This window comes from Oncorhynchus keta, chromosome 13 (assembly GCF_023373465.1).
Source record: "Oncorhynchus keta strain PuntledgeMale-10-30-2019 chromosome 13, Oket_V2, whole genome shotgun sequence".
In the NCBI taxonomy this organism is placed as follows: domain Eukaryota; kingdom Metazoa; phylum Chordata; class Actinopteri; order Salmoniformes; family Salmonidae; genus Oncorhynchus; species Oncorhynchus keta.
Window position 1 is genome coordinate 21,531,489 of NC_068433.1, and position 71,098 is coordinate 21,602,586.

The following is a 71,098-nucleotide window of genomic DNA, read 5'->3' on the forward strand; positions in this document are numbered from 1 at the left end:
AACCAATCTAGGCAACCATCAACCTACAAACTACCTAGAAAGGAAACAGCCCCATAAACACACAAAAACCCCTAGACCAGGCTAAACACATAAATCCCCCATGTCACACCCTGACCTAACCAAAATAATAAAGAAAACAATGATAACTAAGGCCAGGGTGTGACACAAGTTGATGTTTTCTTTTCCATCTCATCCTCACCCTTTGAATGATGATTACTGTAACGAATTCTTTCCAAATAATACAAAACAATTAAAAATGTTCAGAAAGAGGAATAACTTTTAAAGTTATTAAAGCTATTAAATCCTTACAGTCTGGAAAAACCCCAGGGCTTGATGGCATACCGGGAGAGGGATATCGAGCCTTTTTTGATATACTCAAAGCTCCATTGTTAGCTTGTCTTAACTACTCTTATAAAAATGATAGTCTGTCAGGTACTCTGCAGGAAGGTCTGATTTCACCAGTATTAAAACAAGACCCAGATGGCAAATATAAAGATCTAGTCTATCTAAAAAACTTAAGGCCTCTTACACCAATGTTGTGATGCAAAAATACTAGCGAAATGCATAGCACTCAGAATTAAAAAGGTTTTACCAGGTATTTTTCATCTGGATCAGAAAGGTTTTTTACATGAACATTGGAGATAAAATACGACAAACGACAACTTTTAGAAATAATAGAACATAATGAAACATCTAAGAAGCCAGGCCTGATATTTATAGAGGATTTTGAAAAGGGCTTTGATAAACTAAGACTGGATTTAATTTATAAAAGCCTGGATTTTTTCAATTTCAGTGATTCTCTTATAAAATGGGTAAAAGTAATGTATAGCAACCCCAGGTTTAAAATAGTAAATAGCGGCTACTTCTAAGAAAGTTTTGAATTGTCGAGGAGTTAAACAATGGTGCCCGCAGTCACCATATCTATTCGTTATGGCCATCAAAATGCTATTAAAATCTGATCAAATAAAAACATTAGAGATGATTATAATTCCAAGGCTTTAAAGCAAAGGAGTCCATGTATGCCAATGCCTTAATAACCTCTCTGGGATAGGGGGGACGCAAATTTCCCACTTGGCCAATTGCCAGGGAAAATACAGAGCGCCAGATTCAAATAAAATACTATAAAATTCAAATGTTCATTAAATCACACATGTAAGATACCAAATTTATGCTACACTCATTGTGAATCCAGCCAACAAAAAGGCTTTTCGGCAAAAGCATAAGAAGCTATTCTCTGATGATAGCACAACAGTATACAAAGAGGGGATAGCATATTTCAACCCTGCAGGCACCACACAAAACGCAGAAATAAAATATAAACCATGCCTTACCTTTGACAAGCTTCTTTTGTTGGCACTCCAATATGTCCCATAAACATCACAAATGGTCATTTTGTTCGATTAATTCCGTCGATATGCAAAATGTCAATTTATCTGGCGCGCTTGATCCAGACAAAAACAGCTTCCAATTGTGCAACGTCACCACAAAATATCTCAAAGGTTACCTGTAAACTATGCCAAAACATTTCAAACTACTTTTGTAATACAACTTTAGGTATTTTAAAAAGTTAATAATCAATCAAATTGAAGACGGGTCTACATGGCCCACCCTCCTGCCTCCCTGAAAAGTAACAATATAAAAACTATGGGCTGAAACTGTTGGACCTGAGGGTTTGTTAATTATCAACCTCCTCAGAATCTCTCTGTCCAGCAGAAATAGTGAAATCGAGTGTGTGTTGACCAAAAACACAACAAGGCGTGTCCAAGACCTTAGCAACACAATTAGCAACATGATTATTTGTATGCACATCAAACTGCCTTGGTAACAAACCATAACAAATATAGCACAGAACAGATGAGGTGTGAAATCAAAAGTACCAAAGAAAAAAACATTTATGTTTTGTTGTTCAGTGGAAACTTCTCACCACAAAGACTTTTGTATGAGATGTACGTGTTTTTTTCCATCCCTGTTCACACCAGCAAGGTGACACTGACCACAGGTCGAGGATGTTGTGTCTGCAGCGAATGCATCAGATGAGTTTGCAGAGAGCCTCAACCTGGACTCAGGGGTAGACGTAACATAGTAAATGTAAATCTGGGACACTCCAATTAGTATGATATGTTATGTTTCATATGGAATGTATTCATTTGTGGATGGCTATCATCCATTTCGCATGATATCCTCTCTGGCTCAGGCGTGCCACTAGCGACCCACCTCGACAACATCCGGTGAAATTGCAGAGCACCAAATTCAAAATACAGAAATAGTCATAATAAACATTCATAAAAATACATGTGTTATACATCGGCTTAAAGATTAACTTCTTGTTAATCCAGTCGCTTTGTCAGATTTCAAAAAGGCTTTACAGCGAAAGCATACCATGCCATTAGCTGAGGACAGCGCCCCGCTTACAAAAGCATACAAACATTTTCCAACCAAGTAGAGGAGTCACGAAAGTCAGAAATAGCGATAAAATTAATCACTTACCTTTGAAGATCTTCATCTGGTTGCAGTCACAAGAGACCCAGCTACACAATAAATGTTTGTTTTGTTCGATAAACTCCCTATTTATATCCCAAATACTCTGTTTTGTTGGCGCGTTTTGTTCAGTAATCTACTGGCTCAAAGGAGGTAAAAACATGCAGACGAATACATCCTAATAGTACTGGTAAAGTTCATTGAAACATGTCAAATGATGTTTATAATTCATCCTCAGGTTGTCAATTGTCTAAATAATCGATAATATTTCAACCGGACAATAGAGTATTCAATAGAAAGGAAAAGGGTTGCTAGAGGTTCACATTAAATGGATAATCAGCCCTCCCGACCAACGACCCTACTTTTTTTTTGCCTTAAGCAACCTTCTGTCTTATGTAACCATACCAAACGTAACATATCATACTAATTAGAACTTCCCTGATTTACATTTACTATGTTACGTCTAATTTATGAGACCAGGCTGAGAGCATTGATAACTGCCTCGGCACACAACATTAGTGCAGTAGGCCTATTGTTTATGGATGCGTTCCCTATGCATGCAAACACATCATGTATGCACTATGATTGAAGTATGCCTACAAGTGCACAAAAGTGTTCAAGAAGTTGAAAAAAACGAACATGTTATGGACTGTTTGAACATAGCCCACTAAATGCATGGTTATTTTACTAAACAGCAGATTTGTATTTTTTGGCAGTGGCGGTGTACAGGTGTCCCAAACCCCAGATGTTCACTCATATCATTGTACATCATGCATTCAAATAAATTCAACCATACAATTACGATAACAACAGCAGATAATGTTTTGAAGTATAATAGTGTTTGTCATTGTACACTTCACACATTGTGCACAACTCTCTAGTCTAGAGCCTGGAGTAGTTTGGTTTTGGTCAGGTATTTTCAGTCTAGCGGTAGGAATGGAAATTGATGTGGGGCCTGAATGCTGATAAGAGATTATGTGGTTAGATGCAGAGACAGAGAGAGAAACAGAGAGAGAAACAGAGAGAGAAACAGAGAGAGAGAGAGAGAGAGAGAGAGAGAGATACAAACAGAGAGAGCTCCAGGCCAGTCTTCCTGTGGTGCAGGTTGCTCGTCTTCATCAGAGAGAGAGAGAGGACTTTACCTCAGTGGAAAATAACAAGGCCTATCAGTGTTACCATTATCATACACATTAAAATATATTATACAAACTAGTGCCCCTCATTTTGTTGCGGTTTGCATCCTAAATCTTATTACACAGAATTAGAGTTACACGCCCAGGGCCCATCTTTAATATAAAAAGTAGTAAAATATTGGTTATCAGTAAAAAAAATATTATAATAACATTACACTATCTTTCTGTCAAGACTATGATAGGCCCAGTGATGTTCACCTCAGCAGGTCTCACTCAACACTGAGCTGCTCCTTCCTGTCACTCACAACACAGGAAGTGATGCGTTCCTCACTGGCCCCTCCTCTACCTCAGCACTCAATCACGATGGCTGTCACAAGGTGATTTTTGACTACTACTATTCAATGTATTACATCAGTTCTTTATCAGTGCTACAGTACACTGATATCAACATTAAAACATTTGACAATTATCTTGTGGCAGCATAAACAACATTTGACTCCATCTCCATCATTTGACCTTCAGCTCTCTTCTTATTTCTGGACCTCTTCTGATGGAAACTCAGTGCTGAGTAGTTCAGAGACTCTGGGTCCTGATCCGGATCCTGTAGAAAACATATAATAAGGTTAGAGGTGTCAAACAATTCTAATCAAGTACAGTTATCTGGATGTCATTTAGGAAATATGACAGTTTCTATTACCTGGCTATTTTGTGGCTGCAGTTGAGCCTCGATACCTGAGTAAGGAAAGAGTCATTTGGGTCAGTACACAAACAGTTATTCAAACATACATTTTATGTTGTGTGTTACTGTAAAGAAATGTGGTTAGAGAGAAATACCCTAAGCATGTGTGTGTGTGGTTTGCTTTCAATTGATATAATCTGAGATATACACCTTTTAGAAAATGTTTATGGGTCCTCAATCGTACCTGTGTTGTGTGTTTTTGTGTCTCGTCTGATCTTGAGGACCAGGATGAGGATGACTATCAGTAGAACAGCAGTCACAACACCCAGGATCACAACCAGGTAAGGGAGGTATGTCGTTCCATCATCATCCTCTCCTACTAAACTGATAGTTCCATCACAGTGTTTTGGTTTTGCTTCGGCAGTGCCTTCAGAAAGTCAGAGTGAAAATATGTTTTAGAAATGTTTACAAATTAATCAAAAATTAAAAGCTGAAATGTCTTGGGTCAATAAGTATTCAACCACTTTGTTAGAGCAAGCCTAAATAAGTTCAGATAAATGTGATTAATAACAAGTCACAAAATAAGTTGCATGGACTCTGTGTGCAATATTAGTGTTTATTAACATGAGTTCTGAATGACTACCTCATATCTCTACCCTACACATACAGTTATCTGCAAGGTCCCTCAGCAGAGAAGTGAATTTCAAACACAGATTTAACAAATACCAGGGAGGTTTTCCAATGCCTCACAGAGAAGGGTACCTATTGATAAATGGGTAAAAAAAAGAAGACATTGAAAATCCACTTGAGCATGGTAAAGTTATTAATTATACTTTGGATGGTGTATCAATACACCCAGTCACTACAAAGATACAGTCGTCCTTCCTAACTCAGTTGCCGGTGAGGAAGGAAACCACTCAGGGATTTCACAATGAGTTACAGAGTTTAATGGCTGTGATAGGAGAAAACTGAAGATGGATCAACAACATTGTAGTTAATCCACAATATTAACCTAAATGACAGAGGGAAAGAAAGTCTGAACAACATAAAAAATATATTATTGTTTGCAACAAGGCACTAAAGTAAAACTGCTAAAAATGTGTAGAAGAAATTATCTTCATGTCCTGAGTAGAAAGCATTATGTTTGGGGCAAATCCAACACAACACATCACTGAGTATCACTCTTCATATTTTCAAGCATGGTGGTGGCTGCATCATGTCTTGTCATCGAAAAGGACAACATTTTTTTTAAAGATAAAAATATACATAATGAAGCTAAGCACAGGAAAAATCCTTGAGGAAAACCTGGTTCAGTCTACTTTCCAACAGACACTGGCAGACAAATTCACCTTTCAGCATGATAATAACTTAAAACACAAGGCCAAATATACACTGGAGTTGCTTACCAAGACGACATTGAATGTTCCTGAGTGGCTGAGTTACAGTTCTGACTTAAAGTGGCTTGAAAATCTATTACATGACTTGAAAATGATTGTCTAGCAATATGTTTGTCATTGCTTGACAGACATCATCAAGTCTTTTCATACATTTTCTAGCCGATTAACAGAGTTTGAAGAATTAAAAAATAATAATGGTCAAATATTGTACATTCCAGATTGTACATTCCAAAGCTCTTAGAGACTGACCCAGAAAGACTCACAGCTGTAATCACTGCCAAAGTTGATTCTAACATGTATTGACTCAGGGGTGTGAATACTAATGTAAATGATAATTTACAAGGGTGGCAGGTAGACTAGTGGTTAGACCATTGGACTAGTAACCGAAAGGTTGCAAGATCTAATCCCCGAACTGACAAGGTAAAATATCTGTTGTTCTGCCTCTGAGCAAGGCAGTTAACCCACTGTTCCTAGGCTCTTATTGAAAATAAGAATGTGTTCTTAATTGACTTGCCTAGTTAAATAAATATATTTCTGCATTTAATTTTAAATAAATTTGCTAAAATGTCTAAAAACATGTTTTCACTTTGTCATTATGTGTATTTTGTGTCAATCTATTTAATCAGTTTTGAATTCAGGCTGTAAAAATGTGGAATAAGTCTAGGGGTGTGAATACTTTCTGAAGGCACTGTACATGAGAAAGACAGAGAATTAGTAATTAGTAAGAAAAAATACGTATTTTTTGCAAAAAATTATAATGATGAAAAATATGTCCATCAATGGTTTGCCTTTGTTTCATGATAACTCCTGATTCGGTTGATAGGCATTTTATCTTTGTCATTACAGGGTATTGTGTGTAGATAGGTGAGATTATTATTTTTTTATCCATTTTGAATTCAGGCTGTAACACAACAAAATGTGGAATAAGTCAAGGGGTATGAATAGTTTCTGAAGGTGCTGTACATGAGAAAGAAAGAGAAACTCACTTTTTGTCGATGACTCTAGTATTTTCTCACCTCCGTTGTGCCCTATAACATCAAAATTAGTCCAAATAAATAATTAATTTTTTCTCCATTTTTATACTAAAAAATATGTCCAACAAATGTTTGCCTTTGTTTTATGACAATTCCTGATTAGGTTGTTATTAATTTTCAAATGTATCAAACGGCAGATAAATAATTGAAAACGTACCTTGAATCTTTAGATATGTTGCGTTGACAAAGAACATGTGGCTATGTGGATACAATCCACAGAAATACAGGCCACAGTCACCTATTTCCACATTTGTAATTGTGAGAAAGACAGTGGTGTTGTTGCTGAACATTTCAAAATGGCTCCTTTGAAAACTATTGTGGAGATAAGGTGTTGAGTTAAAGCCGTACATAGACGAGATACACACAGGCTCTGATCCGTTGACTTGCTTGAACCATGCTGTGTGTCCCACAGCCGTTGTAACATTGGAGCACTGCAAGGTGATGGTATCCCCAGTACGGACCTCCATAGTCTGACACTGAGAAACCAACACAGAGACCAAACCTGAAACACAGAGAACAAAGTGAATTACTATATTCGTTGAAATCACGTTAGAAATCAGGAAAAAGTGCTGCACTGAACATTCCGGTTTTCCTTGACGGATGCACTCAATCTTACTCTGTCTCTACAGTATGTTAGATTTAACAGTAGCTTACTTACTCAATCCATAGAGCAGTCGAGCTGGTAGGAAGGTTTTGGCCATTCTGTGTGTAGATCTATTCTGCTCTGTCTGGTTGTGAATCAGAGAGCACTATTCACTCTGAGATCACAGTGAGATCAAAGGTGATTTCATTGGTAGTGGGCGTGGTAGTTGGTATTGGACCACAATGTCTATTTACAGAGAGCAGAATTGACAGACATTTTATGTGGAGTGTAAAAACAAAAGTTTAGCATAGGTATGTTGAATTAAAATGGAGATAAGTGTTTGGGTTCATATACAGTAGGTGTTTAGGGTTTAGTGGGGATAATAGGTGACCATAAGACTTCACCTTATCAGGGTTAGTGCTCTTAAGGCTTTGTTTGTATTGTACCTTACAGATGGATTATACCAGTTCAAACAAACTATCCACTACCCAGCTAGCAATGAGGAATCTGCCCTCAAGCGGCCCTCTTCCGGGGGACCGGAACTAATTGAATCCGCCTGGAATGTGCTGACGGACTCGGCCCGGAATCAAAATGAATGACTGCCAAGAATCGGCCCAAGTACATCGGCCGTTTCCGTCTAAATGAATTCAGGCGACTATGCTGGCATCTAATCAGAATCCCCCCAGAAGCGTCCCTATGCAATTTTAAATAAATGTATACAAAATCACCCGATTTACTAATTTTAACTATTGCTATTATACATTTTGTACATACAAATGATACCCATCCACCATTTTTTAAATAATTGTATTTATTACACCCTTTTCGTGATTGTCTTGTTCCATCGCTGCAACTCCCGTATGGCCTCAGGAGAGGCTAAGGTCGAGAGCCGTGCGACCTCAGAAAAAGAACTCCGCCAACCTGCACTGCTTCATGACACAATGCACACTTAACCCGTAATCCAGCCGCACTAATGTATCAGAGGAAACACTGTACACCTGGTGACCATGTCAGCATGCATGTGCCTGGCCCGCCACAGGAGTCACTACAGCGCGATGAGATAAGGACATCCCGGCTGACCAAACCCTCCCCTAACCCGGACAACGCTGGGCCAATTGTGCATCGCCTCATGGGTCTCCCAGTCGCGGCCAGCATGGGTATCGAACCAGCATCTGTAGCAACGCAGTTTGTACTGCAATGCAGTGTTTCAGACTGCTGTGCCACTCAGGAGGCCCTATCTACAAAGTATCAAAATACTAAAATACTATGATTTTTGGTCCCAGTTCGCCCCTGTATTTGCACATGGTGTAAATCATTCAGAGGTAAAGGGCTCAAGTTTGGCTAATTGATGTAGAAGAAAAATGTATAAATTCACAGTTTGCATAAGAGTTACAGTGAAGCCATGTCAGTAAATTGAGCCAAGGTAGAAGACAATGTCAGTAATCTTTAGCGTAAATAGCTACTGAAACACATGAGAAATGGACTAGGCAGTCTACTGTAGATATGCACATACAGTACTTACAAGTGAGATGCAGAATCACCAGACAGATAATAATTGGGTCATCTTGCAGTCCATCCTTCGTGGTTACTCTCGCCTGCCCTGAACCAAATGGACTGGTGCAGTACTGTGATCTTCCGGCGCCGACAGAGATGGCCGCCTCGCTTCGCGTTCCTACGAAACTATGCAGTTTTTTTTTTTTTTTACGTGTTATTTCTTACATTAGTACCCCAGGTCATCTTAGGTTTCATTACATACAGTCGAGAAGAACTACTGAATATAAGATCAGCGTCAACTCACCATCAGTACGACCAAGAATATGTTTTCCGCGACGCGGATCCTGTGTTCTGCCTTACAAACAGGTCAACGGAATTGATTCCATGCAGCGACCCCAAAAAAAACGACTTCGTAAAAGAGGGAAACGTAGCGGTCTTCTGGTCAGACTCCGGACACGGGCACATCGCGCACCACTCCCTAGCATTCTTCTTGCCAATGTCCAGTCTCTTGACAACAAGGTTGATGAAATCCGAGCAAGGGTAGCATTCCAGAGGGACATCAGAGACTGTAACGTTCTCTGCTTCACGGAAACATGGCTCACTGGGAAGACGCTATCCGGGGCGGTGCAGCCAACGGGTTTCTCCACGCATCGCGCCGACAGAAACAAACATCTTTCTGGTAAGAAGAGTGGCCGGGGCGTATGCCTCATGACTAATGAGACATGGTGTGATGAAAGAAACATACAGGAACTCAAATCATTCTGTTCACCTGATTTAGAATTCCTCACAATCAAATGTAGACCGCATTATCTACCAAGAGAATTCTCTTTGATTATAATCACAGCCGTATATATCCCCCCCCAAGCAGACACATCGATGGCTCTGAACGAACTTTATTTAACTCTTTGCAAACTGGAAACCATTTATCCGGAGGCTGCATTCATTGTAGCTGGGGATTTTAACAAAGCTAATCTGAAAACAAGACTCCCTAAATTTTATCAGCATATCGATTGCGCAACCAGGGGTGGTAAAACCTTGGATCATTGTTACTCTAACTTCCGCGACGCATATAAGGCTGCCCCGCCCCCCTTTCGGAAAAGCTGACCACGACTCCATTTTGTTGATCCCTGCCTACAGACAGAAACTTAAACAAGAGGCTCCCACGCTGAGGTCTGTCCAACGCTGGTCCGACCAAGCTGACTCCACACTCCAAGACTGCTTCCATCACGTGGACTGGGACATGTTTCATATTGCGTCAGATAAAAATATTGACGAATACGCTGATTCGGTGTGCGGGTTCATTAGAACGTGCGTTGAAGATGTCGTTCCCATAGCAACGATAAAAACATTCTCTAACCAGAAACCGTGGATTGATGGCAGCATTCGCGTGAAACTGAAAGCGCGAACCACTGCTTTTAATCAGGGCAAGGTGTCTGGCAACATGACCGAATACAAACAGTGCAGCTATTCCCTCCGCAAGGCTATTAAACAAGCTAAGCGTCAGTACAGAGACAAAGTAGAATCTCAATTCAACGGCTCAGACACAAGAGGCATGTGGCAGGGTCTACAGTCAATCACGGACTACAAGAAGAAACCCAGCCCAGTCACGGACCAGGATGTCTTGCTCCCAGGCAGACTATATAACTTTTTTGCCCGCTTTGAGGACAATACAGTGCCACTGACACGGCCTGCAACGAAAACACTCCTTCACTGCAGCCGAGGTGAGTAAGACATTTAAACGTGTTAACCCTTGCAAGGCTGCAGGCCCAGACGGCATCCCCAGCCGCGCCCTCAGAGCATGCGCAGACCAGCTGGCCGGTGTGTTTACGGACATATTCAATCAATCCCTATACCAGTCTGCTGTTCCCACATGCTTCAAGAGGGCCACCATTGTTCCTGTTCCCAAGAAAGCTAAGGTAACTGAGCTAAACGACTACCGCCCCGTAGCACTCACTTCCGTCATCATGAAGTGCTTTGAGAGACTAGTCAAGGACCATATCACCTCCACCCTACCTGACACCCTAGACGCACTCCAATTTGCTTACCGCCCAAATAGGTCCACAGACGATGCAATCTCAACCACACTGCACACTGCCCTAACCCACCTGGACAAGAGGAATACCTATGTGAGAATGCTGTTCATCGACTACAGCTTGGCATTCAACACCATAGTACCCTCCAAGCTCGTCATCAAGCTCGAGACCCTGGGTCTCGACCCCGCCCTGTGCAACTGGGTACTGGACTTCCTGACGGGCCGCCCCCAGGTGGTGAGGGTAGGCAACAACATCTCCTCCCCGCTGATCCTCAACACGGGGGCCCCACAAGGGTGCGTTCTGAGCCCTCTCCTGTACTCCCTGTTCACCCACGACTGCGTGGCCACGCACGCCTCCAACTCAATCATCAAGTTTGCGGACGACACAACAGTGGTAGGCTTGATTACCAACAACGACGAGACGGCCTACAGGGAGGAGGTGAGGGCCCTCGGAGTGTGGTGTCAGGAAAATAACCTCTCACTCAACGTCAACAAAACAAAGGAGATGGTCGTGGACTTTAGGAAACAGCAGAGGGAACACCCCCCTATCCACATCGATGGAACAGTAGTGGAGATGGTAGCAAGTTTTAAGTTCCTCGGCATACACATCACAGACAAACTGAATTGGTCCACTCACACTGACAGCGTCGTGAAGAAGGCGCAGCAGCGCCTCTTCAACCTCAGGAGGCTGAAGAAATTCGGCTTGTCACCAAAAGCACTCACAAACTTCTACAGATGCACAATCGAGAGCATCCTGGCGGGCTGTATCACCGCCTGGTACGGCAACTGCTCCGCCCTCAACCGTAAGGCTCTCCAGAGGGTAGTGAGGTCTGCACAACGCATCACCGGGGGCAAACTACCTGCCCTCCAGGACACCTATACCACCCGATGTTACAGGAAGGCCATAAAGATCATCAAGGACATCAACCACCGGAGCCACTGCCTGTTCACCCCGCTATCATCCAGAAGGCGAGGTCAGTACAGGTGCATCAAAGCTGGGACCGAGAGACTGAAAAACAGCTTCTATCTCAAGGCCATCAGACTGTTAAACAGCCACCACTAACATTGAGTGGCTGCTGCCAACACACTGTCATTGACACTGACCCAACTCCAGCCACTTTAATAATGGGAATTGATGGGAAATTATGTAAATATATCACTAGCCACTTTAAACAATGCTACCTTATATAATGTTACTTACCCTACATTATTCATCTCATATGCATACGTATATACTGTACTCTATATCATCGACTGCATCCTTATGTAATACATGTATCACTAGCCATTTTAACTATGACACTTTGTTTACTTTGTCTACATACTCATCTCATATGTATATACTGTACTCGATACCATCTACTGTATGCTGCTCTGTACCATCACTCATTCATATATCCTTATGTACATAATCTTTATCCCCTTACACTGTGTATAAGACAGTAGTTTTGGAATTCTTGGTTAGATTACTTGTTGGTTATCACTGCATTGTCGGAACTAGAAGCACAAGCATTTCGCTACACTCGCATTAACATCTGCTAAGCATGTGTATGTGACAAATAAAATTTGATTTGATTTGATCAGTAGGCTTCTTGCCTGACAGTTACAGAGAAAGACAGAAAGTCACCTATTTTCTCTGATTGGTGGGAGATTTATCAAATAACACCCTTCCTGGTAGGTGTGTGAACAGACACTGCACTTCTTACAAAGAGAGCATTTACTGTAAATCATATACGTGTATATATATATATACAGTATATTTCTCATTTACAACTGCAACCTGGCCAAGATAAAGCAAAGCAGTTTGACACATACAACAACACAGAGTTACACATGGAATAAACAAACATACAGTAAATAATACAGTACAAATACAAGTCTATATACGATGTGAGCAAATGAGGTGAGATAAGGGAGGTAAAGGCAATAAAAAGGCCACGGTGGCGAAGTAAATACAATATAGCAATTAAAAACACTGGAATTGTAGATGTGCAGTAGGTGCATGTGTAAAGTAGAAATACTGGGGTGCAAGGGAGCAAAATAAATAAATACATTAGGGGATGAGGTAATTATTTGGGCTATTTATAGATGGGCTATGTTTTAAAGATGGGCTATGTACAGGTGCAGTGATCTGTGAGCTTCTCTGACAGCTGGTGCTTAAAGCTAGTGAGGGAGATAAGTGTTTCCAGTTTCAGAGATTTTTGTTGTTCATTCCAGTCATTGGCAGCAGAGAACTGCAAGGAGAGGCAGACAAAGGAAGAATTGGCCCTGTGGGTGACCAGTGAAATACACCTGCTGAAGCGCGTGCTACGAGTGGGTGCTGCTATAGTGACCAGCGAGCTGAGTTAAGGCAGGACTTTACCTAGTAGGGTCTTGTAGATGACCTGGAACCAGTGGGTTTGGCGACGAGTATGAAGCCAGGGCCAGCCAACGAGAGCGTACAGGTCGCAGGGGTGGGTAGTATATGGGGCTTTGGTGACAAAACGGATGGCACTGTGATAGACTGCATCCAATTTGTTGAGTAGTGTGTTGGAGGCTATTTTGTAAATGACATCGCCGAAGTCAAGGATCGGTAGGATGGACAGTTTTATGAGGGTATGTTTGGCAGCATGAGTGAAGGATATTTTGTTGTGAAATAGGAAGCCAATTCTAGATTTAACTTTAGATTGGAGATGTTTGATGTGAGACTGGAAGGAGAGTTTACAGTCTAACCAGACACCTAGGTACAGTATTTGTAGTTGTCCACATATTCTAAGTCAGAACCGTCCAGAGTAGTGATGCTGGGCAGGTGTAGGCAGCGATCGGTTGAAGAGCATGCATTTAGTTTTACTTGTATTTAATAGCAGTTGGAGGCCACTGAAGGAGAGTTGTATGGTATTGAAGCTCGTCTGGAGGGTAGTTAACACAGTGTTCAAAGAAGGGCCAGAAGTATACAGAATGGTGTCGTCTGCGTAGAGGTGGATCAGACACTCACCAGCAGCAAGAGCGGCAATGTGTATACAGTTGAAGTCGGAAGAATACATACACCTAAGCCAAATACATTTAAACTCAGTTATTCACAATTCCTGACATTTAATCCTGGTAAAAATTCCCTGTCTTAGGTCAGTTAGGATCACCCGTGTGCAGTTGCAAACCGTAGTCTGGCTTTTTTTATGACAGTTTTGGAGCAGAGACTTATTCCTTGCTGAGCAGCCTTTCTGGTTATTTCAATATACGACTCGTTTTACTGTGGATATAGATACTTTTGTACCTGTTTCCTACAGCATCTTCACAAGGTCCTTTACTCATGTTCTTGGGTTGATTTGCACTTTTCGCACCAAAGTATGTTCGTCTCTAGGAGACAGAACGCGTCTCTTTCCTGAGCGGTATGACGGCTGCGTGTTCCCATGGTGTTTATACTTGCGTACTATTGTTTGTAGAGATTAACATGGTATCTTCAGGTGTTTGAAAATGAATAATCTGTCTATAAACAATTGTTGGAAAATGTACTTGTTGTCATGGACAAAGTAGATGTCCTAACCGACTTGCCAAAACTATGGTTTGTTAACAAGAAATTTGTGGAGTGGTTGAAAAACGAGTTTTAATGACTCCAACCTAAGTGTATGTAAACTTCCGACTTCAACTGTATATCTATGAGGTATGTAGAGTCAAAGAGATTCTTGCGGCACAAGGTCTCTCTTGAATTTTACTTGTATTTTTTTACATTTCAACGAGACTAAACGTAATTAAATAAAGGTTGAATAAAAAGGCACTTCATCTGTGATAAGAAATAGATGTGTGTTGGTGTTCCTCCATTTCTAATGGTGTGATGGAGCCTGACACATATTCAGCTAAACTGATATTCCTTTAATAATACTGTAAATGTGTATATGTGGTGGCACAGATGTTCTGTAGACAGAGAATAGAGATATACAGAGTGTAAAATTGGTTTATTATGTTATGTCTTAAAAAAAAAATAATAATGACGGCTGACTATGGCCTGTCCTCGTTCTGTGGTGCTGGCTGTTGTGCAACTTTCACGATGAGTAGATCTATTGCAAGAGGCCTAAATCATTTCCCATAACATGTGGTACTGCTAGACATCACATCATTAAGTCAACTTTGTCCTACACATTTGTGTTGAGAGGATTTTGCTGCACTAAGAGTCTGTTTCACACCCACTAAGTAGTGTGAACAGTAAGGGGCCCTAAGGGACAAAGTGGAGAGTAGTGTGGGTGCAGGTCAGTCTTCCTGTGTTAAATGTCTATAAGAGGTTAGTTTCCATCAGTGGAAAGTTACTGCAACACTTCCACCTTCACCACAAGGCTTTGTAAACAGACCATAATGTCTGAGACAGTTAAGAGCATCTGTCTGTACAACGCACCATATCATCATAGTATGTAGTGGGTTCAATGTATTCAAATTCAAACAGTTGGAAATACTTTATTTTTCTTTACACAAGCAACTGGTTTACTGTTGCTAAAATAGGCACAACAAATACAATAAAATAATAATAATCTGTAAAGGTGCCCTTGAGCAAGGCACTTAACCCGAATTGCTCCAATGGTGCTATACAATGGTGACCCTGGCTGTGAACCCACTCCCTGCGGGTGTCTCAGGGGGAGTTGGGATTAGCAACAACAACACAAAACATTTTCATTACACACTTGTGTACCAAGACAAATATAAGCACCACCTCTAATTATTATTATTATTATTAAAATAAAAAAATAGCAATGCATTCAATTATTTCAACATTGAATAACAAACAAGCTATGACCACTGTTTTCATCACATTTGACTGCTTATGCGTTCATAGATAGTTAATGAAGCTAGAACTAGTTAATAAAGAGTTATCTAGTATAAAAGGATCATTGTTTCATTCATCCAGTTCTACTGTCTGATCCCAGCATACACCACTGTCTCCATGTGACCTCTCTGTCTTCTAGACCTGTTCTTCTTGTTGCTCAGATTCAGAGCTACGTAATGGAGACTGTCTCCATCTTGGTCCTGTGAAGCACAAAATAGCATCGTTGACAATCAATTATTTTAAATGTAGTTTTTTTTAAACCCAAAATAGTGAAGTTGGTTAAAGACAGGCTTCACAATAGACTTCAAAAAATATAAAATGATTCCTGCCTACCCCTACATCTGACCTGGTAACTGCAGGACCTCTGGTCTGAGAGACGAGTCCTAAAACGAATGACAAAAAAGATTAGGATACTTCTACTTCTTCCACTACTGAAACAACAACAAATGGTGACATCAATGAATATCAAGGGATAGTAACTTACCTCTGCACTGCACACATGTTGTGTTGTTCATCTTGTACATGATGCAAACCAGGACAATGATCAAGGTGAACGTGACACACAATACTACACCCAGGCAGGACACCAAGAGAAGAGGATCTGCTCTATGGTCTGTTGAAATTCAAACAGTAATAGAAGAAACCAGAATAGCAAGTAAATGTATGTTCTACATAGTAGACTATACAGTAGATATCAAATGAAATAGAAGCCGAATCATATACCCTCAATGTCCAGCTTGGTCCCGTTCCCGAAGAGTATCTCCCCACATGAAGCCACAGCACAGTAGTAAGTCCCAACATCAGAGAGGCTGAGGTTCCTCTTGGGGTGGTTGTAGACACATCTCTGTGTAGGAGACCCAACATCAGGGCTCTTCTCACACTGATCACTCTTGTCTCCATGGGTGTATATGATTCCTGGACGGGATTCTCCTGAGCCATGTCTGAACCAATAGACACTGTGTTCTCCTGCACAGGTCTCAGTGTGTATTGTACAGTTCAGAATCACAGAGTCTCCTGGTTGGACTGACTCAGACACAGGCTGCTGGAGCACAGACATGCTGTTGGACTCTGAATCTGAAGAAGGTGAGTAACTAATGTAAGACTAAGTGGGTGAAAAACAAGCCATGTATTCATCTCTTGCATTTGATGAAGTAGTTGCAGAAACATACCAATGTACAGTGCCATACATTTTGAAATTGAAGATGCAAATGTTTAATTACTTTTGACAATCAAAACAGTTCCCTCTCCAAATGTTTGCTCATAGATGGCTGCAGTGGAACAATAGTATGTAGCTGAGTCCCCTGGCTCTGTCTTGGAAATGGTCAGGTTACAGGTGTAGAGTCCTCTCCTCACACTCAAACGTTCGGTCTCAGTAAAGTCCTTGATAAAGTTGTTGGAATAATAATTATCTTGGCCAGCATAAAGAGATGATGCCATGAGGAGGGGTTTCTGTCCAAAACTCTGCTTGAACCAATTAAATCTGGTCACCGACACATTAGGACAAAGGCAAGTGAAAGTCACAGAGCCTCCCAGCTCAGTAACCATCACAGGGGTTGGTTGGATTACGTTTGGTTTGGTAAAAGCACAAACTGTCAAAGCAAACAAACAACATGGAACAAAGTCACAGGCATTTCTACACATTACAGACAGAACATCAACTTCACTTATTATATTCAAACTGCATACTACAAATGATTAAATAAGGAACTCAATTAAAATGTCTTACTCTTACCCAAGTTGATGTAAAATATAAATACTTCTCTATTCATCATTGTAGCATTGCTCCCTTCTGCACTGTATAGTGTGTGGGTCTGACAGTGGGTGACGTTATATGCACCTTATATATGATGGCACTTTAGATGTACCCATCATACAGTAGGAGGGAACACTGAAACTAGAGATTTTATTGGCTGACGACAATCTTAGAAGTGTGTCCTCTGGCTTACCATAGTGTGAGCATCACGGGAATGACTTTCCAAGAAGACATTATAAAGCGATTCAGAGTTACTAGATCAAGGCTATCAAATATTTGCCTGATACGGCTGTTTCTTTTTTCAGAAAAATTTAACATTTTCTGAAATTAAATTGATGTTTGGACAAGAAACAGTGAAATATCTCTAGTGCTGCTGATACTACCAACCCTAACCCAGCCCGGCATAGAAGCTGCATTTCTGGCTATTGGTTTTCATCATAAGCCTCCAACATTAAATACTAATATTATTTGTAACCGCAATTGAATAATATACGGTACTGTTTTCTATATTGTAGAATAATAGTGAAGACATCAACAGTTTGAAACACATATGGAATCATGTAGTAACCAAAAAAGTATTAAACAAATACAATTATATTTTAGATTTTAGTAGTAGTAGCCAACATTTGCCTTGAGGACAGCCAACATTTGCCTTGAGGACAGCTTTTCACACTGTTGACATTCTCTCAACCAGCATCAGCTGTAATGCTTTTCCAATCGTCTTGAGTTCCCACATATGCTGAGCACTTGTGTGTAGCTTTTCCTTCACTCTGCAGTCCAACTCATCCCAAACCATCTAAATTGGGTTGAGGATGGGTGATTGTGGAGGCCAGGTCATCTGATGCAGCACTCCATCACTGTCGTTCTTGGTCAAATAGCCCTTGCACAGTCTGGAGGTGTGTTGGGTCATTGTCCTGATGAAAATGATGGTCCTACTAAGCGCAAACCAGATGGGATGGTGTATCGCTACAGAATGCTGTCGTTGCCATGCTGGTTAAGTGTGCCTTGAATTCTAAATAAATGACTGGCAGTGTCACCAGCAAAGCACCCCACAACATTACACCTCCTCCTCCGTGCTTCACGACGGGAACCACACATGCGGAGATCATCCTTTCATCTACTCTGCGTCTCACAAAGACACGGCGGTTGGAACCAAAAATCTCAAATTCGGACTAATCATGACCAAAAGACAGATTTCCACCAGTCTAATGTACATTGCTCGTGTTTCTTGGCCCATTAAGACTCTTCTTCTTATTAGTGTCTTTGCAGTAATTAGACTATGTAGGCCTAATTCACACAGTCTCCTCTGAACAGTTGATGTTGAGACGTGTCTGTTTTTCACGCTCTGACCATAGAGAGCCCTTAGTTCTCTATGGTGTAGTAGGTCAGGGCGTGACTAGGGGGTGATCTAGTATATATATTTCTATGTTGGTGCTAATGTGGTTCCGAATTAGAGGCAGCTGTTTATCGTTGCCTTTGTTTGGGGATCATATTTAGGTAGGCTTTTTCCCCAACCTGCATTTGTGGGATATTGTTTTGTGTACCACTTAGTTACTTTTAGTTGTTTGTTTATTTGATTTATAGTTTTTTTCTTTAAGTTTCACTTTGCAATTAATATGTGTAACTCAACATCCGCTGCGCCTAGGTCCCGTTCTTATGACAACCGTGACATTGTTACTTGAACTCTGAAGCATTTCTTTGAGATGCAATCCGGGGTTCAAGTTAATTGCCCATTTCTGAGGCTGGTAACTCTAATGAACTAATCCTCTGCAGCAGACGTAACTCTGGGTCTTCCTTTCCAGTAATTAATACCGTTCTATTTAATTTCACTTGAAAATATTGTTCATTAGTGTACATACAGTGGGGAGAACAAGTATCTGATACACTGCTGATTTGGCAGGTTTTCCTACTCACAAAGCATGTAGAGGTCTGTAATTTTTATCATATATAACACCAATGATAGATGATCTTATCATATAAAAAAGAACAGACTACCCACCCCAACTCACGCCCTGACCAAACTAAAACAAAGACACAACAAAGGAACTAAGGTCAGAACGTGACAATTGGCTAAAGAGAACCACATAACATTTCGACATTCTGATGGAAAATGAACTGAAATTCAAATTGGAAACATAGTTTGCTACTAAACTTTCAGTTTCTTCACTGACCTTCATGGCATATGCACCATCTCTATTCATTATACCAGAATATTCCACAATGATACGAACCAACATTAGTATGGGCAAAATAAAACTCAAGTCATCCTTTGCAGCTCAAGACAAGATGTATTTGCGAAATCTCCCTGGAATGACACTTTTTCATAGGAAGTTGGTACATGGGTACAAGTCCATGTCCCGGTGGTCGCAATATTGGAGATAGCTTCATGAGATCAGACATACACCCTGAGCCCACTCAGACATTCTTGACACACATTCCAAATGGGAACTACAAATGTGTCTCTTGCGCACAGTGCAATATCACAATAAAAACATCCTTCTTCAGACACCCACATACAGGTCGAAAAACCCTGTTCGGGGTATCATCTCATCACCTGTTCATGTGGGAAAGACTATTTTTTTGAAAAAGTCTTATAAATTGATATATTCTTTCTAGAGCTAATCCGCACACACCCAATATATTCCCCCTGTTGATGATGCTTATTATGCATTATGGTTGAACCAAAAGAACAATTAAATATGTGAAATTGAATTACACTACAATATATGTTGATGCTACTATTGTGTACACTACCATTCAAAGGTTTAGGGTCACTTAGACATTTTTTGTTCAATAAATAACATCACATTTATCTGAAAAACAGCGTAGACATTGTTAATGTTGTAAATTACTATTGTAGCTCTCGTTTGCAATTATGTTAGCACAGCTGAAAATTGTAGTTCTGATTAAAGAAGCAATAAAACCTTCTTTAGACTAGTTGAGTATCTGGAGCATCAGCATTTGTGGGTCCGATTACAGCCTCAAAATGGCCAGAAACAAAGACCTTTATTCTGAAACTCCTCAGTCTATTCTTGTTCTGAGAAATTGAGCTATTCCAATCGAGAAATTGCCAAGAAACTGAAGATCTTGTACAACGCTGTGCACTACTCCCGTCACACAACAGTGTAAACTGTCTCTAACCAGAAGAGAAAGAGGAGTGGGAGGCCCTGGTGCACAACTGAGCAAGAGGACAAGTACATTAGAGTGTCTAGTTTGAGAAACAGATGCCTCACAAGTCCTCAACTGGCAGCTTCATTGAATAGTACCCGCAAAACGGTGTTAAATACTTTGAAAACTCCATACAAATGTTTGTTACTAAAAGCAGTTTTATTATGCTACAAATAGTAACATTTCTTCTTGTAGTCTTTGTGACAGTGGTGATATCTTTCACTGCTGCTCCAGGTTCCTGACATCAGAGTACACTGCATCCTTACATTTACATTTTACAGCATCCTCTCTGCTGGTCTTCTCTCTTGCTCTTCTAGAGGAGGACTTCTTCTTGGGGGTGAAAATACATTATGACAGCATGATCTACTATTGTCACGATTGTCTTATGGAGTAGACCAAAGCACAGCGTGGTTAGAATACATTCTTCTTTATTTAATGAAGAACACTTAAACAAAAAATAAGACAACCGTGACCACTATATAAAAAATGTGCTAACGTATAACATAGACAATAACCCACAAAATACCCAAAGCAGATGGCTGCCTAAATATGGTTCCCAATCAGAGACAACGATAAACACCTGCCTCTAATTGAGAACCAATCTAGGCAACCATAGACCTGCATAAACACCTAGATGGAAACAACCCCATGAATCTACAAAACCCCTAGACAGTACAAACACCCTAGATGAGACAAAAACACACATACCACCTTCGTCACACCCTGACCTAACCAAAATATATAAAGAAAACAAAGAATACTCAGGTCAGGGCGTGACAACTATGTAGTGTTTCAATTCTCCTGTGGAAGAAAACACTACAAAAGACATGACTATTCAGACTGTACACCCACTACGATGACCTGACAGTCAGTGGAACAGTGACAGGCAGAAGTTCCACAGAAAAATTAACAATCACAAAGATAAGTAGGCTACATCTATCACAGTGACCTATTACTTACAAGAAAGCGTAATAACAAAAAATGCACAATTAAGCTAAACACTAGCTGTATGGCAGTTTCTTGTAAAAACTACAAATATTATATATTTATAAATGTTGACAAGTTTAACTGATTTCCCTGGGACGTTGGGACATCAGTCCTCCCTTCATAGAGATTGAAATAGAGGAAGGCCAGCTATGATTTTTTATGATAATCTATCTATATTTAACCTCATGTAGTTAATTAACAATGCTGATATGTTGGGCATTTAATGGATATTTACAGAATGTACATTGCATTGAGATGCATGTGACATCAGACACAACATTAGATATAAAGTAATACCTCTGCTATCTCTGTTCTGAGTCTTGCACAGCGCCCAGACAAGTAGAAGGGTCACTATCCCAAGAATGATGTTGGACATGACCAAGGCCACAACAGTAGGACTCAGATCAAATGGACAATCATGTTCTGGCACTGTGGAAAGGGTATCAGTGAATTCATATTGTATTCATGAGCGCTTAGGAAGATCATCAAACAGTAAAATATTGAATCAAAAGCTGATGGTGATATTGTATAGCTTGTTGAGACAAATGTATGGGATCATTTGAAGGTAGGATATTTACACGAATATACGGTATTGTTGGGAATATTTACAGATTAAATGGGATTTACCTTGAATGTTCAGCTTGGTCCCGTTCTCAAACAGTATCATCCGACATGAGGCACAGCACAGTAGTAAGTCCCTGCATCAGAGAGGCTGAGGTTCCTTTTGGGGAGGTTGTAGACACAGCTCTGTGGAGGAGACCCAGCCTCAGAGATCTTCTCACACTGATCAGTCCTGTCTCCATGGTTGTAAATGATTCCTGGAAGGGATTATCCTGAGACATGTCTGAACCAATAGACACTGTGTTCTCCTGCACAGGTCTCAGTGTGTATTGTACAGTTCAGAGTCACAGAGTCTCCTGGCTGGACTGACATCCAAATCAAGGGCGGACATCTCATAAGCAGAGAAATATAAAAGTTGGACTTACCCACCTCTACAAGAAGTGGAAATATCAGACACAGTGTGATCCTCATTGAAGTTGTCATCCTCCTCACAACTTGACTTGAGTGGAAAAAGTCCACCTAAGTAGACAACACTTCAACAATGGAGTTGCAGGTGATTGGTCGAACTGGACGCATAATTCTTGTTGACACCTTATTCCGGTACGACAATTTTCTTCACATTGTACAGAGTCACAGAGTATAGATTTAGTACAAATGTAGTAATAATCATTCAAGTTTGACATCCCTTATTCTTCATCACTACAGATACTGTTGTCTACGTCAAGAGACTCAGTTGTGAACGTGTTGGGAACATGCATGCAATGACACTGTCATCCACTAGGGCTTCTATCACCACACAGTCACTTCACCTCACTAAAAAAAACATCTATTGAAAAAACATAATTCAGGACTTACACATGGGAATCCCTTCCCATGATTTTGTTATTGAGGAGGCCGATACCTCTAAGCCTATAGGTGATGATAATACTTCACTGTTAAAACTGTGTTGTGATTGTCTAAGAACTACAGCTCGCGCTGAAATGACCTAATAAATAGCTCATTGTGTTTTTTCACAGATTTCAGTCGACTATGTTAAGGTTAGCCGCCTCATCAAAAGAGTTGGTTTACTGTTGTTAAAATGGTCAACTTGAAGAGCAAGTAGTATAGCCTAGAGTATGAGATAGCTAAGAGTTCTGAGGCATCCGGCTTAAAACCACAGAAACAGAGAGAGAGAGAGAGAGAGAGAGAGAGAAAGAGAGAGAGAGAGAGAAGAGAGAGAGAGAGAGAGAGCAGAGGGTCCTGTGTACAATACATTGGCAGCAGGCCATAACAAAGTGTAGATACATCCTCATATTGTGTTCATCGCAGACCGCAGAGTAACTGTAAATAGGTTGCTGTTTGTTTGAGGGTGTGTTAGTGTTAGTGGCATGAGAAGAGAAAAAACGGTTTCACATTATAATTTGAGTTATTGATCTTACTTTAAAGACATTTTCAACCTGTCCCTGTAATACCAACATGTTTCAAGCAGAATACCATAGTCCCTGTGCCCGAGAACAACAAGGTAATCTGCCTAAATTTCTACCGACCTGTAGAACTCACATCTGTAGCCATGAAGTGCTTTTCAAGGATGGTCATGGCTCACATCAACACCATCATTCCAGAAACCCTAGACCCACTCCAATTTGCATACCGCCCCAACAGATACACAGAGGATGCAATCTCTATTGTACTCAACACTGCCCTTTCTCACCTGGACAAAAGGAAGACTTACGCGAGAATGTTGCTCGTTGATGGGTTAGGGTTAGGGTTGGTGCCAGGACAACAAACTCTCCCTCAATGGGATCAAGACAAAGGAGATGATCGTGGACTACCGGAAAAGGAGCACCAAGCATGCCCCCATTCTCATTGATGGAGCTGTAGTGGAGCAGGTTGAGAGCGTCAAGTTTTTTGGTGTCCACACCAACAACAAACTATCATGGTCCAAACACACCAATACAGTCGTGAACAGGGCACGACAACGCCTAATTCCCCTCAGGAGACTGAAAGGTTTTTACATGGGTCCTGAGATGTCTCCTGCACCATCGAGAAAAATGTCTCAAGCTTCCTGCCATGCACCATCAGAGGAAGGCATTGTCAAAGACTGACTGGTTGCAGTCTGGGACTAACAGCTCCCCCCCCCCACACACACACCTTTTTTTTCACGCTGCTGCTACTCACTATTTATAATCTATTATCTATGAATTATCACTTTACCCCTATGTGCATATTACCTCAATTAGCTCGACAAACCTGTACCCCAGTACAGGTTTGTGGTAGACAGTTTGTGGTGTCTAGAATAATTTCTTTGGGGGGGAAACGCTTAGTTTGCTATGTGGGCACCAGCTGAATCAAAGATGTCCAACAATGAGGCAGTGTGTAAAGAGAATATATGTATATCTTTAATTTATTGGGGTTAAAAGTATAATATTATCTGGTAAGTATGGAGTACATTTTCAAGCATACATTACAAATTAATGTACCTGTATCCTCATGTTGTCAAACTCGGTTGTGTGCCTAAAATAGATTTAGCCCCTCCCCATGTAACAGTTACAGGCGGTACTCCTGATGACCTTTAGGGGGACTGTTATACAAAGAACATGCCCTGACATGAAGGGTGAACAGGGGTGGAGCATTACTGTGAGGGTATGTGGAGGAAACGCCTACAGAATGAAAGTCAGTCTTATCTCTGTCATTCACGTACTAACTCAAGTGTAGGCTACTAGTTGAGCGTTTGGTAGGGGTGTACCTAATGGATAGGCCTCTTCACTGTAGCCTAGTATACATTAATACAATTTTTAAACTCAGTAAACAAATGATTGTAGTTTGAATGAATTAAACCTATGATCTTGCAAGTGACAAGATACAGGCTACATGACATACAGTATATAAGTGGACTATGTTGCTTATTGTCATGGTTGTGAACAACAATGAAAGAATGAGAGAAAACAGAGTGACACCACATAGACATCCTGCTGAAAACCACATAGAGACACAGAGTGTGTAAAAGGCCAGCAGGCCTGTCCAAAGCGTAGAGACGGTCTTGTTTTGTGTTCACAGCAGACCACAGAGGGCAGGTACATGTGAGCATCTCGCTGTGTGGGTGTATGCATGGGTGGGATTGGCATTTATCAGTAGGTTGGGTCTGCAGAAGCCCTCTGCACACATTCATACAGACATACTGTATGTACAGAACACAAGGGGAAAGAACAAGTCTATTTCAGTCAGTATCAGTTGTTTAAATGGATATTTATTGATGCTATAAGAAGCAACTTATACATCGATTTCAAAAGTACAATTTAATCAACTGACACAACTTTTTAAACAAGGTCACTGGCCATTTATTTTTAGAATGCAAAACAACTCAGCAATCTCAACAAATACTAATTTTCAATACAAGTTGATGATATTTCCAACATTTACTGCAAAAAGTCCATCGTCATTTGTCTTAGATTGATCTATTTCCTGGTGGTGTAGATGGTGATGAAGATGGTCAGACAGTGGAGGAGAACTCCAGTTCTTATGACAGAGAGAAGGACCAGGAGTCTCATCTGTGGATCATCAGAGTGACCACACTCAACATCCAGCTTGATCCTGTTCCCAAACAGTATCTCCCCACGAGGCCACAGCACAGTAGTCCCAGTATCAAAAAGGCTGTGGTTCCACTTGGGCAGATTGTAGACACAGCTCTGTGTAGGAGACCCAGCCTCATAGTTCTTCTCACACTGATCACTCCTGTTTCCATGAGTGTTAATGATTCCTTGATGGGATTCTCCTGAGCCTTGTCTGAACCAATAGACACTGTGTTCTCCTGCACAGGTCTCAGTGTGTATTGTTCAGTTCAGAGTCTCCTGGCTGGACTGACACAGACACAGGCTGCTGTGCAACAGACATGCTCTTGAACTCTAATTCTGAAAAGAGTGACAGAGTAAGATCATGGTGTGTCAACTGTTTGTCCTGCTAGATTTTTTTTATGAACAATTTATATTGTATATTTAGAATTTCATGAATGCAAAATGAAAATCCAAAACAAAGACTTGAGTTAGTTTACCTTTGACAATCAAATCTGCTCCTTGTCCAAATGTGACTTTGCCCACTTCAATAGCAGCACATTAGCATGTAGCTGAGTCCCCTAACTGTGTCTTAGAGATGGTCAGGTTAACACTGTCAACTCGTCTCTCCGAACTCAGGCATTTAGTCCCAGTGAAGTCCTTGTTAAAGGTCTATAACTTATTTTTTTTTTTGCAATTAATCCTACTTGCTCCGGTAAACTGCTCTGAATCAGAGTGTCTTCGAAATTACTAAAATGTAAGTGTGAACAGGAGTAGAGCATTGGAAGTGTATATGGGATAAACACCTACAGCATGAAACAAGTCAATTGTATGTCAGTCTCATTCCCTATCATTTACAGAAACATGAATTAACTTTAGTGTAACACCTGTGAGTGCATCACTGATTGGACACCCCAGCCTAATATAACCAATACACATGACACACTTTATCCACTCTGTATCACTGTCTGGTTACTGTTGTTCTCATAGGAGGCAATCTATCAGAAGGAGGATCCTCCTCTATTGGTCTCCTTACAGAGAACCCTGCAGTAGTCCTAGAACACTTGTCTGATTGAGAACGCACTAGTTCTCCCATGACATCATCTTAAAATAGCCCCTCACCCTGAGCAGATAGATATAGAATAGATGGTTCCGTATTATGACATGAGATGCTTAACTTGGAGAGTTCATTAGCAGTTCTTTGTGGTTTGTAACTGATTTCAGATAACTATATATATCCAAGTAATTTTATAAAGAACTGGTTTGCTGTGACTGCAAGCTGTCAGTAGAAACATGAACAACAATAACAAATGTGAAAACAACTGACTGACACCAGAATAGACATCCTGCTGAAAACCACAGAGACACAGAGAGCAGGTAGGAGGGTCCTGTGTGTACAAGGCCAACAGGCCTGACCAAAGAATAGATAAGGCCTCATACTTAGAGTAGACCTCAAGTACCTGTGAACTTGTTAGATGTGTGTGGGGGTATGTGAGTGTCATGCTATCAACTCGTCTAAAAGAAGGTCAAGACATTTCATTGGAGATAGGACTTTAAAACAGTAGGTTGTGGGCCTTACTTATGCAAGGACTCCCTGGAACTATATTACAAATCTACACAGTCAAACAAATGAGTCTTCATCATACAGTTCTCTACTGCCTGTTTCATTTTGAGTGATTGTTGCTCCTTGTTACTAAGCTACACTTTATTATAACTATGTTGAGGTTAGTAGTCATGATCCAGGGATGACGACTGTTTAGCCTGTTTGGTGGCTGCTATTTAAAGATGCTGGAAATGATTTCTAACATGTTATAGATGTGTAATAATCATGTAACAACTATATTCCCTTGTTATAGATTCTTCATAGCTACAAGTTGCTGCCAACTTGACTGTTGAGGCAGTTGTGGGGACTTCCACGGTCACTGCTGCTCCCTGTTGAACAATGAATGGATTGGAGTCCTGCAAGGTGCACTTATCCATATTCACATGTTGTCAACAGTTTGTGAAAACTGCTCCATTACAAAGTGAACATGGTCATGTGTATTATCAGTCTCTCAACCACATCAATTCTGTTCAAAGTATATTCAGCTAAGAAGTTTATTTTTAGTTCAGTCTTTTGTTATGGAGAGAGAGAGAGAGTTGGGCTCTTAGTGACATGGATGTTGGTGGTTTAGATGGAGTGTGAAAAGAGAGTGTGGTGAGGACTGATGGTCATTGCTGGGGGTTAGAGTTGAGTTTACGTGAGTGGAACATCTATTCAAGGCAGTCAGAAAACCACAGTGAGCTGTGATACAGGATACAGCTAAAAGAAGTTTGAGAGGCTCAAACACCAGCAATAGATGTTTACAGTTATTATGCAACCAACCTTATGTTTTACATTGAGCATAGGCTTGATATGGTTGTTGCACACTGAATCTGTGGGTGAAAGTGTTGTAGAAATGTAATGACAAAAAATATGAATGCTAATCAAACAATTCCTCTCTATGAAAGTAGTTGAATGTTTTATTTGATCAAAATGGAACAACAGTATCAATGGAAGTAATTGTAACGTACAATGAAAAAGCCACAGTCAAACATACCGTGTAGAAAACACAGAATCAGTGCAAGTTATTAAAGAGGACAGGTTGACATTTCAGTCCATGTTTTGGCGTCTCACACTAGAGAACACAGTGTCTGTCTCCGTGGCGCTCCTTTGTCTCCCGGACTTTGGTTTCTTGAGGACGACGTTCAGAGCGGCGTAATGGAGAGTAACAGGCTCTTGATCCTGAGAGGAATAAAATTAAAATCAAAATATTTGGTATTATACTAAATATTGTGGTATAGTGAAACAATCCTCCAAAAAAAACAAGATTTTCATATTTTGATTGAAGGAAAAATACATTGATTCAGCAACAACTAAACAAGTGTGAGGTCAGGTTACCTGGTTATCATGACTGGGGACTGCAGGAGTACTTGGCTGAGGGTGCGTTCCTTTTTATCAAACACAAATAATCAATCCAATGATATTCATCATACATTGAAGAGCTTTTTTGACCAGTTTTGACCAAAACATGTCAACTAATGTAACTGTACCAACAATTGATAAGCATACTGAATCTTGCACAATATTGTCACTTACCTATGCACTTGCTCATCTTGTACAAAACACAAGTAAGGACAATGATGAGGAGGACACACAGACCCAACGCTACGCCAAGGCAATACATGAACAGAAGATGGTCCTCCTTTCAACCATCTGTGAAATATCAAATAGGGATGGAGACACTGAGACACTGAGGGATAAAGCTATGACAATGTTAGAGACACCAACAAGACCCGGGCCTGATCTGAGTCATATTTTATTCTCTCAAATACAAAGATATCTGAATGATATAGGAAAAACAAAGATATGTGAATGATATAGAAAAACAAAGATATCTGAGTGATGAAGAAAAACAAAGATACCTGAATGATATAAAAACAGAGATATCTGAATAATTAAAAAAATATATGAACGATACCTTGTCTGCAATCTAAAGAACTTTGACTATATAGAGGTCAGAAGTATGACTTATGGTCAATGTCCAGCTTGGTCCCGTCTCCAAACAGTATCTCCCCACATGAGCCCACAGCACAGTAGTAAGTCCCAGCGGGTGTGAGGTTCCCCTTGGGGAGGTTATAGACACAGCTCTGTGTAGGAGACGCAGCCTCAGAGCTCTTCTCACAGTGATCACTCCTGTCTCCATGTGTGTAAATGATTCATGAGCAGGATTCTCCTGAGCCATGTCTGAACCAATAGACACTGTGTTCTCCTGCACAGGTCTCAGTGTGTATTGTACAGTTCAGAGTCACAGAGTCTCCTGGATGGACTGACTCAGACACAGGCTACTGGAGCACAGACATGCTGTTGGACTCTGAATCTGAAGAAGGTGAGTAACTAATGTAAGACTAAGTGGGTGAAAAACAAGCCATGTATTCATCTCTAGCATTTGATAAAGTAGTTGCAGAAACATACCAACATACAAGGCCATACATTTTTAAAATGAAGAAGCAAATGTTTAGTTACCTTTGACAATTAAAACAGTTCCCTCTCCAAATGTTTGCTCATAGATGGCTGCAGTGGAACAATAGTATGTAGCTGAGTCCCCTGGCTCTGTGTTGGATATGGTCAAGTTATAGCTGTAGTCTCCTCTCCTCACACCCAAACGATTGGTCTCAGTAAAGTCCTTGATAAAGTTGTGGGAATAATAACTATCTTTGCCAATATAAAGAGATGATGCCATGAGGAGGGGTTCCTGTCCAAAACTCTGCTTGAACCAATCAAACCTGGTCACTGACAATTTGGGACAAAAGCAAGTGAGAGTCACAGTGTCTCCCAGCTCAGTAACCATCACAGGTGTTGGTTGGATTACGTTTGGTTTGGTAAAAGCAGAAACTGTCAAAGCAAACAAACAAAATGGATCAAAGACAAACACATGGTTGATGCTAATTTATAAAACCTCTTAGGCATCACTCCCCCCTATTTGAGATTTCTACTGCAGCCCACATTCTACACATACAACACTCGTTCTGCCAGTCACATTCTATTAAAAGTCCCCAAAGCACACATCCCTGGGTCGTTCCTCTTTTCACTTCGCTGCAGCTAGCGATGGAATGAGCTGCAAAAAGCAAGCAAACTGGACAGTTAGGGTTAGGGTTAGACTTGATTCAAAGACTCAATAATGGACACTCTTACTGACAGTTGTAGCTGCTTTGTGTGATGTATTGGTGTCTCTACCTTCTTTCCCTTTGTGCTGTTGTCTGTGCCCAATAATGTTTGTACCATGTTTTGTACTGCTACCATGTTGTGTTGCAACAGTGCTGTGATATCATGTGTTGCTGCCTTGCTTTGTTGATGTCTTAGGTCTCTGTTGATGTAGTGCTGTGATGTGTGTTTTGTCCTATATATTGTATGTATTTTAAATTTTTAATCCCAGGCCCCTGTAGGAGGCCTTTTGGTAGGCCCTCATTGTAAATCAGAATTTGTGACTGAATTTGTGACTGAGTTGTCTAGTTAAATAAATAAAAGACTAGGGTTCAGGTTGGTTAGGGTTTGGCTTGGCTAGGGTTACAGCTAGGACTAGGGTTAGGGCTGGGGTTAGGGCTAGGGTTAGGCTAGAGCTGGAGTTAAGGGTTAGGGTTGGTGAACAGTTAGTTTGATCATTGTTGCGTACGCCTCTTGGAGGGAACGCAAGACCCAGCTACATTTCAACTCCCTGTGGAGTGAAAAAAGTGTGATCGTAGGTGCGGAGAAGGATGACGAAGGCAGAGAATACCGTTTACAGGGAATTTATTATTCCTAACACAAGGTAATGTTGGGAAAAATGGGCTGGATGGAACTAAAGCAAAGAAAGTAAACATTTAAGGAATCCCCTCTCCTACCTTATCTGCCTTCTAACCTAACCTTTAGCACCACTTGGCGCACTAACCAAAAAACAGGAGGTGGTCCGCCCAGGTCTTACCTAGTGTGCATAGACAGATTAAATGCTACGGGTTATGTATGCCCGCGGGCCTCTTGCCTAAACACTTCCAAAGTGCATTTGGGGAACAAATGAAACAGAATAATTTACCAATCAATACTCTTAAGTGTGAAATGTCAATAACCACAAACACTAAGTCCTATTGTCATACACATACATCTGAAGGAGCGGCTACAAAATAATATTTAAAAAAAAAAGCTTTTACTGACCGCCACAACAACCAACACAGGACAGAAAAAAAGCTCTCTGACATTGGAACACTGGCTTTCATCAAGCTGGAGAAGAAGTTGGTAATTGAAGAAACAGTATCCCCTGACGAGAGGGAGGGGTCAGTGCTCGAATCAGCGATGGGGCCGACCAATCAGCTGCTTTAGGAATCCAGGAAGCCATTTCCTGAAATAGACACACATACAAACCCACAACAACACAGAAACTGGGGAACGTAACAGCATGTGCAATCCATCTATAGGGTGAAGCCTTGTGGTCCTCTATGAACCCCACCAAACCCAAACACCTATATCAGTGGCATGATATTCTGTGTAGAAAACAATGGATGATGCCCCCCCCCCCATTTTTATTTAGTGCTTGGTCCTGTCCACTCTGTTCTAATACGTCCTGACTGATTGTGGACATTGTAGAGGGAAACAGAAAACACATAATTGTTCGTAAGAGTCTTATCTTTCAGTGATGGGGTCATAATATTTTTTAACTTAAACCGTTTAAATGATAGAAACACATTTGTGGGAAGAAAACAAAAACCACTCTGTTTATTACAACTGCAACTCGCAGCTACTTTAGGTTACTGATGTAACCCTGGTTCTATGATCCAAGAGCAATTTGTACATTTTATTTAAGATTTTTTTCTCATGTGCACATTTTTAAATAAGGGGACAGACAGTACATGGGGTCACAACCTTCAGTTTGAGAATCGCTGACCTATATGAACCCAACCGAACCCAGACACCATCTCCATTTTGATTGAACACAAATATGCTACATTTCTGTTTTTACATTCCACATAATATGTCTGTGTCAATTCTGCTTTCTGTAAATAGACATTGTGGTCCAATACTACCACTCCCCCTACCGATGAAATCCCTTTTGATCTCACTGTGATCTTAGCGTGAATAAAGAGGTGTTCTCTGATTCACAACCAGACAGAGCAGAATAGATTTACACACAGAATGGCGAGAACCTTCCTACAAGCTCTACTGCTCTATGGATTGAGTAAGTAAACTACTGTTAAAACTATCATGGAGACAGAGTAAGATTGACTGCATTCGTCAAGTATAACCAGAATGTTCAGGGCATCATTTCTTCCTCATTTCTTACATGTACATGTGATATCACCGATTACAGTCATTAATGTTGGACTTTGTTCTCTGTGTTTCAGGTTTGGTCTCTGTGTTGGTTTCTCAGTGTCAGACTATGGAGGTCCGTACTGGGGATACCATCACCTTGCAGTGCTCCAATGTTACAACGGCTGTGGGACACACAGCATGGTTCAAGCAAGTCAACGGATCAGAGCCTGTGTGCATCTCGTCTATGTACGGCTTTAACTCAACACCTGATCTCCACAATAGTTTTCAAAGGAGCCATTTGGAAATGTTCAGCAACAACACCACTGTCTTTCTCACAATTACAAATGTGGAAATAGGTGACTGTGGTCTGTATTTCTGTGGATTGTTTCCATATAGCCACATGTTCTTTGTCAACGCAACATATCTAAAGATTCAAGGTACGTTTTCAATTATTTATCTGGCTTTTGATACATTTGAAAATGTTCATCAACCTAATCAGGAGTTATCATGAAACAAAGGCAGACCATTGATGGACATATTTGTTTTGCATTATAATTTTGAAAAAAATATATACTTCTCTATTATTACTAATCGCAATGCTATAGGGCACAACGGAGGTGAGGAAATACCAGAGTAATCTAAAGAGAGTCATGTAGATGAAAAAATATCTACATGATGAAATGTTTAGGTCTGTCATTAAAGGACCACCAAGTGATTTAATAAAATGTAATCTAATAGGACACTGTAATGGAACTAGCAGTCTAGTAGGAGAGGATGATGACATATACCAAGGAGAGGATGATGACATATACCTAGGAGAGGATGATGGAACCATGTACCTCCTTCCCCTGGTTGTGATCCTGGGTGTTGTGACTGCTGTTCTACTGATAGTCATCCTCATCCTGGTCCTCAAGATCAGACGAGACGCAAACAGACACAACACAGGTAGGAGACAATTTCATGATAATATGGGACCTTTGAACTATACCTTTAATGTGGATGTTTTTCCCCTGACATACTGTACACTGATGATTAGAGACTCCGTGTGTAGACTAGAATGGATTGATCCATTCATTCGTTCTCTCATCTCTCTTTGATATGCAGGACCTGATCCTCAAAGACAACAACACAATGATCAGGTAAATACTGCATGATTAAATACGGAAATATAAGCAATTCAGAAACTGAGAAAATGACAACTACTGCATGGTGTTTGCAAATCTACAGAAACAAGATCCAGATACATTGAATTATGCCGCTCTGAATTTCACCTCCAAGAAGAGGATGATGGAGAGGAGAAGAGAGAGGAGCTGGACACCCATGTAGTGTATGCTGCTACAAGATGATAAAGTGGAGGAGGATGGAAGAGGAAAATGAATTGTCCATATCTTTGAATACATTGATTTCCCATATGCTTGAATACAAGATTAAATATCGCTATATTGTGTCTGTGTGGTTATATTGAATGTATTGACCTTTATTTAAATGTAAATCAATTAATCTCTGCAGTGTATGTTTGTGAGTTTTACCTCAGCTCTCTCCAACTCAGTTAGGCCAAACATCTCAGTGGTACAGGGTGTGGTTAGAGAAGAGTTAGAAGTCAAAACACAACTGTTTTAATGGTCACAGGGGAATAGTTGCCTCTTTTGACCTCTCTTAACTTAGATCTCTGTTGTGTGTCAGTGATTTGGTCATTATTTTATAGGGTGACCCTGAGGGACAAAGTACCCAACAGTAGACAACTGTATTATACTGATCACTTCTAAAGACAAATAAACAGCCATTGCCATGATGTTATTCACCCCTTAGTATTTCCTGTCTTGGCTTTGTACTGATCAAATCAATTCAAATTATATTAGTCACATGTGCCGAATACAACATCGAAATGCTTACTTCTGGGTAGCCTAGTGGTTAGAGCGTTGGACTATTACTAGTCCTTAAAGGTTGCAAGATCAAATCCCTGAGCTGACAAGGTTCAAATCTGTCATTCTGCCCCTGAACAAGGCAGTTAAACCAATGTTCCTAGGCTGTCATTAAAATTAAGAATTAGTTCTTATGTATGTGTAGAATGTGGGCTGCAGTAGAAATCTCAAATAGGGGGGAGTGATGCCTAAGAGGTTTTATAAATTAGCATCAACCATGTGTTTGTCTTTGATCCATTTTGTTTGTTTGCTTTGACAGTTTTTGCTTTTACCAAACCAAACGTAATCCAACCAACCCCTGTGATGTTGGCCAAGGTAGTTATGATTCCAACAACTTTATCAAGGACTTTACTGAGACCAAACGTTTGGGTGTGAGGAGAGGAGAATGCAGCTGTAACAGCTACATACAGCTATATACTATTGTTCCACTAATTCCATCTATGAGCAATCAATTGGAGACAGAACTGTTTCATTTGTCAAAAGTAACTAAACATTTGCTTCTTCATTTTAAAAATGTATGGCCCTGTATATTGGTATGTCCGTGTGAGTGCTACGTCAAATGCTAGTTATAAATACATGGCCTTTTATGTATTTCACCAACACATCTTAGTCTTACTTTAGTCTCTCTCTCTGTTTTCACACTCAGAGTCCAACAGTGCTCCAGCAGCCTGTGTCTGAGTCAGTCCAGCCAGGAGGGTCTGTGACTCTGAACTGTACAATACACACTGAGACCTGTGCAGGAGAACACAGTGTCTATTGGATCAGACATGGCTCAGGAGAAACCCATCCAAGAATCATTTACACCCATGGAAACTGGAGTGATCAGTGTGAGAAGAGCCCTGATGTTGGGTCTCCTACACAGAGATGTGTCTACAACCTCCCCAAGAGGAACCTCAGCCTCTCTGATGTACAGACAGATGCTCTTAACTGTCTCAGACATTATGGTCTGTTTACAAAGCCTTGTGGTGAAGGTGGAAGTGTTGCAGTAACTTTCCACTGATGGAAACTAACCTCTTATAGACATTTAACACAGGAAGACTGACCTGCACCCACACTACTCTCCACTTTGTCCCTTAGGGCCCTGTATTGTTCACACACCTTAGTGTGAAACAGACCTTTAGTGCAACAAGGACTTCTCAACACAAATGTGTAGGTCAAAGTTTACTTAATTATGTGAAGTCTAGCAGTACTGCATCATGTTATGGTAAATTATTTGCAACAGAACTACTCATAGTGAAAGTTGCACAACAGCCACTACCATGGAATGAGGAGTTTTTATTAAGACATCTGCCTACTTATTGCATGGGACACACACCCTCACATACACAGCAACCTATTTCAAGGTAGGCTTTGTTCTGCTATGAACAAAACACGAGGTTGTAGCTAGATGTACTTTGGTGAGGCCTGTTGGGCTTCTGCACAGGACCTACCGAACCTCTCTCTCTCTCGCTCTCTCTCTTTCTCTCTCTCTGATGTAAAGCATCATCATCATCTGGGACAAGAAGGATGAGCCTCCTCATATTTATATCATTGGAGGGCTTTTATCTGTCCATACATTGGATAATACTTTGTATGTGAGATATTGCTGGTTAAGCAAAGACAATTATCATGTTTTCTGTAGATGTGTCTTTGTGTTAGAAACCCTACAGGATGACAGTGTCATAACATGTGGCCAACAAAGTTCCAACTACTGTATGATTCCCATGGACAACAACGGCAATAACAACAGATGAAGTGAAGTGATCCATTGATGCTTGTGGTTATGTCTTATACTTTCAGGTGGACAAGCCCTCAGGTGGACGGCTGTAGTACATAGTATTGTAGACAGTATGAGCTGTATTTTTGTATTATAAAGAATAAATTCACAGTCACATTCAGTTAAAAAAAAGTGCTATTAACATAGTCATTCAAACTTGCAATGTGATGAAGTTGTGCAACACATGTTCAAGCTGTACAACAACATGAATGTACAGCGTTTGTTGCATTCGTGAGCCAATCAAATTTGAACATCCAGATCAGATGGTACCGAAGATCAACCAATGAAAGCAAACACAAGTTTCCTTTCTCTTCTGTAGAGAGACTGCATTTCACACAGGTCAATATCATCACTTGAAGGAACAAGCAAGATGGACAAACTCTCTATTTCATCTTTTTTTCATCTGGAAAGCTTGTAAGTAACATCTAGGTCAATTTACTAATCTTATAACTCTTAAACATACCTCACAGGTTCTTACTATATTTGGTGCATGTGCTTTCAACATGGTACATGTATTATTATTTACATTTAACATTTAAGTCATTTAGCAGACGCTCTTATCCAGAGCGACTTACAAATTGGTGCATTCACCTTATGACATCCAGTGGAACAGCCACTTTACAATAGTGCATCTAAATCTTTTAAGGGGGGGGGGATTACTTTATCCTATCCTAGGTATTCCTTAAAGAGGTGGGGTTTCAGGTGTCTCCGGAAGGTGGTGATTGACTCCGCTGTCCTGGCGTCGTGAGGGAGTGTGTTCCACCATTGGGGAGCCAGAGCAGCGAACAGTTTTGACTGGGCTGAGCGGGAACTGTACTTCCTCAGTGGTAGGGAGGCGAGCAGGCCAGAGGTGGATGAACGCAGTGCCCTTGTTTGGGTGTAGGGACTGATCAGAGCCTGGAGGTACTGAGGTGCCGTTCCCCTCACAGCTCCGTAGGCAAGCACCATGGTCTTGTAGCGGATGCGAGCTTCAACTGGAAGCCAGTGGAGAGAGCGGAGGAGCGGGGTGACGTGAGAGAACTTGGGAAGGTTGAACACCAGACGGGCTGCGGCAGTCTGGATGAGTTGTAGGGGTTTAATGGCACAGGCAGGGAGCCCAGCCAACAGCGAGTTGCAGTAATCCAGACGGGAGATGACAAGTGCCTGGATTAGGACCTGCGCCGCTTCCTGTGTGAGGCAGGGTCGTACTCTGCGGATGTTGTAGAGCATGAACCTACAGGAACGGGCTACCGCCTTGATGTTAGTTGAGAACGACAGGGTGTTGTCCAGGATCACGCCAAGGTTCTTAGCGCTCTGGGAGGAGGACACAATGGAGTTGTCAACCGTGATGGCGAGATCATGGAACGGGCAGTCCTTCCCGGGAGGAAGAGCAGCTCCGTCTTGCCGAGGTTCAGCTTGAGGTGGTGATCCGTCATCCACACTGATATGTCTGCCAGACATGCAGAGATGCGATTCACCACCTGGTCATCAGAAGGAGGAAAGGAGAAGATTAATTGTGTGTCGTCTGCATAGCAATGATAGGAGAGACCATGTGAGGTTATGACAGAGCCAAGTGACTTGGTGTATAGCGAGAATAGGAGAGGGCCTAGAACAGAGCCCTGGGGGACACCAGTGGTGAGAGCGCGTGGTGAGGAGACAGATTCTCGCCACGCCACCTGGTAGGAGCGACCTGTCAGGTAGGACGCAATCCAAGCGTGGGCCGCGCCGGAGATGCCCAACTCGGAGAGGGTGGAGAGGAGGATCTGATGGTTCACAGTATCGAAGGCAGCCGATAGGTCTAGAAGGATGAGAGCAGAGGAGAGAGAGTTAGCTTTAGCGGTGCGGAGCGCCTCCGTGATACAGAGAAGAGCAGTCTCAGTTGAATGACTAGTCTTGAAACCTGACTGATTTGGATCAAGAAGGTCATTCTGAGAGAGATAGCGGGAGAGCTGGCCAAGGACGGCACGTTCAAGAGTTTTGGAGAGAAAAGAAAGAAGGGATACTGGTCTGTAGTTGTTGACATCGGAGGGATCGAGTGTAGGTTTTTTCAGAAGGGGTGCAACTCTCGCTCTCTTGAAGACGGAAGGGACGTAGCCAGCGGTCAGGGATGAGTTGATGAGCGAGGTGAGGTAAGGGAGAAGGTCTCCGGAAATGGTCTGGAGAAGAGAGGAGGGGATAGGGTCGAGCGGGCAGGTTGTTGGGCGGCCGGCCGTCACAAGACGCGAGATTTCATCTGGAGAGAGAGGGAGAAAGAGGTCAGAGCACCGGGTAGGGCAGTGTGAGCAGAACCAGCGGTGTCGTTTGACTTAGCAAACGAGGATCGGATGTCGTCGACCTTTTCAAAATGGTTGACGAAGTCATCTGCAGAGAGGGAGGAGGGGGAGGGGGAGGAGGATTCAGGAGGGAGGAGAAGGTGGCAAAGAGCTTCCTAGGGTTAGAGGCAGATGCTTGGAATTTAGAGTGGTAGAAAGTGGCTTTAGCAGCAGAGACAGAGGAGGAAAATGTAGAGAGGAGGGAGCGAAAGGATGCCAGGTCCGCAGGGAGGCGAGTTTTCCTCCATTTCCGCTCGGCTGCCCGGAGCCCTGTTCTGTGAGCTCGCAATGAGTCGTCGAGCCACGGAGCGGGAGGGGAGGACCAAGCCGGCCTGGAAGATAGGGGACATAGAGAGTCAAAGGATGCAGAAAGGGAGGAGAGGAGGGTTATTATAATTCAGGAGTATCTAAAACACAAATCATTGTTCAGCCTGCTTCTTTCCAGAAGGAGGCAATGTGACTATTGATTGCCACATGACCAGTGAGAACATAAACTACATGGTATGGTACAAACTCACCACTGACATGGTGCTTCAATACATTACTAAATCTTCAAAGTACCAGAGTGATGTACCATTCTACAATGAATTTGATGGTGGGTGATTCTCTGTGTTGGCTGGCAAAAACACATTTCACCATTTCAACATTTCTGCCACATGGCAAGAGGACCTTGGGACCTACAATTGTGGGAAGATTTTCTTGAATCATATGCTGTTTGCTGATGGAATCTTGTTAATGCTGACAGGTGAAAATATAACAAAATACTTTATTTTGTTAATATACACCACCGTTCAAAAGTTTGGGGTCACTTAGAAATGTCCTTGTTTTTGAAAGAAAAGCACATTTTTTGTCCATTAAAATAACATCAAATTGATCAGAAATGTATCAGTTTAGACATTGTTAATGTTGTAAATGACTGCTCTAGCTGGAAACGACAGATTTCTTATGGAATATCTACATAGGTGTACAGAGGCCCATTATCAGCAACCATCACTCCTGTGTTCCAATGGCACGTTGTGTTAGCTAATCCAAGTTTATAATTTTAAAAGGCTAATTGATCATTAGAAACTGTTTTGCAATCATGTTAGCACAGCTGAAAACTGTAGTTCTGATGAAAGAAGCAATAAAACTGGCCTTCTATAGACTAGTTGAATATCTGGAGCATCAGCATTTGTCGGTTTCAGGCTCAAAATGGCCAGAAACAAAGTATTTTCCTATGAAACTCTTTCAGTCTATTCTTGTTCTGAGAAATGAAGGCTATTCCATGCGCAAAATTGCCAAGAAACTGAAGATCTCGTACAACGCTGTGTACTACTCCCTTCACAGAATAGTGCAAACTGGCTCTAACCAGAATAGAAAGAGGAGTGGGAGGCCCTGGTGCACAACTGAGCAAGAAGACAAGTATATTAGTGTCTAGTGTCTAGTTTGAGAAACAGACCTTCACATGTCCTCAACTGGTAGCTTCTTTAAATAGTACCTGCAAAACACCAGTCTCAATGTTTTTCAATTCTGGTTAGAGACAGTTTGTGCTGTTCTGTGTGTAATGTTACATTTTTTCCATAGAACGTCTGCCTGTCACTGTTCCACTGACTGTCAGGTCATCGTAGTGGGTGTACAGTCTGAACAGTCATGTCTGTTGTAGAGTGTTTTCTCGATATAGAAACATTATATAGTAGATCATGCTGTTATCAAAATGTACAGTGCCTTGCAAGAGTATTCATCCCCCTTGGTGTTTCTCCTATTTTGTTGCATTTACAACCTGTAATTTAAATCAATTTTATTTGGATTTCATGTAATGGACACACACAAAATAGTCCAAATTGGTGAAGAGAAATGAAAAAAATAACTTGTTTAAAATAATTCAAAATGGAAAAGTGGTGCGTGCCTATGTATTCACCGCCTTTGTTATGAAGGCCATAAATATGATTTGGTGCAACCAATTACCTTTAGAAGTCACATAATTAGTTAAATAAAGTCCACCTGTGTGCAATCTAAGTGTTACATGATATGTCACATGATCTCAGTATTTATACACCTTTTCTGAAAGGCCCCAGATTCTGCAACACCACTAAACAAGGGGCACCACCAAGCAAGCGGCACATTGAAGAACAAGGAGCTCTCCAAACAGGTCGAGGGCAAAGTTGTGGAGAAGTACAGATCAGGGTTGGGTTATAAAAAAATATCAGAAACTTTGAACATCCCACGGAGCACCATTACATCCATACCATAACAAACCTGCCAAGAGAGGGCCGCCCACCAAAACTCACAGCCAGGCAAGGAGTGCAGAGAGACAACAAAGACACCAAAGATAACCCTGAAGGAGCTGCAAAGCTCCACAGTGGAGATTGGAGCATCTGTCCATAGGACCAGTTTAAGCCGTACACTCCACAGAACTGGGCTTTACGTAAGAGTGGCCAGAAAAAAGCCATTGCTTAAAGAAGAAAATAAGAAACCACATTTAGTGTTTGCCATAAGGCATGTGGGAGACTCCCCAAACATATGGAAGAAGGTACTCTGGTCAGATGAGACTAGAATGTAGTTTTTTGGCCATCAAGGAAAACGCTATATCGTTGCGCAAACCCAACACCTCTCATGACCCCAAGAATACCATCCCCACAGTGAGGCAGTGGTGGTGGCAGCATCATGCTGTGGGGATGTCTTTCATTGGCAGAGACTGGGAAACTGGTCAGAATTGAAGTGATGATGGATGCTGTTAAATTCAGGGAAATTCTTAAGGAAAACCTGTTTCAGTCTTCCAGAGATTTGAGACTGGGACGGAGGTTCACCTTCCAGCAAGAAGGTGAACCTCCGTCCCAAACCTTAAGCATACTGCAAAAGCAACACTTGAGTGGTTTAAGGGAAAACATAGCTATGTATGCTCAAGTTTTCTGTTTTTTTGTCTTATTTCTTGTTTGTTTCACAATAAAACATATGTTGGTGGTAGGCATGTTGTGTAAATCAAATGATACAACCCCCCCCAAAATCCATTTTAATTCCAGGTTTTAAGACAACAAAATTGGAAAAATGCCAAGGGGTGAATACTTCCGCAAGCCACTGTATATTATCATGGCTCCACCCCCCTCAGATTCAAGACAGTGACGTGTTGAACCACTCCACAAATGTCTTGTTAACAAACTATAGCTTTGGCAAGTCAGTTCGGACATCTACTTTGTGCATGACACAAGTCATTTTGCCAAAAATAGTTTACAGACAGATTATTTCATTTGTAATTCACTGTATCACAATTCCAGTGGGTCAGAAGTTTACATAGACTAAGTTGACTGTACCTTTAAACAACTTGAAAATTCCAGAAAATGATTTCATGGCTTTAGAAGCTTCTGATAGGCTAATTGATATAATTTGAGTCAATTGGAGGTGTACCTGTGGATGTATTCCAATGCCTACCTTCAAACTCAGTGCCTCTTTGCTTGACATCATGGGAAAATCAAAATAAATCATCCAAGACCTATAGGGAGTAGTTCGATGTAAATCTCTGGTTGTCCATCAGAGTTCACAATGTCCTTAGTTGTAGGCTTCTTTGTCTCAGAGTGTTCTTAGATTGGATACATCACCACATCACACAGTGGTCAGGGGGATCTGTCCTTCCCTCTCGTCTTTGGTTAAATTGTCCTAGACTACTTTACATACCCAGCTGCAGACTGTGAATGTTTGGTCTAGTCTTTACCTTCTTCACTCGTCGAGAGTTTCAGCTGGTCTTACCATTTTCTGGTCTTTCTGGTAGTATTAACCATTTCAACGTGTGGACCATGTCCACGTCCACAGTCAGCTCACACCGTCCACCTGCTTGATCTAATGTCAATTTCATTACGAAGGGTTTTATACTTGTGGCCACTGACTGAGCATAGATTTAATTGGATTTTTTTTCTCTCATTTTAGAAGGCTGAAATCACATTGTCACACAAATCACATCTTCACAAAAGTAGTCTTATACTTAATCATTTATTTTATACAACATTTAGATGCAAACCTGATAACTAGGATGTGTACACGTTCAGAGTTACAGTTATGTTGTTATACCATCCGCAATAACATCACAAAACACTAAATGATATGACATGATTATTGTTTGGATCCCCACCAACCATTCCAAACGTTTGGATGGTGGTGTAGATGATGATGAAGATGGTCAGACAGCAGAGGGGAACTCCAGTTTTTGTGATGGAGAGAAGGACCAGGATTCCCATCTGTTGATCATCAGAGTGACCACACTCAACATCCAGCTTGGTCCCATTACCAGACATGCTGTTGGACTCTAAATCTTAAAAGACATACAGTGTAAGATCATGGTGTGTAAATTGTATTGCACTGCTACTTTTATTCATCAACAATTAGTAATGTATATTTAGAATTTCATGGATGCAAAAGAAAAATCTAAAATAAAGTAGGTTAGGTTACCTTTGACAATCAAAACAGCTCCTCCAAATGTGACTTTGCCCACTTCAATAGCAACACATCAGTATGTAGCTCAGTCCCCTAACTGTGTCTTAGAGATGGTCGGGTTAAAGCTGTCAACTCCTCTCTTCACAATCAGACGTTTAGTCCCAGTGCAGTCCTTGGTAAAGCTGTTGTAGTAAAAACCTTCTTGGCCAATGAAAAGTGATGATGCCATGAGAAGGGGTCTCTGTCCAACAGTCTGCCTGAACCAAGCGGCCAAAAGCAAGTGATAGTCACACTACCTCCCATCTCAGTAACCATGACCAGGCCTGGTTGGACTATGTGCCTTGATAAAGGAACAAACTGTAAAAGGAAACAAACAATATAGTCGATTGAAGATCAAGATATAGACCAAAAAAAACATACAAAATACGTGTAATATTCATACTATAAAGTCATTCAAATGGATTCCAAAAGCTTTTTTTAAAAAGGATCTAAATTCACAATTCTTACACAAGTTAGCATAAAGCAAAAAGATAGATCAATGTCTATTCATCATTGTAATGTCAGAGTTTGTCTCTGACAAAGGGGCAGCTTCATGCACAGTGTAATGAGTTTCCTCCTCTTCTTGATGGCATTCGTGGTAATTGTCCATGGTACTTTTTAATGCTTTAAGGTACACATGAACAAACATCAAAACAAGAAATGAAAACTCAAAAACAGTCCTAGCACACACAGAGACAGGAACAATCACCCACAAACACACAGTGAAACTGGTGGATTTTAAATGACACCTGCCTCTGATTGAGAAAACAGGAATAGAAAAAAAGACAAACAAACATACTCACGCCCTGACCATACTAACTAAATCATATGGCATTCTTATTCTAAACAGGAATAAAAAGTACTATCATATTTATTCTCTGTCCTAACATAGTTTGAACATCCCGGGCAAAGCCTGTGAAGGAGACAATATAAAGCAAATCAGAGTTATTGAATAAAGGCAATCAAATATTAGCTTGATCAAGCTGCTTATTTATTTGGGAAATTGTAGTGCAGTGAAACCTTGGCTAATATGAGATGAATGTCTGAGGATGGAGCTAGAACATGATCTAGACTAAACACACAAAAAAAACATGACCTACCGTATTCAAAATATTAGCCATTATTAGCCATTATACACCTCAAAATACAACAAATTGAGTGTTGATAGCCTCAAACTGTGAATAATCTTGAAATACCCATGCCTTTTTTGGGGTGCACATTCCATAAGTATAGAAATATATAAGTTATATAACTTACCCATTCCTTTGAGACTTAGAAATATCACAGTGACAACATCTTTGAATATCCCATCTTGAGTGAAGAAAGTCGACCCATGTATACAACACTTCAACAAAGGGCTAGTGGGTGATTGGTTGAACTGGACCCAATCTTCTTTGTTGACGCCTCATTCAGACGACCATGGTCTTGTGGTCTATTGCACCATACAGAGTCACACAGTCTACTGGCTGGACTCACTGAGACACGGGAAGCTGTAGAATGCAAATAACTGTCTTGAAAGTTTTGCTTGTTTGGTGGTTCGTGGTTTTCTCACCTCCCTGGAGGTCCCTGGGTCAAAATATTAGACTATTTGTTTCCTCACCTCCCTGGAGGTCCCTGGGTCAAAATATTAGACTATTTGTTTCCTCACCTCCCTGGAGGTCCCTGGGTCAAAATATTAGACTATTTGTTTCCTCACCTCCCTGGAGGTCCCTGGGTCAAAATGTTAGACTCTTTGTTTCCTCACCTCCCTGGAGGTCCCTGGGTCAAAATATTAGACTATTTGTTTCCTCACCTCCCTGGAGGTCCCTGGGTCAAAATGTTAGACTATTTGTTTCCTCACCTCCCTGGAGGTCCCTGGGTCAAAATAGTAGGTTGTTTGTTTTCTCACCTCTGGAGAACACTAGGTCAAAATAGTAGGCTATTTGTTTTCTCAAACCTACTTTAGTCACACTTGATTTATCTTGCCTCCATTGCAGAAGACAACAAAACATAAGTATTCAGACCCTCTGCTATGAGACTCGAAATTGAGCTCAGGTGCATCCTGTTTCCATTGATCATCCTTGAGATGTTTCTACGACTTGATTGGATTTGGAAAGGCACACACCTGTCTATATAAGGTCCCACAGTTGACAGTGCATGTCAGCGCTAAATCAAAGCCATGAGATCTAAATAATTGTTTGTAGAGCTCCGAGACAGGATTGTATCCAGGCACAGACCAGGGGAAGGTTACCAAAAATATTTCTGCAAAATTGAAGGTCCCCAAGAACACAGTGGCCTCCATCATCCTTAAATGGAAGAATTTTGGAACCACCAATACTCTTCCTGGAGCTGGCCGCCCGGCCAAACTGAGCAATCATGGAGAAGAGCCTTGGTCAGGGAGGTGACCAAGAACCCGATGGTCACTCTGACTGAGCTCCAGAGTTCCTCTGTGGAGATGGGAGAACCTTCCAGAAGGACAACCATCTCTGCAGCACTCCACCAATCAAGCCTTTATTGTAGAGTGGCCAGTCGGAAGTCACTCCTCAGTAAAAGGTACATTGGAGTTTGCCAAAAGGCAAAGGACCCTGACCATGAGAAACAAGATTCTCTGGTCTGATGAAACCAAGATTGAACTCTTTGTCCTGAATGCAAGTGTCACGTCTAAAACCAGGCACCACCCCTACAGTCAAGAATGGTGGTGTCAGCATCATACTGTGGGTATATTTTTCAGCTGTAGGGATTGAGAAACTAGTCAGGATTGAGGGTAGGATGAACAGAGCAAAGTACAGAGAGATCCTTGATGAAAACCTGCTCCAGAGAGCTCAGGATGTCAAACTGGGGTTCACCTTCCAACAGAACAACGACCCTAAACACACAGCCAAGGCAACGCAGGAGTGGCTTCGGGACAGGTCTCTGAATGTCTTTGAGTGGCCCAGCCAGAGCCCACACTTGATTGAATATCTCTGGAGAAACCTGTAAATAGCTGTGCATTGACACTCCCCGTCCAACCTGACAGAGCTTGAGAGGATCTGCAGAGATGAATGGGAGAAACTAACCAAATACAGGTGTGCCAAGTTTATAGAATCGTACCCAAGAAAACTTGAAGCTGTAATCGCTGTCAAAGGTGCTTCAACAAAGTACTGAATAAAGGGTCTGAATACTTGTGTAAATGTGATTTTTCAGTATTACATTTTTTATACATTTGAAAAACATTCCACAAACCTGTTTTTGCTAAGTCATTATGGGGTATTGTGTGTAGATTGATGAGGAAAAAACAACAATTTAATTCATTTTAGAATAAGGCTGTAACGTAACAAAATTTGGAAAAAGTCAAGGGGACTGAACACTTTCCGAATGCACTGTATTCTGTATACTAGTCAAGGCCTATCCTAATGAACTATTGCTGGCGATATACTATTCTATTCTATTCTATTCTATTCTTCCGGTATACTACATATTCTATCCATATACTGTCCATTGTCTGTACATCCCATCATACATTTCTACTCTGCAATCTGACATTAATCGTCCCAACATTTCTATGTTTCTTAATTCCATTCTTTTACTTTTGAGATTTGTGTGTATTGTTGTGTATTGCTAGATATTACTGCACTGTTGGAGCTAGGAAGACAAACATTTCTCTACACCCGCAATAACATCTGCTAAATGGTCCAAGCGGTACCGGAGCATCAAGTCTAGGTCCAAGAGGCTTCTAAACAGCTTCTACCCCCAAGCCATAAGACTCCTGAACATCTAGTCAAATGGCTACCCAGTATATTTGCATTGCCCCCCTCCTGTTCTCCACACCATTGCCACTCTCTGTTGTCATCTATGCATAGTCACTTTAATAACTCTACCAACATGTACATACTACCTCAACTAACTGGTGCCCCCACACATTGACTCTGTACCGGCACCCCCCTGTATATATTGTTATTTTTTTTAACTGCTAATCTTTAATTACTTGTGACTTTTATCTCTTATTCTTATTTTTTTTTAACTGCACTGTTGGTTAGGGGCTCGTAAGTAAGCATTTCACATTTCACTGTTGTATTCGGCTCAAGTGACGACTAATAACAGTAACAGTAACACATGCAACAGTAACACATGTGAAAACAACAGATAGACATCCTGCTAAAAACCACAGAGACACAGATAGCCGGTAGGAGGGTGTGTACAAGGCCAGCAGGCCGGACCAAAGCCTAGATAAGGCCTCGTATTTAGAGCAGACCGCAAGTACCTGTGAACTTGTTAGATGTGTGGGTGGATGTGAGTGTCATGCTATCAACATGTTTAAAAGAAGGTCAAGACATTTCAAAGGAGATATGACTGTAAAACAATAGGTTGTGTGCCTTACTTATGCAAGGACTCCCTGGAACTCAATTACAAAACTACACACTCAAACAAATGAGTCATTGTCTTCATCATATGTAGATCACTCTACTACCGGTTTCATTTTGAGTTATTGTTGCTCCTTGTTACTGAGCTACACTTTATTATAACTATGTTGAGGTTAGTAGTAATTTACATTTTTGGCATAAGTTTGACTGCTATTTATGCTGGACACATGAACTATCACATAAAAGCACGCTGTTAATGATACTTCATCAAATTCATGGACATTTTGAGCCCTTCTACAAGTTGCTGCCAATTCTACTGTTGAGACAGTTATGGGGACTTCCACATTCACTGCTGCTCCCTGTTGAAAAAGAAACGGATTGCAGTTCTGCAAGGTGCACTTATACATATTCACATTTTGTCAATAGTTTGTGAAAACTGCTCAGTTACAATGTGAACATTGTCATATTTGAAATCAGTCTCTCAACCATATCAATTCCGTTCAAAGTATATTCCGCTAAGTTTATTTTTAGTTTACTTATCTCATGGAGCAGTGGTAATTCCTCAGTGGAGGAAGGGATTTCATAAGAATAAAAACATTTCAAAAGTTATAATATTTTAGATGAAACTATACTAATATAATCAAATCACCAAATAATTGATTTTAAAAAACGATTTCGCAAAGGTCTGCAGTAGCTTCAACAGCACTCAGTAGGGTAACACCATGGTGTAGCTGGTGGACAGCTAGCTTCCGTCCTCCTCTGGGTACATTGACTTCAATACAAAACCTAGGAGGCTCATGGTTCTCACCCCCATCTATAGACTTACACAGTAATTAAAATAACTTCCGGAGGATGTCCTTCAACCTATCTGAGCTCTTGCAGCATGAACTGACATGTTGTCCAACCAATCAAAGGATCAGAAGATTAATCTAAGACTGAAAGCATATGCTACAGCTAGCTAGCACTGCAGTGCATAACATCTGGTGAGTAGTTGACTCAAAGAGAGGGAAAGACAATATTTTAATAGTTTTGAACAAATTAATTTATTCCAAAATGAAGGATTTTTTTTCTTCACTTTTCAGTTTCACTTACGTAGCTAGCAAAAGAGGCTAGCTAGTTTAGCCTACTGATACACCCTGCTCAAATAGAGGGATGCTATGTTAGCTAGCTGGCTATGACTATCCAACACAATACTGGAACTCTTCCAATCTTCCAAGTCAAGGTAAGCTTTTGGTTTTAATAATTTATTGTCACCGGGGACCGCCGGGGTAACTGCTTATGGACCGTACACTGTAACGTTAATGCATGATTGTAGCTAGTTTACTAACGCGTTAGTTCTATTAGCTATGCTGACTATGACGTTACTTTAGCTAATATGGTGACAACAATGTAGGCTATGTGTAGCGGTTTGGCTTGGAAAGGTTTTTTCCCCTGGTCACATACAGCTGATGTGTTGTGCATTGAAGTCCACAAGTGATTCTGTTGAAAAACGTTTCTTAAATGGTAGCAAACCGAACAAAAAGTGGATTAACATACTTGAATTTTTCCAATAGAAACTCTCATTTGCAACTGTTGGACTAATGATTTTCTCCTTGTTCAGCTAGATGAAGGCAAGAGTGTGCAAGGCGTGTTGAATGTCACTGTCTGTCCATGTGTCACTTTCCATTACCTCAAATGTGTCTCTCGATCTGTGTGCACCTACGTTGTAAACTTTCGTTCATAGGCTAGGTTGTAGCAACCTCATGATGGGTATAGAGACAATTTGAGTACCATGTAATTGCCTAAACCAATCGCTGTTACATTGAACTGGGTGAATGACAGTCACCCAATATGCTGTAATAGAAATAAGGCCATGCTCATGAAAAAAAGTCTGAACGCCACTGTCTTGGAGAGGCAGATGTGTTCTTAGTGAAATGGATCTTTGTTGTTTGGATGCACAGAGGTGTGTAAAGAGAGCGTGGTTAGGATTGACGCTCATTTCTGGGGGTTATAGTTGAGTTTACGTGAGTGGAACATCTATTTAGGGCAGTCAGAACACCACAGAGAGCTGTGATACAGGATAAAGCTAAAAGAAGACAGTTTGAGAGGCTAAAACACCAGCAATAGATACATATTTACAGTTATTATGCAACCAACCATTTTTTTTACATTGAGCATCGGCTTGCTATGGTTGTTGCATGCTGAATCTGTGGGTGAAAGTGTAGAAATGTAATGACAAAAATATGAATGCTAATCAAACAATTCCTCTCTATGAAAGCAGTTTAATGTTTTATTCAATCAAAATTTAACAACAGTATCAATGTGAAAATGAGCTTGGCAGATTACAAGTCATTGTAACACACTAAAAAAAACATAATTATACATACAGTGTAGAAGACACAAAATCAATTCAAGTTATTAAAGTGGAAAAGTTCACGTTTCTGTCCATGTTTTGGAGTCACCCCAGAGTACACAGTGTCTGTCTCCGTGGCGCTCCTCTGTCTCCCGGAGTCACCCCAGAGTACACAGTGTCTGTCTCCGTGGCGCTCCCCTGTCTCCCGGAGTCACCCCAGAGTACACAGTGTCTGTCTCCGTGGCGCTCCTCTGTCTCCCGGAGTCACCCCAGAGTACACCGTGTCTGTCTCCATGGCGCTCCTCTGTCTCCCGGACATTGGTTTCTTGTGGACGACGTTCAGAGCGGCGTAATGGAGTGTGTCAACACCTTGATCCTGAGAGCAATAGCAAAAATGTAAATCCAATATTTGGTATTAGACTAAACATTATGGTATTGTGAAATAAAACTTCTAATAAAATTTATATTTTCATATTTTGATTGAAGGAAAAATACATTGATTCAGCAACAACTAAACAAGTGTTAGATCAGGTTACCTGGTTATCATGACTGGGGACTGCAGGAGTACTTGGCTGAAGGTGGGTTCCTTTGAATAAAACACATTAATCAATATAATCATCATCATCATACAATGAACAGCATTTATGACCAATTTTGACCAAAACATGTCAACTAATGTAACTGTACCAACAATTGATAAGCATACTGGATCTTGCACAATATTGTCACTTACCTATGCACTTGCTCATCTTGTACAAAACACAAGTAAGGACAATGATGAGGAGGACACACAGACCCAACGCTGCGCCAAGGCAATACATGAACAGAAGATGGTCCTCCTTACAACCATCTGTGAAATATCAAATAGGGATGGAGACACTGAGACACTGAGGGATAAAGCTATGACAATGTTAGAGACACCAACAAGACTCGGCTTGATCTGAGTCATATTTTATTCTCTCATATACAAAGATATCTGAAGGATATAGAAAAACAATGACATCTGAAGGATATAGAAAAACAAAGATATCTGAATGATATAGAAAAACAAAGATATCTGAATGAAAGAGAAAAACAAAGATATCTGAAGGATATAGAAAAACAAAGATATCTGAATGATATAGAAAAACAAAGATATCTGAATGATAAAGAAAAACAAAGATATCTGAATGATATAGAAAAACAAAGATATCTGAATGAAAGAGAAAAACAAAGATAGCTGAAGGATATAGAAAAACAAAGATATCTGAATGAAAGAGAAAGACAAAGATATCTGAATGATACAGAAAACAAAGATTTCTGAATGAAAGAGAAAAACAAAAGTAACTGAATGACACCTTGCCTGCAATCTAGATTATAACAAAACACAATGTCACTTACGGTCAATGTCCAGCTTGGTCCCGTTCCCAAACACTATCTCCCCACATGAGGCCACAGCACAGTAGTAAGTTCCAGCATCAGAGAGGCTGAGGTTTCTCTTGGGGAGGTTGTAGACACATCTCTGTGTGGAAGACTCAGCCTCAGAGTTCTTCTCACACTGATCACTTCGGTCTCCAATGGAGTAAATGATTCCTGGACGGGATTCTCCTGAGCCATGTCTGAACCAATAGACACTGTGTTCTCCTGCACAGGTCTCAGTGTGTATCGTACAGTTTAGAGACACAGAGTCTCCTGGCTGGACTGATTTAGAGACAGACTGATGTACAACTGTCTTACTGTTGGACTCTGAACCTGAAAATAAGTGAATATTTTTTATTTTTGTTATTATTTTATTATTCTTTTACCCCTTTTTCTCCCCAATTCCGTGATATTCAATTGGTAGTACAGTATTGTCCCATCGTTCCATCGTTCCATGCGTCCTCTGAAACACAATCCCGCCAGGCCGCTCGGCTTCATGGCACAATGGCGATGTCAGTAAATCTTTTGAATATCCAAAACATCCCTACCTAACATTTGTTGAATAATGATAGGCTCTCATTATGACAATACTTAACCCATAAGGGTCCATTTATTTACAACCCGTTTCTTTTTTTTAGTAAAGTGTTTTTACTAAAGCCCTGTCTAAGCCAGGGAAGGGGTTGGGGGATTCTACTAAGCTGAATGGTTAGGTTATACCAAGGATCATGTTGCTATTTGATTTTTAATTTTAAGACTCCTTGAAGTGTCCCACAAAAAATATTAAACAATTATTTGATTGAAAATTGTACTTGGCTTTATTGCTATTAGCACATACAAACACATTGAATAACATATTCACTACATGGAACAACAGATAGTTCCCCCCCCCCCAAAAAAAAAAACATCTTAAGGAAGTTTGTTCTGAAGTGTCTGTCCTCTGTCTGAGAGATATAATATATATATTTTTTAAACATTTATTTAACCCATTATTTTTGGCAGTAAACAGTCTCCATATATACCTCCATGCTTTAGACTGACATGTATACAACCGACATGTATGTTTTCGTGAAAGTCAGAGGGGTGATATCAGTGTGTAGCCCAAACTGTACAGACATTACAGACAGAAGTTGGCAGATCGGCTGTACCGACTGCAGACAAGTCCCAAGACGCTTGTGGGGGCCGTATAGCAAAACGTAGAACACCATCATGTTCATGAGAGGCTCATCGTTCCATAGATGGGTAGGCCATAACAGTTTGTAGGCCAAATCGAATGCTACAGACTATTTTGTGAGAAGACGGAATTGTCAGGAATTGTCAGGAATTGTCTCATGGTCTGCCAAACATCACTCTCACCGCAGATGCGGAAGAGTGGGATAGGCAGTTGCAGTGGATTGAGACTCATCCAACGCAAAAAAAAACAACAGATATCTCTAGCTTAAACTGAAGGATTTGTGTGTTTTTTGTGTATTATGCTAATTAGATTTCCGCGGGGGCGAGGACATCAACCTTTTATTTGATTGTCACAATAATTCAATTTCCTTTAGCTATTATTCTACACTCATTGTGTATAATCTAAGATTTTTAACTATCTCAAAATAAGAATTCTCTCTGTACCTTTTACAATGAGAATGGTTCCTTCTCCAAACTCCACCTTGTTTCCATAAGCGCTCCCACAGTAGTATAAGGCTGAATCAGAGAGTTCCATGTCTGAGATTCTTAGGTGATTTTTTCCTTCGTCACTTTCCACTGAGAAGCGAGGGTTACCTTTAAATTCATGGTAGAATGTAGCGCCACTATCATACTTAAAAAAAAATGTTGACATGACGCGAGGAATATTTCCAAAGGGTTGCTTGTACCAGGAGAATGTTACTGCCATGTCACCTTCATAGAAACAGTCCAAAGTCACTGTGTCTCCAACATTGGGTGATATGAGACGAATGGCTGGGGATTGTGCTACAGCTGGAACATGATCTATAACACACACAACAACAAAAATTGCTTAGCTACTCACATATATTAGACAGCACATACTTAAAAATGCTATCATGATAGGTGGATTGCCTGAAATCGACTGTAATATCAGTACCCAATAAAACATCTTATAGTACACATCACACAAGCAGAGAAATAAAACAATTTGACTTACCTATTTGTTTAAGGAGGAGAAATATCACACACGGTGCGATCATCTTTGAAGGTGTCACCTTGAGTGGAAAAAGTCTAACCATGTGTACAACACTTCAGCAATGGGGTCATTGGTGATTGGTCGAACTGGACGCGTCATTTTTGTTTACGCCTCACTCAGACAACCTTTGGTCTTGTATTGTACCCTGACTCCTGAATGGTCTTGCAAGAAATTGTGGTTTGTATTTCTCCAATTCACTCTGGTCAGACCTTTGTGAAAATGTAATTTTCTATTTGTTTACCATTTGTGTTCTAACAGTCACTTTTTTGTCTCCATTCCATAAGTGCCGCTAAAGATAACATATACTCTTTTGACCAAGTCATTTAATTAGATGACAGGATAAAACAAATCAATTGCATGGCAGTCTCATTCCCTATCATTCACTGAAACATCCACTGCATCACTGATTGGAAAGCTCAGCCAATCACTCTCTGGTGAATGTTGTTCTCATAGGAGGGAATCTATCAAAAGGAGGTTCCTCCTCTTTTGGTCTTCCCCCAGAGGACCCTGCAGTAGTCCTTGTGCCTCTCAATAGATGTCTGATTGCGAATGTACTGAAAATTCTCCCATGACATCATCACTAACTTGTCCCTCCCCCCTGGACTGAGATTGTTAATTCAGACGGTTGAAACAGAGTTCATTAGCAGGTCGTTGTGGTTTGGAACTGATTTCAGATAACTATACACATAGAGTAGGTTTACGGCTGCAAATTGTCAGTGGCAACAAGTAAAGATTGTAAGAACAACAAACCTACATCAAATAGACATCCTGCTGAAAACCACAAGGAGACACAGAGTGCAGGTAGCAGGGTAGATACCGGCCTCATCTTGCTTAGAGTTGACCGCAGTGTACCTGTGATCTGGTTCTCTGTGTGTAGGTGGGTGTGAGTGGTATGATATGGAGACGTCTGAAAGAAGACAAAACATTTCAGAGGAGGGGCCTCCCGGGTGGCGCAGTGGTCTAAGCCACTAGGCCCATGGGGCGGCGCACAATTGGCCCAGCATCGTCTGGGTTAGTGAGGGCTTGCCCGGCAGGGATATCTCTGTCTCATCGCGCACTAGTGACTCCCATGGTGGGCTGGGCGCAGTGCACGCTGACCAGGTCACCAGGTGCACAGTGTTTCCTCCGACACATTGGTGCGGCTGGCTTCTGGGTTGGATGTGCATTGTGTGAAGAAGCAGTGTGGCTTGGTTGGGTTGTGTTTCGGAGGACGCCTGACTCTTGACCTTCGCCTCTCCCGAGTCCGTATGGGAGTTGCAGCAATGAGCCAAGACAGTAACTACTACAGATTGGATACCACGAAAAAGGGGGCAAAATGTTTAAATGTAAAAAAAAAAAAACATGTTCCATGGGTGATATGAGGATTGTGTGCAAAGATTTCCTGGAACTCAATTAAAAAACTACACACTGAAAATTACTGTCTTCATCATATCACTTTTTTTTTCATTTTGAGTGATTGTGGCTCATGATTACTTATTTGACATAAGTAGTTAAGTAGATTCAATGAGGAGGACCGTTTGACCTGTCAGATCCTGGCTATTCTATGAGGCTGAAAGAGATTTATAACATGTTATAAATGTGCAAAACAATTGTTAACATTTAAACTGCATTTTTTTAAATGGGTTTTCCATTAAAACAATAAGAAAAATTTCCCAAATGTCATGTAAATTCACAATGCACCACTGCTGCTGCAAGCAACGCTTTGGGTTCCATGGTGCGTCCCTTTCAGATGGCTAAGCATTGCACCTTGCACCTACTATTACGGTATCTCAATTCCACCTCGTTAAACTTCTCAAATTATTGTCATACAGGACTTTGCTGCTGTCGCTTGCCTTTCTCTGCGATTTTTCCAACTGTTAACGGCTTTGACGTAGTGGTGGAGAGTCTACACCAAAATAATTGACTCCTCGACTCCTGACTTCCGCAAGGAATCGACTCCTAAGATTCAGTGTTTTTGGAACGGAGGAAACTGATTAGTTACTGTACTTCTGATGCCTGTACACATTGTGATGTATTTCATTACACCTTATGTCATCTTTACGGAGTCTTGCCCCATTATACGGAACGGACAAGTGTAGTGTTTCTAACGCAAGTCTCTTGTCAGAGATCACATTTATTTTGGGAGATTGCAAAATATGACCTTTTCATTCAAAACAGGAAAAATATATTGTTTCATGTGATAATAAAACATGTTTTGTTTAGTTAATTTTTCCTCGAGCTAGCTTGCACGGAAGAGCAGCTAGCTAGCTCGCTAAAAGCTAGGCTAGATTAAAGACACCACTAGTAGCTAGGAACCTCTACCTAATAATTATCATCAAAAACAAACATCTTTACCATCACAAAAAAATTCAACAGGAGGCAGCAGTCATATAATATAATTGGCATAACGGCCAATGTGTATTTTTAAAAATTAGTACTGAAAAAATAACTCACTTATGGGAATGGGTAAATGTTTACAAGTTGGCAACTATCCAATAAAACCCATCACCGAAAACCACATATTTTCATCTTCTTCTGTGGTTTGGTAACTTCCTGTTCTTCGATGGACTCTGGCAGGACTGAAGACGACGCAAAGTTTGAGCAATTCTAAGTATGCCGTGTCTGTCTCGCAACGGAATCTTCAACTGTAAGGGTGCGTTGCGATTCCACTCCATTGTGGACGTTCTCATTTAAATGCATGACAACCGGCGCGACCTAATAGAGTTCTTATGGGTAATGTGAACTAGGCTTGAGAACATAAACACTGGCATCTTTCATAGCGAACTAGCGAGGGACGGAGAGAGAGGGAAGGCAGGCAGGCAGTCAGGCACCTGAATCCATGCACTAGACCTATGGATGGGAAAATCAAAAGCTGTAACTCGCAATGGAATGCTGTATATCACAATTTCTTGGCTTGCAGTGTCTAGCAACTTCAGTAAAGCAGGGCCTATCTTTGATGAATAGACTAGAAAAACGCTGAAGACTGAACACACTCACTGAAGACTGAACACACTGGCATTATTAGTGAAGAGAAAGAGCAGGCAAGCCAGTTTGAGGCTGTATCGCATTAGTGGAAACCAAGGCTGTTCTCAGGACTGGTCTGCAGACTTTTTTGTAGCAGGTTAGGAGAACTTACGCAGCAGGTTAAGATAATTGACGTGGCAGGTTCGGAGTGTTAATGTGGCAGGCCAGGAGAATTAGATTAAGGTTAGAAAAGAGTTATCTAAAATGCCCCCAAAAAATCCAGATGACGTGACTTCAGAATAATATTGTCTATTGTATAATTTGTTGGACCACTATTTCTACTAGACTCTTTCTACTAGACTCATGACATAATCACTTAACATCAGTGCCCGACCTCACTAAATCTCTTGTGGCTGAATGAAAGCAGGTCCTCGCAGCAATGTTCCAACATCTAGTGGACAATCCTCCCAGAAGAGTGGAGGCTGTTACAAAGCAAAGGGGGGACGTACTCCATATTAATGCCCATGATTTTGGAATGAGATTTTCAAAGAGCAGATGTCCACATACCTTTGGTAATGTTTTGTATAAAGGGTGTACAGGGGTGAAGCATTACTGTAAGGGTATATGGGGGAAACACAGAGTGAAAGTCAGTCTCATCCCTGTCTTTCATGTATTAACTCAAGTGTAGGCTACTAGTTTGGTAGGGGTGTACCTCATGGATAGACCTCTACACTGTAGCATAATATACATTAATACAATTTTTTAACTCAGTAAATTGTAGTAGATTGTAGTTTGAATTAATTAAACCTATGATCTTGTAAGTGACAAGATATAGGCTACATGACATACAGTATATAAGTGGACTGTGTTGCTTATTGTCATGGTTGTGAACAACAATGAAAGAATGAGAGAAAACAGAGTGACACCACATAGACATCCTGCTGAAAACCACATAGAGACACGGGGTATGTAGGCCTGTCCAAAGCGTAGAGACGGCCTTGTTTTGTGTTCACAGCAGACCACAGTGTGCAGGTTGGTACTTGTGAACATCTCGCTGTGTGGGTGCATGCATGGGTGGGTTTTGTATTTATCAGTAGGTTGGGTCTGCAGAAGCCCTCTGCACACATTCATACAGACATACTGAACAGAACACAAGAGAAGGAACAAGTCTATTTTAGTCAGTCAGTTGTTTAAATGGATATTTATTAGTACTAAAAGAAGAAGCGTAGCGTACTCAGGGATTTCTGAAGAGCTATTTATTCAACTGACATCCAACTTTTTAAACGAGGTCGCATGTCAATAGATAAAAAAAAAATGCAATATTAAACAACTCAGAAATCTCAATAAATATTCATTTTCAATACATAGGGATACAATTTCCAACATTTAATGCAAAAAGTCAATCAACATCTATCTTTGATGTATTTCCTGGTGGTGTTAATGATGATGAAGATGGTCAGACAGTGGAGGAGAACTCCAGTTCTTATGACAGAGAGAAGGACCAGGATTCTCATCTGTGGATCACCAGAGTGACCACACTCAACATCCAGCACAGTTGTCACGTTCTGACCTTAGTTATTTTGTTACTTAGGTAGATTTTTCCCTCCTGTGTGGTGTGGGTGATTGTTTTCTGTTTTGTGTATTCACCGTACAGGACTGTTTCGTTTCGATCGTTCTCGTTTTCTTGTTTTTGTGTTCATGATCATAAATTATCAATATGGACACCCAACACGCTGTGCATTAGTCCTCCTCTTCTTCCACCACAGACGAGCATTACAGAATCACCCACCAAGCAAGGACCAAGCAGCGTGGTAACGGGCAGCGGCAGAAATCTCAAGACTCCTGGACATGGGAGGAGATTCTGGATGGCAAGGGACCCTGGGCAGCGAAAGCTGAGTGACGGTGGTATAAGGAGGCAGCACGGCAGCGCGGCTGGGACGAGAGGCAGCCCCAAAAATGTATTGGGGGTAGGCACACAGGGAGTGTGGCTAAGTCAGGTAGGAGACCTGAGCCAACTCCCTGTGCTTACCGTGGAGAGAGGTGGACCGGGCAGGCATAGCACCAGGCTGTTTCTCCGTCTCCTCCCTACAGGTGCTCCCGCCTGCTCAGCGCTGTCAGAGTCTCCCGTCTGTCCTGAGCTGCCAGAGTCACCCGTCTGTCCTGAGCTGCCAGAGTCGCCCGTCTGTCCTGAGCTGCCAGAGTCGCCCGTCTGTCCCGAGCTGCCAGAGTCGCCCGTCTGTCCCGAGCTGCCAGAGTCTCCCGTCTGTCCTGAGCTGCCAGAGTCGCCCGTCTGTCCTGGGCTTCCAGAGTCGCCGTCTGTCCTGAGCTGCCAGAGTCGCCCGCCAGTCAGGAGCTGCCAGAGTCGTCCGTTACTCCGGTGCTGCCGGAATCGCCCCTCAGGGTCGCCGCTCGAAAGGCGCCACAGAGGCGGGTTAAGAGGCGGATAAAAACTATGGTGGAGTGGGGTCCACGTCCCGCACCAGAGCCACCACCGTGGACAGACACCCACCCAGACCCTCCCCTATAGGTTCAGGTTTTATGGCCGGAGTCCGCACCTTTGGGGGTACTGTCACATTCTAACCTTAGTTCTTTTGTTATGTCTTTGTTTTAGTATGGTCAGGGCGTGAGTTGGGTGGGTTGTCTATGTACCTTTTCCTATGTGGTGTTTTTGTGTTTGGCCTGGTATGGTTCTCAATCAGAGGCAGGTGTCGTTAGTTGTCTCTGATTGAGAATCATACTTAGGTAGCCTTTTCCCACCTGTGTGGTGTGGGTGATTGTTTTCTGTTTTGTGTATTCACCATACAGGACTGTTTCGTTTTGTTCGTTCTCGTTATCTTGTTTTTGTGTTCATGATAATAAATTATCAATATGGACACTTACCACGCTGGGCATTGGTCCTCCTCTTCTTCCACCATAGATGAGCATTACAAAAGTAGTAAGTTCCAGCATCGGAGAGGGTGAGGTTCCTCTTGTGGAGGTTGTAGACACAGCTCTGTGTAGGAGACTCAGCATCAGGGCTGTTCTCACACTGATCACTCCTGTCTACATGGGTGTATTTGTATTTGTCATTGATCCCTGTTAACTGCTGCAAAGGCAGTAAAGGATTAGTCCTTCCAACAGGACAACGATTCTAAGCACACAGCCAAGACAACGCAGGAGTGGCTTTGGGACAAGTCTCTGAATATCCAAACAATTTTTAGAAACATCTCAAGGATGATCAATGGAAACAGGATTGTCACACCCTGGTCGAAGTATTTGGTGTTTATCTTCATGTATTTGGTCAGGCCAGGGTGTGACATGGGTTTTTGTATGTGGTGTGTATGTAGTGGGATTGTAGCTTAGTGGGGTGTTCTAGGTAAGTTTATGGCTGTCTGAAGTGGTTCTCAATCAGAGGCAGGTGTTTATCGTTGTCTCTGATTGGGAACCATATTTAGGCAGCCATGTTCTTTGGTTGTGTTGTGGGTGATTGTCCTTAGTGTCCTGATGTCCTTGTTCGGTGTTAGTTTACACAAGTATAGGCTGTTTTCGGTTTTCGTTACGTTTATTGTTTTGTAGTGTTTGTGTTTATTCGTGTTTACGTTTGTTTCAATAAACATGGATCGCAATCTACACGCTGCAGTTTGGTCCGACTCTCCTTCACCACATGAAAACCGTTACAGAATCACCCACCTTGATTAGACGTGACAGAATCACCCACCACAAACGGACCAAGCAGCGTGTTAACAGGCAGGAGCCACAGGAGAGGCAACAGAAGCAGCTGCAGTGGGAGAGGCTGCACCACTTGGAGAATTGGACATGGGAGGAAGAACTGGACGGAAAAGGACCCTGGGCTCAGCCTGGTGAATATCGCCGCCCCAAGGAAGAACTAGAGGAGGCGAAAGCGGAGAGGCGCTGGTATGAGGAGGCAGCACGGTGACACGGATGGAAGCCCAGGAGTCAGCCCCAAACATTTCTTGGGGGAGGGCAGGGAGTATGAGTATGGCTCACAGGGAGTATGGCTACGCCAGGTAAGAGACCTGCGCAAACTCCCTGTGCTTACCGGGGGGCTGGAGAGACCGGGCAGGCACCGTGTTATGCTGTGGTGCGCACGGTGTCTCCAGTGCGGGTGCATAGCCCGCGTATCGGCCGGGCTAGATTGAGCGTAGAGCCAAATGCCATGAAGCCGACTCTACGCATCTGGCCCCCAGTGCGTCTCCTTGGGCCGGCTTACATGGCACCAGCCTTGCGCTCGGTGTATCCGGTTCGCCTGCATAGCCCAGTGCGGGCTATTCCACCTCGCCGCACTGGCAGGGCGACCGAGAGTATACAACCAGGTAAGGTTGGGCAGGCTTAGTGCTCAAGAGCTCCAGTGCGCCTGCACGGTCCGGTCTATCCAGTACCACCTCCACACCCCAGCCCTCCGGTAGCAGCTCCCCGCACCAGGCTTCCTGTGCGTGTCCTCGGTCCAGTACCACCAGTGCCAGCACCACGCATCAGGCCTACAGTGCGCCTCGCCTCTCCTGCGCTGTCGGAGTCTCCCACCTCTCCAGCGCTGTCGGAGCCTTTCTCCTCTCCTGCGCTACCGGAGTCTCCTGTCTGTTCAGTGCAGCCAGAGCTGCCAGCCTGCATGGAGCAGTCAGAGCTGTCAGCCTGCATGGAGCAGTCAGAGCTGTCAGTCTGCATGAAGCAGCCAGAGCTGTCAGTCTGCATGACGCAGCCAGAGCTGTCAGTCTGCATGAAGCAGCCAGAGATGTCAGTCTGCAAGGAGCTGTCAGTCTGCAAGGAGCTGTCAGTCTGCAAGGAGCTGCCAGTCTGCAAGGAGCTGCCAGTCTGCAAGGAGCTGGCAGTCTGCAAGGAGCTGCCAGTCTGCACGGAGCCGCCAGAGCTGCTAGTCTGTAAGAAGCCGCCAGAGCTGTCAGCCTACATGGAGCAGCCAGAGCCGCCAGTCAGCGTGGAGCAGTCAGAGCCGCCAGTCAGCATGGGTCAGCCAGATTCTTCCAGATCTGCCAGTCAGCCAGACTCTTCCAGATCTGCCAGTCAGCCGGGATCTGCCAGAACTGCCAGTCAGCCAGGATCTGCCAGTCGGCCAGGATCCGCCAGTCAGCCAGGATCTGCCAGTCAGCCAGGATCTGGTAGATCCATCAACCTGCCTGAGCTTCCTCTCACTCCTGAGCTTCCTCTCACTCCTGAGCTTCCTTTCACTCCTGAGCTTCCTTTCAATCCTGAGCTTCCCCTCAGTCCCGAGCTTTCCCTCAGTCCCGAGCTTCACCTCAGTCCCGATCTGCACCTCAGTCTAGTGGGGTTCTGGGTGAGGACTACTAGGCCATGGTTGGCGGCGAGGGTGGACTATCCAGGGACGCAAGGAGAGGGGACTAAGACATTAACTGAGTGGGGTCCACGTCCCGCGCCGGAGCCGGAGCCGCCACCATGGACAGACGCCCACCCGGACCCTGCCTATTGATTTGAGGTGCGTTCGGGAGTCCGCACCTTAGGGGGGGGGGGTTCTGTCACGCCCTGGTCGAAGTATTTTGTGTTTATCTTCATGTATTTGGTCAGGCCAGGGTGTGACATGGGTTTTTGTATGTGGTGTGTATGTAGTGGGATTGTAGCTTAGTGGGGTGTTCTAGGTAAGTTTATGGCTGTCTGAAGTGGTTCTCAATCAGAGGCAGGTGTTTATCGTCGTTTATCGACTCTCCTTCACCACATGAAAACCGTTACAAGGATGCACCTGAGCTCAAAGGCAAATGGTCTGAATACTTGTGTAAATAAGATATTTCTGTTGTTTACATTTGAAAACATTTTCAAAAACCTGTTTTTGCTTTGTCTTCAGGGGGTATTGTGTGTAGGTTGATTTTTTTTTGGAATAAGGCTGTAACGTAACAAAATGTGGAAAAAGGGAAGAGGTCTGAATTCTTTCCGAATGCACTATACAAATACAGGTGTGCCAAGCTTGTAGTGTTTTGGCATTTAGATTTGATATTTCAGTCATTTATTTTTAATACATTTGCAAGTAATTATAAAAATATGTTTTTGCTTTGTCATTTTGGGGTATTGTGTGCAGATCAGGGTACTGAAAAAATAGTTTAGCTTGTTTGTTTCCAAAAGTGTTTTTGTAGCTGTCCCAATAGGATAGCCCTTTTTGGTTACAGCTAAAACCCTTCTGAAAGAGGGTTCAACATAGAACCCAAAGGGGATCTACCTGGAACCAAAAAGGGTTCTCCAAAGACTTCTCCTATGGGGACAGCCGAATAACCCTATCAGGTTCAAAAAAGAGTGTACTTAGCACATTTAACTGAGGGGGAGAGGTCCGGAGTTATCGTCCAGATGAACAGATGAAGAGAGGTGTGAAAAGAGCGTGTGGTTTTGATGCACTGAGAGGTGTGGTGAGAGCTGAATGCCAGTCTTCCTGTAGTGCAGGTTGCTTGTCTTCAGCAGAAAGAGAGAGAAATAGAGAGAAAGAGAAAGACATGGAAAGAAAGAAAGCGTGAGAGAGAGAGAGAGAGCGAGAGAGAGAGAGAGAGAGAGAGAGAATGACGCATGTAAGGCTCACCACAGTGGAAAATAACAGTTGGTCAGTGTCACTGTCTAACCCCCTTAAATCATCCCCTCATTTACAGTCACTTAAATACTTTGCCCATTAAAAAAGAGATTCAACAGCGAGAGAGAGTGAGAGGAAATACTAAGGGACGAATAACATCATGACAAAGGCAATTTAAGTTTAACTCTTTATTTATCTTTAGAAGTGACAAATACTGCTGGGTACTTTGGCCCTCAGGGTCACCCTATAAAAAAATACCAATTCACTAACACACACAACAGAGAACTAAGTTAAGAGAGGTCAAAAGAGGCAACTATTCCCCTGTGACCATTAAACAGTTGTGTTTTGACTTCTAACTCCTCTCTAACCACACCCTAAACCACTGAACTGTGTGACCTAACTGTGTTGGAAAAGGCTACATTGGCCTTGAGGTACAACTCACAAACACTCCAGAGTTATTTTCTGATTTACGTTTCAAAACATGTAATTTACCTACACATACAATATAGCAAGATTTAAACTTGTATTGAAAGATATAGCAAATCAATGTATTCAAAGATACGGCCAACCAATTTTCGTCCCGTTCCATTCTCCTGTACTATGGAGCTCTAACTTAGTTGGAGAGGGCTACAGTAGCCCTGAGGGACAACTAACAAACATACACTGCAGAGATTGATTGATTTACATTTAAATCCATTTCAGTCCATTTAATAGAACTACACAGATTCAATGTAGCAAGATTTAAACTTGTATTCAAAGATATGGCAAATCAATGTATTCAAAGATATGGCCAACCAAACTTCCATCCTCCTCCACTTTGTCATCTTGTAGCAGCATACACTACATGGGTGTCCAGCTCCTTCTCTCTTCTCCTCTCCATCTTCCGCTTCTTGGAGGTGAAATTCAGGGCAGCATAAATCAATTAATCTGGATATTGGTTCTGTATAACATCATGAAAGTGGCTGAAGTTATAATTTTCTGTTTCTGAATTGCTTAGAAAATGTCACTCGAAATAGAGTATTTAACAATATAGTATTTACCTGATCATTTTGTGGTTGTCTTTGAGAATCAGGTCCTGAATATGATATAAAAGAGAGACGAGAGAACGGATTAATGGATCATTCCATTCTAATGAGCACACTGTCTCTTCTGATAGTCCGTGTGCATTATATAATGGGAAAAATGTTCACATTTGAAGTGTAGTTCACAGGTCGCATATTATCATGAAATGGGCTTCTACCTGTGTTGTGTCTGTTCGTGTCTCGTCTGATCTTGAGGACCAAGATGAGGACGACTATCAGTGGAACAGCAGTCACAACAACCAGGATCACAACCAGGGTAAGGAGGTACATGGTTCCATCATCATCCTGTCCTACAAGATCAATAGTTAAACTAGACCCCATTAATCTAACAATTACTAGCTCACATTAAAGACATGGCTTAAAATTGATGTTTTAAATGATTTTCACCATACAATAACAGACTAAGCATACCTTCAGGACATTGCTCTGGCTCTTTGTCAGAATCCTTGTAACCTTTTGGATGAATAGGAGAGTTTAATAGAGTTTAATATTCCAGCTACATAAAACTTGATTGAACACTAACTTGTTTCCAACTCTTTTATGTGCATACCTATAGCACAACATTTCATAGCATTCAGTTGTCACAGCTGAGAAATTATTGAAAAGATTTACCTTTAACCATCAGGAAAGTCATGTTGGTGAAGATGAAGTACTGATCGTACATTCCACAGCAGTACAGACCAGAATCAGCTACATCCACCTCTGTGATTTTGAGGACGATTATTCTATTGCTGATGAACATTTCCATATGGTTGGGCTGAAAACCATTATGATGCTTGACATACGGCTGAGAGCTGTACACCGACGCGATGCACAGAGGCTCTGAGACGTTGACTTGTTTGAACCAGGCAACGTGTCCTGGACCTTTAAGGACATCAGTGCACTGTAGGGTGACATTATCCCCAGGATGGACCACCACTGAGGGTGGCGGAGAGACCAAGATGACAGGGGTCAAACCTGGAGGAGAGAAAACAGATTTAGAAACATAACTTTCCGTGTAATTCTCATGGAATGTATATCTGGTGTGGTTTAATAAAAAGCTATTGTTCACACACAAAATCATTTTTGCACACATATACTACATACACACCTAGACACAGTCACACATGTTTGAATGACCAAATCTATTAAAATCTGAACTGAAGATAGAGTAACTTACAGAAGCCGTAGAGGACCAGAGCTGGTACATATATACGTGCCATTCTGTGTGTAGGTCTGCATTGAGATACCATTAAGGAAGGACTGAATCTTCAAATAAGAGAGACAAATGTAATTTATGATAATGGGCGGGACATAGTGTGACAACCATATAGCTGCATACACCACAGATTATTAACAAGTCACTGGTTTTCCACTTTTGCATTTGGTTTGAGAGAGAGAACGATAAGATATTTTAATTGTAGACTGACTTATATCATTATCATAGGGGTTCCCAAAATTTTAAATTGTAAATATTCCAAATTGATCAAATGCATTTCAGTAGACCAGTTAGTTAAACATATTTTGTTCATTTAAAGTAATAACTTTGGGAAAAAGAGTCTATATTAGAGTATATATTCCAAGTATGCTAGGCATCTCAATGATGATGCCCAGCATGGCTGGATCTAATAATTGTATTGGTCAGGAGACCCCCTGGAGTGGGTAAGTATTGGCTGGAATTGGTGATGGTTAACCAATAGGGGGCACTCTTCTGACTGCACCATGTAGATCACTTAACTTGGGAACTCTTACTGTTGGCAGGAGCCGAGGGCGGATCGGCCATCTGGCATTTCGGGAAAATGTCAGGTGGGCTGGTCCATCTTTAGCCCAATGGGCCTGTCTTAAGTTGTTTTTTTGTTGCACAAAATGATCATTATCTGGCTTGTAATGAAATTCATGACATTGACAACTTACTAACATCAGAAAACATTCAATTTCTGGCCATCTCTGAAAGACACATAGATAATTTGACGATGCAGTAGCAGCTGTGCATGGTTATAGCATATACAGGAAAGATAGGAATGCAAAAGAAGGAGGTCTTGCTATGTATGGCCAGAGAGACATATGTTTTTTTTTACATTAGATAAAAGTATAGACTCAGAGCTAGAAAATGTTTGAGAAACAATGGGAAGGTAATTCTGTTTTGGAAGTAGATAAACTTGAAACCTCCCTTTTGAGAAACCCTGCCATTAATTGTTTTAGTGCACCTACTGGAGAGCTCTTCTTTATCTACAACCCATTAGGCACTGTTCACACCCTCTAAAGCCTTAGCCCCACCCATCTCTTTAAGGATTCACATGTGTGACCATGTACAGAACAACCAAAGACTTAAAGACTTAAAATTGGTTTATACTACGGGTGTGTTCGTAAATTTAATCTGGAGTGCCAGAGTGTGCTCTGGGCGTTCGGAAACTCAGAGTGTTGTCAGATTGTCCGTTTATAAATTCAGAGCATTTCGCTCTTGGAGCGGGCATAGCGCACACTGGACGCTCTGGCTGAGGAGTAGGGTTGATCCGAGCGTTCTGACTTAACATCAGCAGTCAGGCACTCAAGCTATCTGGCTAACGTATACTAGCTACTTCCAGACACAAATTAGAGAACAGTTCACTCTGACCATTTTACTTGCCCTAGCAGCGTTGGTTAGGCTGTTCTTATGTTATTCAGAGCATTGGTGACTGCAACTATGCTGCTGGCAACAATTGAATTATGAACGTTTGTTATCATTTACTGACACCAGCCAAATTCAACGGGTGTTGAGCGTTCGTAAATTCGTCAGTTATTCTGCGCTCTCGCACACTCAGACGAGAGTGCTCTGAAATCGGGGTTGATAGCCAGAGCGAATTGACCAGTTACGTCTAACTGTCGATAGATGTAACTGGTAAGTTCATGAACATTCTATTGAAATGGTTACTTGTAGAGTGGATTATTTTGTCTAGACAAGTAGCTAGCTAGCTAAACAATTAAAAGATAATCCCAACTCATAATGGTACTACCCTGCATGAATATTCAGGTAGCTAACCAACCAGGTTCAATGTTAGTTAGCTAACATTAGGCTATAAGTAGCAATGCAAATGGCTCTGAGATATAAATAATAGTACTACTCCGATCATACACGTAACTTTAATGTATCGACTTGACTCAGACTCGGGAATCATTGACTTGTACTTTATTTCTGGTCTCTCAAGCATAGCCTTGTCAGCTCGGGGATTCAATCTCGCAACCTTTTGGTTACAAGTCCAATGCTCTAACCCTTAGGCTACCTGCCGCCGCTAATCTATGCATTATAACGTAACAAAACATTATCTAGTACTCAAAATAAAGTATCTCTTGTATACAGTATTAACGTATTTTCCAACAATAACATACTGTAATGTTTATTTTCGACTTTCGTTAAACTACCAACCATAACTCTGGATACATTGCTGGAACTCTTTCGTTAACAATGTTTATTTGCCAAGAATTCTTGCCGGAACTTTCTGTGATGGCTAGGGGTAGACTGCCCCGCCAATGAGACTGTGCCAGAGATTATTCTGCTCCATTCTGGCAACATATCTATCTTACATAGTCCTTCAGATGCACAACTTGTTGACTTGAGTCAAGGCTGTAGTTGAATGGCCTCGTCAGGTGCTGTCACTTGTCTAGGCAGTGTGTCAGACTCTGCCACTTGTAGTCCATTTTGTCTCTGTCACTTGTAGTCCATTGTCCTGACTGTGGTTGTATCCAAAGTTTCACAAAAGAAACGTCTCATGATGCTTTTGTGAGTCTTCTCAGTGGTTTAGATTAGGGTTAAATATGCCACAGTAGTTTACTAGCCGTTCTTCGAGGCAATGTAACTCATGAACTCTATCTCCTTCAGTCAGAATTCACATTGTCTGTTTTATCATTTTGTATGGCAGGTGTGTTTGTGAATTGATTTACATTCTGTTTTGTGCTTGTCCTGTACATTTTGGAGAAATGTCCATCTTTGTCACATTGTTTACCTTGTGTGATGGAACTTACCCGTCCAGTATGGCCCTCCTGACCACATCTGAAACAGTTAACAGTTTGGTCATCATTCGATGGTTTGCTTTTGATGGATGAAGCAAATATTGTTTACCTTTTTTATATTTTGCTCCATTCCCGTCTGGGTTGTTTTTGTTCACTTTTCCCTTGTTGAATTGCATTCACATTTAGTCTTTCCATTCTGTCCACCTGCTGGTCAACAGCCTCCAATGCTCTTGCTTCATCCATTAGAGCGGTGAGAGTGAGGTCTCTCATGCGCAGAAACCATTTGCGCAACACATTTGAGTGACAATTGTCAATCACTTGGTCCTTTATGTAATCATATTTCACATCTCCATAATCACATGTAGCAGCCAACTGTTTCAGTCTGCCCACAACGTGTCCAATGATTCCCCCTTTGCTTGTTCAGCTTGCCTAAACAAATGTCACTCGAATGTGTTGCGCAAATGGTTTCTGCGCAAGAGGGACCTAACTTGACCAGCAGGGCTGCATCTTTGACTCCTGAAGCAGTGATGAACAGTTTGAAACTATTAATACATTTTTCCCATCGCAAACCAACACTGGCTGGGTCGGAATGCAGATCAAATGGCGAGAGAGAAGGTAAACTCAGTGCCTTTATTCTTAGTTTCTTTTGCTAGCGCACTTGTTTGCTTGTTAGCTGTGTTAACTGAACGGCTAGGTTTTTGTGAAAAGTCCCTTTACATATTCACTTTTCCTGCACTCTCCCAGCTTCTTGAGTGGATAAGGTTTATTTTAATTCCATATCCTCGTCGCTGGTTGTAATGAATCGACTTGATTCAGACTCGGGAATCATTGACTTGTACTTTATTCCTGGTCTCTCAGGCTCAGCCTCCTTCTGTTCCTCCAGTGACTCCTTATGCCCCGCTGGTATTGCACTACTAGGTGTCGCTAATACACTACAATAAACGTTAGCTAGTGAGCCAGCCACCTAACATTAGCTAGCTAGCTAACAGTACACTTTAACTTGAAAAGAAAATGACTTTCTGACAAAAATAGAAACTTGTAACATCTGATTTTTTAAAATTAGTATTTACAGATGGCATACAAGTTTGTTAATAAGGCACATGAAAGTTCACATGTTCCAGAAGGCATTTCTGCCAAAAAAACAAATTTTGATAAAACAAAAGAAAGGTTCACATTCAAATGGCTCTCCTGTGAAGTAGTGACGTGCAACATTTCCTGAGCCTCATTTCCTGAAACAAGTTACATAGTCCTGATAGGCTGAGAAGGGACCTAATCTCAGATGATGTGGATGTAATATAGCTACAGGTTCATTTGCCTCACCTAAAACCTATTTTCGTGGGAAGATGCTATGGACCGCCAAGTGCCAAAAGTCAGTATTTGGACTTTATGTGTGAAATGCTCAACAATGCATGTGATATCAACAGAGAGTTATATTGTCTGAGTGACCTAAATGTTGACTGGTGGTCATCAAGCTGTCCACTCAAAAAGAAACTTCAAGCTGTAACCAATGCCTGCAATTTTGTTCAGGTTGTCTGTCACCCTACCAATGTAATTACAAACAGAAGAGGAACTAAATCTTCCACGTGTATTAACCACATATTTACTAATTTGGCAAAAATCTGCTCTAAATCAGTATCCACACCCACTGGATGTAGTGATCAGAATATAATAGCCATATATAGACTGGGACTAAAATTGTGTATTAGTGATCAAAAGTTTCCAAAAGGGTTCTTCAGCTGTCGCCATAGGAGAACCGATTTTGGGTTCCATGAAGAAACCCTCTGTGTAAAGAGTTCTACATGGAGCTCAAAAGGGTTCTATCTGGAACCAAAAATGGTTCTTCAAAGGGTTCTCCTATGGGGACATCCGAAGAACCCTTTTAGGTTCTAGATAGCACCTTCTTTTCTGAGTGTACAAGAGGTTATACAATGATTCCTATGTCAAAGACATGAAACATATTTGTTGGTTTGATGTGTGTAATGAGGGACAACCTGACGATGCACTTGAAGCATTTACTGTATGAAAATGCTCCTTCCGGTTACTGAAAGGCATACGCCAATCAAGAAACGGACTATTAGAACTGCCAAATCCCCATGGAAAGATGATTGATTAAAAAACGGTATGGCTGAGAGGGATGAGGGAAGAGCAAAAAAGTCTGACAATATAGCAGATTGGCAAACATTCAGTAAATTGAGAAATCCTGTAACTAAACTAAACAAAAATAAGAAGTAACTATAATATGGAACAAAGATACAATTACTCTATATAAAGAATGCTTAATTGAGACAGATGGCTTGTTCATCACAAATCCCTTTGGTAATGCAAACCACTGTAATTAGTGCGCTGAGAGTCAGGAAGCAACTTCAGGTTGTGAGTGTTTTAATAAATAAATTAAACAATAAACACGTAACACAAACAAAGCACCGACATGAAAAAAGAGTAAATAACAGGAAAGGACAAAGGGGAGTGACAGATATAGGGAAGATAATCAAGGAGGTGATGTAGTTCAGTTGAGTGTCTTTAGGAGCAGGTGCACGAGACGATGGTGACAGGTGTGCGGGACAATCAGCAGCTTGATGACCTAGAGGCCAGAGAGGGAGTATACATGACAGTACCCCCTCCCCGACGTACCCCCTCCCCAGTACCCCTCCCCGATACAAGCTGAGGCACGGGAACCTGTCGAGTCAGCTGGGGAGTGGGAACCTGACAGATCAGTTGAGGAAGGGGAGCCTGGCGATCCGGCTGAGGCATGAGAACCTGACGAGCGGGTGGTAGCAGGTGTCATGACGTTGGCCTGGGGGTAGGTTTATGACAGTCATAAATACCTCTTCCCCCCCCTTTTCCTCTCTCTACCCTACTGATGTTACATTTGCAAACCCCTTGGTTAACATAGATATTCTGGGAACATTAGAAGGTGGGGGGAAATGAACTATATTCTGGTAATCCGACCAATTGAACATATGAGGTGGTACTTAATGAATATGATGTCAGTTCGGTTTTCATCTGAAACATTCTCATCAATGATAAGATGACATAAACGCTACAGTGGGAAGTCTAAACATCAGAGTTATCGGATTCACATGGAATTGTTGTTCAATTTATATCTTTGAATATGAAATTATTCGTGATGGGATGAAATGTGATTTTATCTTCTAAAATGTGAGAATTGGAATGATGTCAGAATGGTTCAGATAATAACTACAGAACGAAGCCAACATCAGCGTGAGCTTTGGTTGCAAATGGTATGAACTTTGAACTCTTATTCACTACAGAAGGGATACCTCCAAGCCGTTGAGTTAGCAACAGACGAGGGTTAGGAAGGAACAGACAGAGTACCCGGTCTATCACACTACGACGTTACTACAACGGATCCAATTGACCACCAGAGACATTCTTCAAAGGACAAAGGACTTGGTTTGGCAACACGGCCTTCCATCTATCACCAACCTACCGAAGCGCAGCTCAGAGTAAATATTTATTGCATTTTCCTTTTCCAAATGGGCAGTAATTTAGAATGCATAAGATACTGTATT

At 41.6% G+C, this 71,098-nt stretch overlaps 5 protein-coding genes, 1 long non-coding RNA gene and 1 pseudogene across 9 annotated transcripts; 1 reads left to right on the top strand and 6 right to left on the bottom strand.

Moving 5' to 3' along the window:
• Positions 1-2,569: 2,569 nt before the first annotated feature.
• Positions 2,570-7,438, bottom strand: LOC118392637 (uncharacterized). Its single transcript, XM_035784677.2, has 6 exons — positions 7,380-7,438; positions 6,879-7,223; positions 6,674-6,715; positions 4,535-4,717; positions 4,309-4,343; positions 2,570-4,212 (listed from the first exon to the last, which is right to left on the bottom strand). The coding sequence occupies exons 1-6, from the start codon at positions 7,420-7,422 to the stop codon at positions 4,078-4,080; spliced, it is 783 nt and encodes a 260-aa protein (XP_035640570.1). The 5' UTR covers positions 7,423-7,438; the 3' UTR covers positions 2,570-4,077.
• Positions 7,439-15,236: 7,798 nt separating this feature from the next.
• LOC118392036 (immunoglobulin alpha-2 heavy chain-like) lies at positions 15,237-17,423 on the bottom strand. Of its 3 annotated transcripts, XM_035783654.1 has the most exons (6): positions 17,352-17,423; positions 16,840-17,208; positions 16,343-16,693; positions 16,104-16,232; positions 15,953-16,002; positions 15,237-15,819 (listed from the first exon to the last, which is right to left on the bottom strand). In XM_035783654.1, exons 1-6 carry the CDS (start codon positions 17,389-17,391, stop codon positions 15,703-15,705), a joined length of 1,056 nt encoding a protein of 351 aa, XP_035639547.1. In that variant the 5' UTR covers positions 17,392-17,423; the 3' UTR covers positions 15,237-15,702. The 3 variants fall into 3 exon arrangements, with proteins under 3 accessions (XP_035639547.1, XP_035639548.1, XP_035639546.1); XM_035783655.2 differs by having other exon boundaries at positions 15,966-16,002; positions 16,840-17,407; XM_035783653.2 differs by having other exon boundaries at positions 16,840-17,407.
• Positions 17,424-28,184: 10,761 nt separating this feature from the next.
• Positions 28,185-32,086, bottom strand: LOC118392721 (immunoglobulin kappa light chain-like; annotated as a pseudogene).
• A 116-nt stretch (positions 32,087-32,202) lies between these two features.
• LOC118392037 (uncharacterized) lies at positions 32,203-33,850 on the top strand. The gene is made up of 5 exons (XM_035783656.1): positions 32,203-32,340; positions 32,507-32,851; positions 33,153-33,359; positions 33,519-33,553; positions 33,642-33,850. Exons 1-5 carry the CDS (start codon positions 32,298-32,300, stop codon positions 33,738-33,740), a joined length of 729 nt encoding a protein of 242 aa, XP_035639549.1. The 5' UTR covers positions 32,203-32,297; the 3' UTR covers positions 33,741-33,850.
• An 8,527-nt stretch (positions 33,851-42,377) lies between these two features.
• On the bottom strand, positions 42,378-44,149 carry LOC118392038 (uncharacterized). The gene is made up of 3 exons (XR_004827286.2): positions 44,081-44,149; positions 42,800-43,141; positions 42,378-42,662 (listed from the first exon to the last, which is right to left on the bottom strand). It is a non-coding gene; the product is annotated as an uncharacterized LOC118392038 (long non-coding RNA).
• Positions 44,150-49,407: 5,258 nt separating this feature from the next.
• Positions 49,408-53,135, bottom strand: LOC118392035 (uncharacterized). The gene is made up of 6 exons (XM_035783652.1): positions 53,019-53,135; positions 52,487-52,843; positions 50,855-51,205; positions 50,208-50,324; positions 50,011-50,060; positions 49,408-49,850 (listed from the first exon to the last, which is right to left on the bottom strand). Exons 1-6 carry the CDS (start codon positions 53,098-53,100, stop codon positions 49,686-49,688), a joined length of 1,122 nt encoding a protein of 373 aa, XP_035639545.1. The 5' UTR covers positions 53,101-53,135; the 3' UTR covers positions 49,408-49,685.
• A 9,561-nt stretch (positions 53,136-62,696) lies between these two features.
• On the bottom strand, positions 62,697-64,833 carry LOC127906744 (uncharacterized). Of its 2 annotated transcripts, none has more exons than XM_052459721.1 (6): positions 64,759-64,833; positions 64,212-64,556; positions 64,011-64,052; positions 63,758-63,889; positions 63,558-63,592; positions 62,697-63,406 (listed from the first exon to the last, which is right to left on the bottom strand). In XM_052459721.1, the coding sequence occupies exons 1-6, from the start codon at positions 64,829-64,831 to the stop codon at positions 63,338-63,340; spliced, it is 696 nt and encodes a 231-aa protein (XP_052315681.1). In that variant the 5' UTR covers positions 64,832-64,833; the 3' UTR covers positions 62,697-63,337. The 2 variants fall into 2 exon arrangements, with proteins under 2 accessions (XP_052315681.1, XP_052315682.1); XM_052459722.1 differs by having other exon boundaries at positions 62,697-63,457.
• Between the last annotated feature and the right edge of the window lie 6,265 nt (positions 64,834-71,098).

Coding starts and splice junctions, on each gene's coding strand:
- LOC118392037 (XM_035783656.1), top strand. CDS start 32,298: ATGGCGAGAACCTTCCTACAAGCTCTACTGCTCTATGGATTGA. Junction 33,360..33,518: donor CGCAAACAGACACAACACAG/GTAGGAGACAAT, acceptor TTTGATATGCAG/GACCTGATCCTCAAAGACAA. Junction 33,554..33,641: donor GACAACAACACAATGATCAG/GTAAATACTGCA, acceptor GCAAATCTACAG/AAACAAGATCCAGATACATT.
- LOC118392637 (XM_035784677.2), bottom strand. CDS start 7,422: ATGGCCAAAACCTTCCTACCAGCTCGACTGCTCTATGGATTGA. Junction 7,224..7,379: donor TCGACTGCTCTATGGATTGA/GTAAGTAAGCTA, acceptor TCTGTGTTTCAG/GTTTGGTCTCTGTGTTGGTT. Junction 4,213..4,308: donor TGCAGCCACAAAATAGCCAG/GTAATAGAAACT, acceptor TGTTTTCTACAG/GATCCGGATCAGGACCCAGA.
- LOC118392035 (XM_035783652.1), bottom strand. CDS start 53,100: ATGGTTAGACTTTTTCCACTCAAGGTGACACCTTCAAAGATGATCGCA. Junction 50,325..50,854: donor GACCAAGCTGGACATTGACC/GTAAGTGACATT, acceptor GATATTTCACAG/ATGGTTGTAAGGAGGACCAT. Junction 50,061..50,207: donor CAAGATGAGCAAGTGCATAG/GTAAGTGACAAT, acceptor TTTTATTCAAAG/GAACCCACCTTCAGCCAAGT.
- LOC127906744 (XM_052459721.1), bottom strand. CDS start 64,831: ATGGTATCTCAATGCAGACCTACACACAGAATGGCACGTATATATGTA. Junction 64,557..64,758: donor TCTGGTCCTCTACGGCTTCT/GTAAGTTACTCT, acceptor TCTCTCCTCCAG/GTTTGACCCCTGTCATCTTG. Junction 64,053..64,211: donor GACTTTCCTGATGGTTAAAG/GTAAATCTTTTC, acceptor TTCATCCAAAAG/GTTACAAGGATTCTGACAAA.
- LOC118392036 (XM_035783653.2), bottom strand. CDS start 17,260: ATGTGTAGAAATGCCTGTGACTTTGTTCCATGTTGTTTGTTTGCTTTG. Junction 16,233..16,342: donor GACCAAGCTGGACATTGAGG/GTATATGATTCG, acceptor GAATTTCAACAG/ACCATAGAGCAGATCCTCTT. Junction 16,003..16,103: donor AACATGTGTGCAGTGCAGAG/GTAAGTTACTAT, acceptor CATTCGTTTTAG/GACTCGTCTCTCAGACCAGA.